Source organism: Panicum virgatum, chromosome 6K (genome assembly GCF_016808335.1).
Source record: "Panicum virgatum strain AP13 chromosome 6K, P.virgatum_v5, whole genome shotgun sequence".
Classification (NCBI taxonomy): domain Eukaryota; kingdom Viridiplantae; phylum Streptophyta; class Magnoliopsida; order Poales; family Poaceae; genus Panicum; species Panicum virgatum.
In genome coordinates this window covers 30,465,256-30,534,529 of record NC_053141.1, presented here as the reverse complement: position 1 = coordinate 30,534,529, position 69,274 = coordinate 30,465,256, and the positions used below count along the sequence as shown (strand labels likewise).

The following is a 69,274-nucleotide window of genomic DNA, read 5'->3' as shown; positions in this document are numbered from 1 at the left end:
AGCATTGAGCCCAGCCCACTACCGTGAGGATTAAATCCTAAGTATATAACTCAGCTTCCTTTCCAGTACCGACCGGGTTAGGCCATGTTTGGTTTGTACTTGGTTATGGTTAGTAACCACTATGTAAAAAATGATCTATAGTGACGTGCACAAAGGTGACATGTTGTTGTTGTACGTCACCTTTATTATCTGGGTGACGCGCAAAGATGATGCACGTCACCTTATACCTCTTGGTGACCTCTCTAAAATGTTGTCTGTCACCTTTGTTATGACATAGGTGACGTGCAACATCAATGCACATCACATATAAGTTTGATATAGGTGACGGGCAACATTAAAGCACGTCACCTATAAGGTTAGTATAGGTGACGGACTTTGATAAGTAAAAGGTGATGGGCAACATCAAAGCACGTCACCTTTGTGATGACATAGGTGACGTTTGCACGTAACCTTTGCGACTTTTATTAATATTTGAACATGCGATTTTTGAAAAATTCAAATTGTCTCAAATCAAAAATTGCTCTATACAAAAGTTGTAGGTCTCAACCACATCTACAACTTTGTAGTTCAAATTTTTTTCAATTGAGGTTGTTTTGGCACCCAAATATATGGTTTAAATTTTGAATTTCAAATTTTCAACATTTTCAAATGACCTCAGATGAAAAAAAGTATATACGAAAGTTGTAGCTCGCCACCAGATCTACAACTTTGTAGTTGAAAAGTTTTTCATTTGAGATTGTTACAGCTGTGAAAAAGGTTATATAAGACATTAGAAAGTGATGATAAAAGGAAAATATCTCATTGTTGGTCACATGTGATGGTGTAGCCCAGTGGTAGGGGAGGGTACGCGCGAGGCTGAGGTTGTAGGTTCGAATCCTAGTAACGCCGAAAAAAATCGCACGTGTGCATATTCGCGCAAAAAATCGCGCGACTTGCGACTTGTGAGCGCGGTGGGAAAAAGAAAATATTTTTTTGATTTTTATTCAAGCTGCAAATATTTATTTTAGCATGCAATAAATGATGCTCGTCACCTATGTGTTGACATAGATGACAGACTAAGAATACCATAGGTGACGGCTCATACTGATGCCCGTCACCTTTTAGGTACATAGGTGACGGACTTTTGCCCGTCACTTTTCTGTTCTAATCAGTGACGATGTACAGGTGACGGGCGCGATGCCCGTCACCTTAGAGAGATGACGCCCGTCACTATAAGCCTCTTCTTACATAGTGAACTTAAGTTTAGTTCCAATAAGTCCCGAAGTTCATAAATCCCGAAGTTGTAGCTTACGGGAGCTAAAATATGCTTTTCACAGGGGGTAACCTTCATTATTGCTAGCCTAGCGCCCTCCCTCCGACCCCGCAGCCACCCCTCACAACCCTGCCATCCCCGCGGCGCCCTATCTATGTCCCCGTTCCCCATCTCTTCGCACACCGCCACCCCCACTGCTCTGTACACCGGAGCCACCGCCCCTACGCCTCTGCCTCACACCCATTCCTACCGATGCCGGATCCACCATGGATGGCCACGGACACCCCTACAGGACTACTTTGGTCATGTCAGTTCTTGCTCAACGACTCCCGCCTTCCCTGCTTTCGCCGCAATTCCTGACAATGATGGCCTGATCCTTCTGTAATAGATGATGTCGCATCCACCGTCGGCGGCCCCCAGCCTTTTGGGTGGAAGAGCTCTCATGGAGAACATGGATCTGAAATCCCAGGGTGAGGGCTTGCCCTTCCTTGATGACTACATAAGGTACCTGCAACCGGGAGGACAAGGCTTACCTCCTGTTGGTAGAACTACCCCTTTCTAGCCTCCTCGAAGGCTAGAGTTCTGGCTATGCAAAAACTCCAGCCATTGGAGCCAGATCAAGCCAACATCAAGCAGGAATCGGCACCCATGCACTTGGATCCAGCACTGGGGATCCTCCATTGGGAGCTAGAGGCCACGGGAGATCGATGGCTAACCACCATGTCCATGGAACCATTGGCCTGTCTCCGACAGTGGACGGAGATGATGATGATGAGGAAGTGGATGACACCGGCTACCCCTCATTAAGATGTAGCTCTTTAGTTCTCTTGTCTGTGATGCTAGATAATTCGCTGTTTAGGTACTTGAACTTTGTTATATACTAGTTGATTTGCTCTTTAAGTTCTCTTTGATGTGATGATTGTTTGAGTTATAATATATCCATTAGTTACATTTTACTAATTTAGTTTTGTAAATTAGAAACAATTTGACCAGGCCAATTGGAATGAACAGAACACATATATATTCTATGTATTTGTTCAAAAAATGTGTGCTGGGAATTGCCCATTTGGGACTATGAAAACAATAGGTTACAAGAACATAGCACAGAAATACTACCAAATTATAAAATTGAGACATGAAGTCAAGCAATTCAGTAACAGACAGACATTCAACATTCAAGACCCTATGGACTTTTTATGATCAGGCCATGAAAGATTTTGGATTAGGCAAAAGAGCAGATAGTACATGGGTTGCATATGAAAAATGGTAGAAAGATAACATAATTGTACAATTATTTTCTCGCAGTTTATTTTGTGCTTTGTTTTTCTTCTGATTTTTTGGTTTATCTAATATAGTCAGTCTCCTTTGTTTATTTCTTATGGTTTAGGGGAGGCCAGAGTGCAAAAAGTTTGTGCATGACGTACCTTTATACATTGACTAACTAGCTGAGACATGGAATTGAGGATAATCTACCTGACGATGACCAAGTGCCACTTGACCTAGGTGAAGATGAACATTTGGCAAGTGACACCAGTAATAGTCCCATGAGTATAGGTGCAGAAAGAGGGGAAGCAACACCACAAACACGACTACTAGTCCACACAAAAAGAGCAAAAGCCCAATGATCTCAGTCTTTAAGGAGCTCATACATACCTTACAAGCTAGAAGCAAAGAGAAAGTCAAAACACTTGATTAGTGTGTAATAAGAGGATGGAATAAAGGGCACAACAATGGGAACAAGAGCTAAAGAAAAGAAGAAGGAACAAGAACAAGAAGCTCAATAGATATAAGACTGCTTGAGAATGACGATTGAGTATGGAGCATCAGAATCCAGCAATGAGTACTACATGGCTACCAAGTTGTTTAGTGATAGGTACAACCGAATAATATTTAGCAAGTTCAAGACGGATGAGGGAAAGTTGGGCTGGTTGACCAGGTGCTACACGGACAGGAGTGTTTGAATGTTTGGGTAAACTATTTGTATGGTGAATTATTTGTATGGGTTTGTGAACTATTTGAATGTTTGGTTAAATATTTGTATGAGGAGGATGAATCTGAATTTTGTTTTGTTGATACACTATTTCTATGTGTTTACAGTTTCTACATGCTGAATTATCAATATGCTGATGAGCTTATTTTGTTGACACAGGATGAATCTGATGTGGAGGAATCTGATGATGAGGATGATGAGATAGTATGGGTTAAGGTGTCAAAGGAAGAGGAGACAAATTGCTACAGTTGGTATAATGCTCGGTATGTACTACTTTGATGCGTTCATGAACAAAGCCCCAGATAGGGTACCTACAGAATCTGATTATGATTGGGTCATGAAAACATTAAGACATATGACATTTTGCTACAGCATGTTTGGGATGAATAGGGATGTATTTGAAAATCTTTGCAATGTGCTTGTCGAGTCATATGGATTGAAGTCCACAAGGAGGATGTCATTAGTAGAGGCTTTAGATGTGTTTTTATGGATTGTTGGTTCTTCTCAGAGTATGAGACAAGTTGAAGATCATTTTGTTAGGTCAACCGAAACATGTAGTATGAGGTTTGAGAAGGTACTTCGTAGTGTTAGCAAGCTAGCAGCTAAAATCATTAGGCCATCAGACCCTGAATTTAGTACTGTTCATCAGAGGTTACAATCCCCTCAGTTCTCTCCATACTTTGACAATTGCATTGGAACAATTGTTGGAACACATATAAAGGTTGTAATGCCAACAGACAAGGTTGTACGACATACGGGAAGTACACCTCTCAAAATGTGATGGCAGTATGTGACTTCGATATGAGATTTACTTTTGTCATTGCGGGATGGCCTAGATCGGTTCATGATATGAGAGCGTTCAAGGATGCAATGACCGAGTACGGAGACAAGTTCCCACATCCTCCGCAAGGTACTGGCATGTCTCTTCTTTCACAAAATTTCAATCCTTTGTATGTAACTAGCAAAGAAAATGTGTGCAGGGAAGTTTTATCTTGTGGACTCGGGCACCCAAACTGACCAGGTTATCTTGCCCCTTACAAGGGCACCAAGTATCATCTCCCAGAGTTTCAACAAGGACCAATGCCGATAGGTAAAAAGGAACTATTTAATTACACTCACTTATCACTTCGAAATGTCATCAGATAATAGGGCCTCTGCGATCTCTAGAAGAAGAGTAATCTGATTTCAATACCATGGCGAAAGGGCATATAACATAGTGGTTACAAGAGTCTCGGCAGCACCTTAGGTCCTGAGTTCGACTTCCCGTGAGAGCGAATATTCTACGATTTAACACCTTATGCTTTCAGTGGTAGGCGATATTCCCGTCGATAGCAAGACGCCTATGGTCACTTCATCAATCTCGAAGATTTGCCGATTCAACTTTTGAAGATGCTCATAGGGGGTAGGGTTTGAGTTCATAGGGGTGAGTGCGCGTGCGTTGCGAGTATCTGAGTTGTACCGCGTGATCTCAAAAAAAAAATCTTAGTACCAGGATTATATCTAATAGATAATTGTCTACTCGCAGACTAGGTTTAATGTCCGAAGACAACTTGATAGAACAGGAAGGAATCAACAATAAAAAGAGCTAAAAAGTGTTGGCGCAGAACTAGGGCCAACACACCAAAATGCTAGAACACGCAGCGAGCGATGGCACCACGCAGCGCCGATGCTCAAACCGGTCAGACCGGTCGGATATACCGGTCAGACCGGTTGTCGCCGGCAGGCCGGCGGCAAAACTAACGAACATCGCCCGGGAAGGACCCGTCAGGGCAGGCACACGCAGAGTTGTTCTAGGGTCGGCAGGCCACCTAGAACGCCCTCAATCGACGTAGAGACGAAGGAGAAACAGTTGATAGTAGATGGTAAAAAGCTAGGGCAAAGAGAAAATAAAAAGATAAAAGTTTTTGTATTTGATCGATTGGATACCCTAATCGGTCATGACCCTTTATATTTATAGGGTGGGGTGGACTTATCCCGCTAGAAATCCTATTACAAGATCTAAATCTATTAAAATCCCTAGTTGTACTCGGATTCCACTTGGACCGGTCAGACCGATCGGCTGCTGCCGGACCAACTACAGCGTCTGACCGGTCAGACCGCTAGGGCACACCGGTCAGACCGGTCGGTACTGTCTATTGCTAATTTTGGTCGTCAACATATGCCCTCCTGTTCTTTGGCAAAGCTTGCGTGCCAAAGAACACTCTTCTGGACCAAAATTATCTAAGGGCGATGAATACATCAGCCATTTTTTGTGCTAAGGGCGATAACTATTTATCGGCCATATCTTGCTTCTCCTTCAAGCTGACGACGAAACAACTTGCTTAGGCCTCCATACCTGCTTCATGGTTGCTAACCTTGCTGGTACAACCTCCGCTTGCTGTTCCATGGACTCCTTCTTGCGCATCCGTTGCAGCCTCCTCTTTTGGGTGTGAGACAAACCCGAAGGATACCACCTCAGCTGTATATATTTTGGACTTTGTTCTATGCCCTTCTCACACTCTTTGCTGCAATCAATGTCCTTTTTGGCCAGATTATCGCTAATCGGTCTTTGTGAAGCAAAACTTAGATATATAGGAGGATAATAAATATAATACGACTGCATGTGCATCCTACTATAATCCAAAGGCATATAACAAGGATACCAGCAATGCCATGGAGCAATCGGCCCATTAAATAAATTACCTTGGCTTAAACTCGATTGCTCTTGAGACAATGATGGCTTCGTATCCTTAATCTTATCTGGCCGTCCCTTCTGCTTCTGGGCGGCTCCTTTCTTCTCATATTTGGCCAAGAGTTCTTTAAAACTCGGCCTTTCTTTCTCTCTTTTGTTTCTGGAATTTTTTCCAGAATTCCTAGATTGACCGGTCAGACCGGTTTCCAGACCGGTCTTATCAGACCTGACATCCTTCTTCTGTTCTTGCCCCCCGAGCGCTGAATTCTTCAATCAATCTTTAGTGATCATCTTTGCTAGAACTTCCTGGTAAGACTTCGAAAGCTCAGATCTATCTTCACCAATAATTATATTTTTTCTTTTTGCCGATTCGGCTTGATTTGGCCGAATTAACACTTTAGGATTACTCAATTCAAACATATGTGTATGCGCAGGAAAGGGATTCTGATCCACCTTCATTTGTGAAACAATTATTCGACCTTCATTAACAGCCGATTGAATTTGCCTCCGAAGTACATTGCAATCATTAGTCACATGAGAGAAAGTCTTATGAAATTTGTAATAAGCTCGTCGCTTTACTTCTTCAAGCGGCGGTATGACATGCGATATTTTGATATATTCATTCTTATATAACTCATCAAATATCCTCTCGCATTTGGATACATCAAACGTAAATCTTTCTTGCCGATCTTTGTGAATCGGCTTAAGAGAACCGCAAACGCAAGGTTTATCATTAGAGGGCCAAACAAATTCAGCGGTATAAATATTTTTACCTTCATCGTCCGAACAATTGGAATCACATCCAAGCACATAAACAGGACGATTAGGTTTTTCATTGGACTTTTGAGAATCTCTAGCCTCTTTAGCTCAGCTTTCATTAGTCAGAGCTTTTTGCAAGACTTGACTAACATCTAGAATTTTTTGTCCCTCTAGCTTTGCTTTATGAAAATCAAGTAAACCAGCAAAAGCTAAATCAGCTAAATCTCTATCAGAAATTGTCAAACTATAACATCGGTTTCTAGTATCTCTAAATCTTCTAATATATTCAGCAACACCTTCATGTATCTTTTGCTTAACCGATGTAAGGTGTGATAATTTTAATTCAGTTTCACCACTAAAAAAATAATCATGAAATTTTTGCTCTAAATCAGCAAAAGTGAAAACTGAATTGGGTGGCAATGAAATAAACCATGTAAATGCAGCACCCGATAGAGATAAAGAAAATAACCTCAATTTGTAAATATCATTAGTGCTAGCTTCACCACATTGTATAATAAATTGACCAATATGCTCCAATGTAGTTCTACTATCATCACCAGTGAATTTAATAAATTCAGGAATTTTAAATCCTTGAGGATATGCAACATAATCGTAATTCTCAGGGTATGGTTTTTGATAAGTTCGGCATTTGGATTTAGGCTCTATACCAAAAGATTGTCGAAATATCTTGATCACCTCCTCTTTAATACTACCTAATCCAACATCATCGGCGTTAAGCTGATTTGTGATTGGTGTATTATTAGGTTGAGCAAAGTTCGGTGGTGTAGAATGTCACAACGAACTTGCTGCCCCATATGTCACATTAGCATTAGGTGATGCATTATAATTAATTCGGTTTCGCTGATTAGCCGAATTAGTCACAATAGAATTATTAGCTGGAATTGCCGAACCACGTATTGTCTTATCGGTATTAGATGTAGATGTATTATTACCGACAGACTTCATACAAAGATGTATTTCAATTCGGCTAAAGCGATCATCAAACATATCATGCATATTTTGACCAATAAATTCCAACTTATTATTCACATGAGAAGAAGCAGCATCATCTATAGCATTAGCTATTTCAGAATTAAGGATAGGTTGCTCGCTCTCATCGAATTTTACCTCAAACTGCAAAGCATCGAAGGCGTCATCCGCTGTGACCTTCCCTTGTCAGTCGATGGAGAAGTGCGAGATGTACTGGTTCATGGCTTCTTCTTCTAGCCTCTGGATCTCCTTCTCCTTCTCTTCTCTGATCTTCTTCTGGATGTCATCAAGAATCTTCTGATGCTCAGCCGGAAGTTGTTGAACATTCGGACTCCGGATATTGGCAGCATCAACTTCACTGGTTTAGGAATACCGGTCATGGCAACCGATTTATTTTCTCTTCCCCAACGGAGTCGCCAAAAAGTATGTTGGCGCAGAACTAGGGCCAACACACCAAAACGCTAGAACGCGCAGCGAGCGACGGCACCACGCAGCGCCGATGCTCAGATCGGTCAGACCGGTCGGATATACCGGTCAGACCGGTTGTCGCCGGGCAGGCCGGCGGCGAAACCAACAAACGTCGCCCGGGAAGGACCCGTCAGGGCAAGCGCATGCAGGGTTGTTCTAGGGAAAAAGCTAGGGCAAAGAGAAAATAAAAAGATAAAAGTTTTTGTATTGGATCAATTGGATACCCTAATCGGCTGTGACCCTTTATATTTATAGGGTGGGGTGGACTTATCCCGCAAGAAATCCTATTACAAGATCTAAATCTATTAAAATCCTTAGTTGTACTCGGATTCCACTTGGACCGGTCAGACCGGTCGACCCTACCGGTCAGACCGGTCGGCTGCTGCCGGACCAACTACAGCGTCTGACCGGTCAGACCGCTAGAGCACACCGGTCAGACCGTTCGGTACTGGCTATTGCCTATTTTAGTCGTCAACAAAAAGATGGATAACAATGATACAACTAATCTTTTGAGTAAAATTTGTACAGTCACCATCATGGCACGCCTTGAAGGTTGATAATCTACATTAGAAACCTCACCACAATTAGCTAGGTTGATACGTTATGCTGACCTAATTGCACCTAGGACAAGCTTAGATGTGACTAGGCTAGCCAATTAATGCTATTACATTCTCTTCGATGCGGGGACAGTTAAGAGTAGTTCTGTACCTTGGAACTTTTTTTTAGAAGGGAACTTTATGGATTCTTGGATCGGAACTCCCACTGCAAGAGAAACGGCCATATATACTTCCGCCTCATTGCCTTCAGCAAAACCAGGTGGCCAAAAGTATCACTAGCAGTTCATAAGCTCCGATGGTCGTCGACCGTCAAGCAAGATGTCAAGAGCATGCAGTGATACCCATTTTAACGTCCGGTTCAAGTAAATAACTGGAAATAACAAGTATCACTACTTGCTCACGCTTTGAATCGGTAATGATCTACATTTCATTTGTACTTCGCTTTACTTGCTATAAGTGTTCTAGGTTTTGAACGTGAGTGCTTGTTGCTTCATGGTGATGCATTTAGCTCGGGCTCCAACAGAACTGTTATTTGTAAAAAAAATAATATTGTAATCTTCTTAATATAGATGTGTGGAGATTGATTAGATCGATATGTAGCTCATATATACGTGGGGTAAAACTTTGCTAGAATGCTCTATATTTTGAAGGCAGGTCCTTGTTCCATGGATTTTGTTATCCTTAGAACAAGTTCAATAATCTTGTCTTATAGACAAGCCACATCACCAATAGACAAATTTAATAGACAAGCAGCACAACAACTGGTCTCTCACGCTTCTTTTTTTCCACTAAACATTCGTGTTGACCTCATCGAGGGGGTCGAGGGGTCTTGACGAGGGCAATCCCACAAACCAAGCTCGGCGCATCGCCATCACATAGCAGGCAAATTGCTCGCCGCGGGAAACATTAACAAGCTCACTTTCTCTCACCATTTCTCTCTCATCCACATCAGTCTTAGCGATTCGACTGATGAGATGTACTTATTGTATCTGCTCTTAGGCCATTTTCAGTGGGAGTGTCATCGACATAGTTATTTAGACTGTAATCTTAAGAACTGTACCAGTGGAGTGTCATGGTGATGACACTCCTCTCACATTTCATGACACTCATCTCTTCTCTCTCCTCGTACTATTGATACATCTAAGCAAATTTAATGTCTATGACACTCTCATGACACTCCCACTAAAATTGACCTTAGTATCTTTCTTTCGATCATTAATGCAGATTTTCAAGATCTTTCTTTTGACTTAACCCGCAGTGATCGTCCTAATTCCATTTTTTAAGTAAATGATCGTCCTAATTCCTAAATGTTAGGAAGGCCATCTACCTGACCTGGCGTGCCAAAAGGCAGCGAGGGCCACAAGCCACATCTGCAGGCAGAAAAATCCCCAATCCAACGCTTGAAGCTGACCCCACCAAGACGGCCAGACCACTCATCCTATCTGCGTATCTGACACCCACACGGCCCCACTCACCAGAGACTAGTGCGGAGCAGAGTGAGCGACGCGCTCGAGCAGAGCCGAGCCCGCCATGGCGCCACCGCCGCTTCCTCTCTTCTCCCCGTCCCCGAAGCCCCCGCCTCCGCCGCCATGGCTGCACGGCCCCTCCACGCAAACCCACAACCCCTCCCCCAGCCCCGCGGCGCCTCCGCCCCACGCCGAGGCAGCTCCTCCCAACAAGCCCCGCCACCACGGCCCCAAGCCGGCACCGGCGAGACACACCGGCGGCAAGGCGGCCGCCAAGCCCCTCACCGCCGGCGTACCCGGCGGCCGCACTCGCCGCGCCGTTCTTGGCATCATCCGCCGCGTCCGCTCCCTCGAGCTCTCCGACCCGCCGCGCCCCTTCCCCGCCCGTAACGACGCCGCCGCCGCCGCCGTGCTGCCGTTCCACCTCCCGGTAGAGCCGCGGGAGCAGTTCCACGAAGCGGCGGTGAAAGGGAAGCCGCGAGCGGTGCCGTGGGCGGCGGCGTGGGACGAGGGCCTCAAGGTCGCGCTGCGGCGGGAGAAGAAGGCGAGGGAGCCCACGCGCGCGGAGACGGAGCTGGCGGCCGGCGAGCTGGACCGGCTACGGCGGGTGGCGCGCGGGATGGGCAGGTGGGCGCGGGCCAAGAAGGCCGGGGTCACTGATGAGGTGGTGGGAGACCTGCGCCGGGAGTGGGCCAGGGGCGAGGAGCTTGCCGCCGTGCGCATCGTCGAGCCGCTGCGCCGGAACATGGACCGCGCCAGGGAGATTCTGGAGGTGAGACAGACCATGGAAACTATTGTCGCACATTGTAGGATTTTCGGCTAAGTACTTTGAGAGTTGAATTTGAGCTTCGATCAGAGCAATGTGGTTGGAAGGTAGCAATTTTGCTGCGGATTTTCAGAGAGGTGACTTTGATGCAAGTAGTGCCACATTGGTGCGGCAAGAGGAGAATTGATGCTGTGCTCACTGCTGTAAAGAACTTTAAACTGGCAGGTGCAGATTTAGTTTGGGATGCGGATGGGGGAGGGTGTGTAGAATTGATGCAAAGGAATTTATAACATGACAATGTCAGTGCTAACTGATTATATAGTGCCATAGTGAACCGCAATAATGGTGGACAACACAATCCGTAATTTGTTGATTGTACTGAAGTGTTGGCAATATTATTCAATTCCTTGCAAAAGGTGATAATTACAGCGAGTATCCCATTCTATGCTAACTCTTTCCTTAAGACTGAATTAGTTGCTTGTAGTTGAGTTTGCTCTCTTTAATGTTTTTGAGTTTTTCTTTTGATTCTGTTGTTTACTCCATCCATGGATTTTGGGGCTTACAACTGTCATGTATGCCTTGTGGGGTCAATCTGTCATAGTCTTTTTACAAAAAAAATTATTTTGGTGCCAACCATAATTATTATGAGCACTTTTAGTTGTATGATTATTCAGTTATTGGTCTTAAGTTCAAAATTATGATTCTCTTTGATGGGTTACCTTTTTCCTCAGATAAAAACAGGAGGCTTGGTAGTTTGGACAAAAGGAGACATACATTTTGTTTACAGAGGAAGCAATTATCAGCAAAACACAAAGCATAGTCACTATTTCATGAGTGATGCTCAAAATATGAAACAAAATGTTCCCACAACCCAGCTTGAATATAGTAACGAAGGTGAAGTGCTAACCAATGCTAATAGCAAAGCAGATGATGCTTTCCAAGAAAAGTATCAAAGCATTTGTGGTCAGAAAGACGAAGAACCTGTCAAGGGAACTCTCTATGAGAGAGAAGTCAACAGATTATTGGACAGTTTGGGCCCTCAATTTGTTGATTGGTGGTGGAACACACCATTGCCTGTGGATGCTGATCTACTCCCGGAGTTTGTTCCGGGCTTTAAGACTCCGTTTAGGCAGTGCCCTCCTGGTGTGAGACCAACACTAGCAGATGAGGAGCTGACATACTTGCGCAAACTTGCACGTCCTTTACCGACACATTTTGCCCTTGGTGAGTATGTATTTAGTTGCCAGATGCATCATCATCAAGTATATGATTAAATTGTTCCTATATTTGTGCTTTGTTTATGGACATCAAGCGTTAAGCATTTCTGTAGTTTGTAGTCTCACCATCTTATGCATGTTTCACCCTCTGTGCGCTCACTAGACAATTGTGTTTAACCAGTTCTGTTGTCTATATTCACCATCTTATGAGGTCCACCACCTTAAAGGCTGCCTTATGAATGAGGAAATTATAATTTTGCCTATCTTTGGCAGGTAGAAATACAAGACTTCAGGGTTTGGCTGCGGCTATACTGAAGCTTTGGGAAAAAAGCCTTATAGCGAAAATTGCGGTGAAAGTGGGTATCCAAAATACAAACAATGAACAAATGGCATGGAACCTTAAGGCAAGTATTATTTCTGATGATATCTTGTGCTAAGATATGGGTAGCATTTGTGTTGTTAAAGTGCATTGTAGTCATTCCATTTAAGTAGAAAAATCCAAGAATGTTGCCAGTCACCTCCTTTGTTTGGTAGGAAGCTTGGTTTACCATTAGTACTTGTTTGTTAACAGTAATGTGCTAAATCCAGCTTTTGTCCTATCCAAGGTCTGTTGATCTAGAGTACATACCAAATTGGAGTAACCATGAATCCTTAGTTTCTTACTGCAAGTTTACATGGTTTTTATTCGAAAATTTGTTTCTCTGTGCTGATACTTGGCCCTTTATTTGTATCGTCATGTGTAACACTGAAGCTCCTCAGTGCAGCATCTTACAGGAGGCACTGTAATATTGAGAAACAAGGATTTTATTATTCTATATAGAGGCAAGGATTTTCTTCCTGGTGGAGTTGCTCAAACTGTAATTCAACGAGAGGCTCAGGTACATGATGAACAGGTGAAGGAAGAAGAAGCTCGACTGAAAGCAGTTGACTCTCTTCAGATGGTCGGTGGAATGTCATCTGAAGAAAGTTCTGTAGGAACTTTCAGGGAGTATCAGAACTTCCAAGCTGACCATGTGCATGGAAATACTGAAAACTCCAACACCATCATTGAACTAGAGGCTGAGAAGCATAGATTGGAAAAGGAACTGAAAGACCAAGAATGGAAGCTTTCCATTGTATGTTGATGTGAAGCATCTCATGCTCTAATTTGAAGTCCTTAACTTCTAATGTCATTTAATTGTAACCTAACTCTGTTTTTTTCTGAAGCTTAACAAGAAGATTGAAAGATCCAACCAGGCACTGGCAAAGCTTCACAATTCTTGGAGCCCTTCAGAGGAATCTGCAGATAAAGAACTCTTGACAGAAGAGGAAAAGGCGATGTTCTGCAGGATTGGCCGCAAAATGGATGGTCTTGTTCTTCTAGGTACAACTATCTATATGTGCTCTTATACCGTTACCAATGACCACCAACAGCCATCTTAGCTTTCTATATCATTGGTTTTCCCTGCAGGAAGGCGTGGCATCTTTGATGGTGTGATTGAAGAGATTCATCAGCACTGGAAACATAAAGAGGTTGTAAAAGTAATTACGAAGCAGAATCAAGCCCGCCAAATCATGTACACAGCGAATCTTCTCGAGGTTGAGACAGGTGGTATCCTAATAGCTGTAGAAAAGCTTCCGACCAGCCATTCCATAATACTTTACCGTGGAAAAAACTATCACCGCCCAGAAAAATCATCATCCAGTAATCTTCTAACAAAAAGAGAAGCACTGCGCAGATCAATTGAGGTCCAACGACGAGGGGTATGAATCAGCATATAATCATTCGTCCACTAGAACTTCCATTTTGTTAACTATATATAGCTATCTCACTCCCTTTCATTATGCAGTCTGTGAAATACTTTGCTCGGGAAAGGCAAAAGTCCATTTTGGACCTGAAAAGGAGACTGGTCAGTATGCAAGAGTTAATATGTTTTGTACTCCTGTTCCAAAATGTAGGTCGTTTTGGCTCTTTTAGATTCATAGTATTTGCTATGCACCTAGATATAACATATGTCTAGGTACATAGCAAAATATATGAATCTAGAAAAGTCAAAACGACCTACATTTTGGAACTGAGTAGCTAGGAATTTATGCTCACTGTCCACTTCATATACTTAAGCCGCTGGAAATTGTTGTCCTGATTAAGTTTTTTTTTATCCTATTGCTGTAGAGATATGTGGCAAGGCAAATCAAGTATCGAACCTCAAGATCATGAGGAGCTTGGATTTTCTTTTTTTTTAATGCTGAACAATACCTGCAGCTTTCATATGGGATGGCTGTGTAAAGCCCTGAATGAACAATGTTGAAACTTGGAAGTGTATAGCTGTATAATTATCTGTTGTTGTACATATGTGCCACTTCACAAGAGAAAATATATAGTTCCAACACCATGGCCCCAGATGTACGTACTCACAACATTTCATGAAAATAAGTGAAATTTCTTCTATTTCAGTACAGTTTGCTGTTCCCCATTGTTGAGGCCTAGAGATGTTGAACCAAGTTGCATGGTTCTTCACTTTTATTGCATGCTAGAGAAAGGATGCTGATTAACCAGGAAATGACCCTTGATTGTAAGAAACTTAGAAGGCACACAACTAGTCATGGCTTGGTAGACCGCTGGTTGTTAAGTAATGGAGGTTGCTCGAACAATATAGCCATAAGCGCACAAGAAAGTTATAATGTTCGTGTCAAAATATTCAGCATCTGTCTCCACGCTGAACTCTGAACATTTTATGCCAGGACAGCAGAAACAAGTGTAAGAACATTGCGGACGGGAACCTGGTCGTGTATCATGGCTGCTTGGGAGGGGAAGGGGGGAGCTTCTCGGGTTTGGCCTTGAGCTCCCCCTTGGGCCTCTGCGGCGCGTTCTTGGGGTTGGTGAACCAGGTGGTGTAGAGGAACTGCTTGTGCGGGCCGTCGTGGTCGCAGATGAGCCTGAGCTTCTGGCGCTCCCTCATCCACCGCAGCATGATCTTCATCTGCCGCTTGCTCGTCAGTCCCATAAGGCCAACATCCTGAAGACGAGAGAGCAAAGGTCAATCTCACCATCTCTTTTTTTTTCAGAGGAAACATTCTGTCGAACAGGTTGCGTGCGTGGGCGACGACGGAAAGCCTGAACGACTCCGTGGGCGATCACATCACATGTACCTTGACATGGTCCCAAACGTCGGAGATGGTGAGCGGCCCGTGCTCCCTGACGACATCGAAGATTGCGCGCGTGATGGACTGTACCTGCTCCGGCGGCGCCGTCAGCTCGATCGGCGCCATCTTCGGCTTCCCCTTCTTCGCCGCCCACCGCGCCGCCGTCGCGAACATCGCCCGCTGGACTGCCCGCGCACGTAGACTCACCAATCACTACCGGATACAGTTCGTTTGCGGCAAAGGCTATTTTCCCCACGGCAAAATGTTTGCCGTGTGTTCTCATGGCAAACAAACGTCGGCAAAGGGCACATTTGCCGAGTGTTTTTCTTCGCGCACTCGGCAAAAGTTTTGCCGTGTGTTAAAACTACCACTCGGCAAACATTTTCCGAAAACAAAAAAACAAAAAAAAAAATCCGTCGGCCCCACCAGTCCGCTGCCGCATGCCGGCACCAGCTCGTCGCCGCCGTCGGAGCGGCCACTGCGCTGCCGCCCGGGCCCTCGGCCGGTCGTGCAGGCGAGCTCCGCCGCCGGGGTTGCCGCCGCCGCCCCCGGCCACTGGCCAGCGCCGCTGCTGCCGCCATCCGCCCGCTGTCGCTGCTACCGCCATCCGCCCGCTGTCGCTGCTGCCGCCATCCACCCGCTGTCGCTGCTGCCGACGCTGGGCCGCCGCCGTGGCCCTCCTGACAAACCACCGCCGGATCTGAGCTCAAGCTCCTGCTGGCTGCGGCTGGCCACGACACTGAGGCGGAGCTGAGCTGGAGCCGCCGCTGCCGCCGGATCTGAGCTGCGCCGCCACTGGCCGCGCTGGATCTGAGCTGCGCCATCGCAAACCGCGCTGGAGCTCCTGCTGGCCGAGGGGGGAGGAAAGGAGTCGCGAGAAGGAGGTGGAGGAAGAGGAGAGGGCGCCGGCTGCCAGGGAGAGAGGACAGCGCAGGGAGAGGGAGGGGAGGGGGCAGCGCCGGGCGAGGGAGGGAGGGGATGGGGGCGGCGTCGAGACAGGGAGGGGAGGGGGCGGCGCCGGGCGAGGGAGGGAGGGGATGGGGCGGCGTCGGGAGAGTCGAGGTGGAGGAGACTTTATGAAGGAGCGGGGGGAGGGGGGTGCGGCGGCTGTTTGCCGTGTGCCCCAGATCTGGGCACACGGCAAAGGTTTTTTGCCGTGTGTCCAGATCTGGGGCACACGACAAACCTCCTTTTATACCGTGTGTTTGTTTTTTTACCGTGTATTTTGTACTTTGGCACACGGTAAATGTTGTGTTTGCCGTGTGTCTAGTATTTGCCGTGTGTTTTTTGGTAGACACACGGCAAACAGTGTGTTTGTCGTGTGCCCGAAATATTGCACACGGCAAACAAAAAGGCACACGGCAAACAAGCGTTTTCCGGTAGTGAATCTTTATCTTCTCTACTACTAAAAAGAGGCTAAGGTGACGTTTTTTTCCGCGGTTGGTCTCCCCTTGGTCTTTAGTCTTTCGTCATTTGCTTTGGTCCCGTCCGCCCCAGCCCGCCCACCTCTCCCGCGGCCTCCGTTTAAAAAAAAAACGGGATCTCATCCCTTCCGTCGCCTCGCACTCCCGCCGTCCTTCGCCCGCCGCCGCCTCGCGCCGGTCCTCCCCCGCGTCCTCGCGCGCGGGTTCCTCTTCCGCACGCCGCCGCTCGCTCCTCGCCGCGCGCGTTCCTCCGCCCATCGCCGCGCGCGCCGTCCTCCGCCCGCCGCCGGTCTGCGCCGTCCCGGGCGGATCCGCGCGGTCCCGGCCCTCGCTCCGTCCTCGCCCGGCCGCCGTCCGCGCCGTCGCTCGGTCCCCTGCGGATCCACGCCGGCCCGGCTGCCGATCCGTATCCCCGGCTTCGCGCCGTCCCGGCCGCCCGAACGCCGATCCACGTCCAGCCGTCGCTCCGTCCCTGGCTCCGCGCTGCCCTCGCTCCCTGGCCGTTGCCTCCCCATCCCTGATGGAGGGACTGTGTTCACACACTCCCTTAATTGAGAGAGCAGCCATGTTTTCAAATCGTCTAGTCGAACCTAGTCGCCATGGGACCGATCAGACGACTAGTCGCGATTAGTCGTCGATCAGGCCGATTAGTCGAGCTTAGTCGGTCCTAGTCGTCTGACTAGTCGTCCTATGTGTCACAGGACCGATATGATTTATGTACTACATATTATTTAATAAAAAACAAGTATGAAGGCAACAATAATAGTCGATTTTTCACTTATTTGTGATAGATGATTTGTGAACTGTCCAGAACTCTGTATTCCTGTCCCATAGTCCATATTCCTGTCTCTCAGCCTCTATATACCAAAAACCTAATGGGCCACCTTGCCAGCCCATCACCGGCCGAGGCCCACAACTCAAACAACCCACAAAACAATCTCAAATATGATCGTTTTCCAACCTGATCGTGCGACTAATCGCGACTAGTCGACGACTAGTCGGACGACTAGAAAACTAGTCGCCCAGACCTACTCGGTGTCCCTTATCGGGGTCACCGGACCGATAAGCCTGACTAATCGCGATTAGTCGGACGACTAGATAACATGGGAGAGCAGCATGATCCAAAGCGATGCCGTTTCTCGAAGTATGCAAGCTGAGAAGCTCACGCTTCCTATGCTAGGTAAACGGGAAATATGTATTGAAATATGCATTGCATACCTGAAATATATTCGATGTAGTTATAACAAGAAATGGCATTCTGATCCATGGTTCATTGCAGGGAAATTTGGGTCAACCATGTCTATTGTCAAGACTGATATAGGAGGCAGTATCATGGTAAGAGAAATTCATTCCACATCAGAGGTTTCATATGTATCTAATTGATGTGATAACACAATCCATGCTAATGAAAATTTCTTTTGCTTAAACAAATTATCAGAGCAAATTCTGCTACTTTTGATATCTATCTGGTTCCTACTACAGTTTCTGGTGACACATTGGTGATTTTCTTAAGCAGAGGCTGGAGACAGAATATGCATCTTATCCTACGAAGTAGGAGCAACTGCATGGCATGGTGAAAGTAGAAGTTAGCACAAAGACTAGCAAAAGTTCTAGCAGTTGTAACAACGATCTTCTCAGGCTAACAAGGTAACCCAGCAAAACATGCATATTTTGAGGAATTTTTTGGAATTTATTTGAGTTGAGATACTTTGTGCATTTATTTGTCATAGCCATCAACTTTTTGGTTGCTCTGTTCCATAATTTAGTACATACCTAAATTCGCAAATATCACAAGCATCCACAAAATTGGTGTTCCATTCCATCTTAATGATAGGTTTAAACCTCAGGTTTGTGATTGTAAATAGCAAATTGGATCCTGGTTAGCAGCAATTATGTTCTTAGAGGAATTGGTCTATTAGGGGAAATTGATCATCTTCTGTTTTATTATATGGTTGCCCCCATTTAGATCTTTGGGCAATGATGGCAGGTTTCTAACTTGTGAACTTCTGCAGATGTTGGTGAACCGGTCCTTGAAGCAGCAATTGAAACTGCATTATTACATTCTGCAGGAACTTACCTTCTAGGATGCACGAGGATGTCTTCACTGTCCTCATCTAGAATGGAGCTCATCAATGTATTTTCTATATACATTTGTCTTTTATTTATGCTGGATTTTAGCTGTACCAACACACTATTTCTGTTCCAGGATGCTGCCTGAGTGCTTCAGTTTCCACTTCATCTGTTAGTAAAGGTAAAAGTACAATTAAAAGATTCTAAGGAACAAGCTGCAGCCACCATGGTAGTATTCATTAATTCTGGCTCCATTTATTTTACATGATGCTGTAAAGGGGTATCGTTTTTTCATGGAAACTAATAAAAATGACTTTATCTAAAAGTTGACAATACATAGAGCATGTGGCCAAAAGATGCATTGTTTATTTTAATTCTCTTATTTAGATGGTCCATGAAATTACTAAGTGTAAGCAAGAGGACATGGCCTTTCCTACTGTTTTTGTTGATTTTAAGTACACTCATTGGCAGTCCACTTTGTTTAGCTGTTAGCTGGCTTTGAAGCTAAATTTCTAACCAGTGCATTTAGCTAAACTTTGGCTTTGAAGCTAAACTTCTGACAGCACACATTAGCTTGTTTCTATATGCAATTGTGTCATGTTTAATCATGTTGCCAATCATACGAGCCTAAAAAAGGATAGCATTCCACTTGTCATTTTGAAATTGCATGCTGGCAAAATGGACTTAATCTATGATGATCGATTGGGGTATATGGATGATTGCAAAAAAAACAATATTCACGCTGTAGTATCTCTCTTCCCAAAAGGTTCCTTCCCTGGTCCATTGGGTTAACAACAGAATGTTTATTCATCAATTCACTGCTAATACTAAATACATGTTCTCATAGCTTCGTTTTTTCTGACCCTGCAATAGCAGCATGACAACCTTCTATTTTTTATTCGGAATTTGGGATACGAGAATCATCCTTACATGCACATGGATGGATCATTCTTCAGATTGGCACATGTATATATTAAGATGGCATCTCTAAATTCTTAGTACCTAATCTGAATGAAGGACGAGTATACCGGTGATTACTTTGCTGCCTAGCATAGCACCTTTCGGTGTTAGTAGGATTTACAGTTTGATGAACAAACTCAGTCTAAACTACATATTAGATTGGCTGGATCATAGCTGACAGCATTTGTGCTTTAGTTTTCAGTGTAGTACTTTTGACAGGATTGGATGCAGTTTCTCATGATATTTTTCCTCCCTGCTAATTCCTATGTTTGTTGCAGAGTTTGAAATGTATTGTGAGATACACCCCTTGAGAGGGACCCGTTGTATTGTTTCAGAAAATAGAAGCAGTTAATCATATTTTTGACATATATACCACATCTTTAAGATATCATGTTATAACAAAACTTTTGACATGTAATAAATAGACTAGCAATTATTTAGCTAAAATTTGAGTATTTGACATCTGTAGCTATTGGAGGGAACATACCTTCGTTTTTAGTGTGATATTTTCTCTATTATTGTTGTCTAATGCCATCAACCATCATATCGTGCCAATGGTTAATGAGATGGTGTTTTTTGTTTCAATTGTGAGGACATCCATCAACCATAATCATCTTGATGTTGCCTCTGCAGGATTGGTTGTACCCGGTGGCACACTTTTGGACCTTTTGGTTTGACAAATATGTGCAGCAAAGGAAGTCCTTTTTTGGGCTCAAAAGTTTTGGTTTTTTTTGTTCAAGTCCTTTTTTCACATAGTCCTATAGGTAGATTGGGATGACAGGTTACCCTCTGTTTGTGCACAAGTAGGCGAGGTGTCCGGGTTCCGCTGGACGATTTGGTGTTGGATGGGCAATTAGTAGGGTCACAGTAGGGCGGAGATGGTGAAGAGGCTGCTACTATCACCATGCTAGCGCAGAGTTCCGAATATACCTTGCTTTGCCTGTGACTTAGTGGCAGAAGCAGTCCAGCAACAGGGTGGCATACAGGATCGAAAGTAAAGGGCGTGACACAGATTTGAATGTGTACATGAAACATAAATATTGTTTAATTGTGCATGGTGGCTGCAGCTTGTCCCTAAACTAGATGGCTTCCCTATCTAAAAAGATGCATGCCTCCGTAGCCTCTGGCCTCCGCCATCCACGCCCCGAATATCGCGCAGCAGTTGTTGCGCTTGCCCGCCGGCGCCCTTCGCCTTCGTCCGAGCCGGTCGTCGTCGGATCCGTTCATCCCTCCGCCCTGTTCGCCGCTGGGACCTCCCCTTCCTCCCTCAGGTGAGTTCCCACTTCCTGCACTAGGGTCGCCGCCGTCGCAAGTTCTTCTCAATTCCTTCAATGGCGGCCGGACGTTGCCCCTGTCCCTTCGTGCTTAGGAACCATGCTGTTAATGGCGATATAATTCTTAGATTTTTGTTTCTTCTGCCTCAGATTGAGAAGATGTCGACCAAGCGAATAGGAGAATGCTCAGAAAGCTCAAATAGACCGGAAAAAGCTCTCAAAAGTAGTGGACAATTCGACACTGAGCTATCAACGCCCAGAATACCCGAAACAAGTGAGTTGTGTTCATTCAGTTCTGCAGGTTCTTCCTTTTTTTGGGAAGCATTTACACAGCCCTATTATACCAATTACACTTGCGTTGTGCAATGTCCCCTAAATAGGTAATTTGCTTTCAGATGACACTTTTGAAGAGGAATTTGGCAGCTCTAATGATTCGTGTCAAGGAGTCTGGAGTGAACTGAGTAAAGAAGTTGTTTCAAATTTATCCAAAAGTGTTGTCTCACTGGCTTCATTCCAAGGTGATTATGTAAAATAGCTTTCTATATTTGTATTTGTTTAATAACCTGTTCTAACCATTGAAATGTGATATTTTTTTGAGCCTGGACTTTTACAGTACAGCTGTAGTATCTGAACAATTGAAATATGAACTTATGCAGGAGATAAGCTCAATTGTGCATGCACAGGCATGGTTGTCATGAACTACTCAGTTGGTGTGGACATTCTGACTTCAGCAGATCTGATTAGATCTCCTCATGATCCCAACGACCTTCCTCGCTCACTGAGGGTTCGTGCTATCAATTTGTCTTACTAATTGCTTGTCTATTTAAGATATTGGAAATAATTTTGTACACATGTTTTCCTTGTCACTGCAGATACAAGTGCACCTTCCAAATAGGAAAGAAGGCATAGGGCGTTTAAAGCACTATGATTTGGGTTATAATGTTGCTCTTGTATATACCGAATCTTTTCCTGAAATTGAAGAAATATTTCTTGGTCAATTTCAAATTAAGCCTCACAGCAAGGTAGTAGCTGTAGGGCGTGGCTTCAACTCAGGCAAATTAATGGCCACAGCTGGGACAGTGACTGATGAGCGAACTGAGAAGTATATGATATCCACATGTAAAATCACTAGGGTATGCTGCTGATTTCTTTTCTTTCTGAATCTATAATTATTTCAACGAACATATCTTTTAGGCCATTAAAATTCCACTTTGCTTATGCAATTCTTGTTCTTTTTTTTTTGAGCAAATGCAATTCTTGTTCTATGTGGCCTTGTTTTGTGCTAAGCTGATCTATATGTTCTTTTCTTCGGTGACAGTCTGGGATCGGAGGGCTCCTTATCGATTTTGATGGCAACTTTGTTGGCATAAACTTTTACAGCTTCAAAGGAAATCCATTCCTACCGAGGAATGGAATTGCCGAGTGCTTGGGGGTATTGTGGTATGTATATACATAAATTTAGACTAGACTGTTCAAATTCAAACACTCGACCAAGTCCAGACTGATGCCAGTGTGTTCTAAAGTCTTGCAAGAACAATTAGTAGAACTAGTCTCGGGTCAGCGTGAAATCTGATATTCATGTATGCCAAATTGCGGATTTATAGGGTTTTTGTTCCCTGTACAGCTCAGGATAGGCTGAGTGGCTGACAGATCAGGCTGTTTCCAGTTGCATTGTTGTCTGTGCCTGTTTAATAGACCTTTGATGTGAGGCTTATGATGTAGACCCCCGATCACAAAATCAGCCTGGAATTGAAATTGTTTCCAGGGTGGTTTGAGTTTGTTGAGCCAGACAGCTAGAAACTTCTAAGTTCTAACATTTATGAGCCATAGTTTCTCAAATCGTATCATCCACGATTCTACTCTCTTGTCTAACATTACTCTCAATGAAAGCAATTAGAGTTGCGTGGAATATTTGATTGAATTGATTGAGATATATGTACACACATATAGGGTTAGGAGATCTTGATGTTTAAACAGGCACCAAACAAGATCTCATATCTCTCTAACCAACAATACTAGGGCCAGCCGGTGATATATGCCTGAGCGCAGGGCCCATGCCACGCATGCACGCACATTCATCTCTCTAACACTCAAGTTGGTATACGTAATAACAGAAAATACAACACCAGGAAGTTTAATCAATACTGTAATTGTATATTTGTGGCCTTTAAAATAGTCATACTACAATTCTGTCATGCATTATCTTTCTTTTGTTGTTTCAATAATTAGACTACTCCCTTTGTTCCAAAAGTAGGTCGATTTAGGATTTTATTAGTCAGTCAGACCTTTTTAGCTTGAGTCACCTATATGTGAAATGTAATATAGATTCACAACACAGGGTTGATGTTCCTAGATTCATCATGGAAAGTGTGTCATATTGGAGACTGTCTCTGTCCTAAACGGACTGTGTTTTTTTAAACGAGGAAAATTACTTTTTTTGAGGGAGGACAACAATTTGGCTGAAAAAACAATACTGTCAATATCTAACAAAATAACAAGTTTTCAAAGCTTTTTGATGAAATTGCAAATACCCTCTACAGGAAAATAGTTGCATTTAGTGCCCCATAAGTTCCATCCAGTTCCCAAATCCCCCTTCAATGTCCTTTTGATGAAATGTCAGCACATTTTTTTTATGGAATAACCATGGAATGTTCTGTGTAAGCTGTCAGCTAATAGAGAAGGTGTTTTAACACTGAGTAGAGATTACTTTCGTCAATTGTGCCATTGAGATTCTTTATTAAATCAAACAAAATGAGAAGCACCATGATGCCTAATACCCATTTAGACCTTCCTATGTCCCTTCTATCCGGTTAATGGAACACTCAAGTTCATATCAGAGCAAAATATGTTGATATTGCACCATGAAGGAAACTTGAGAGGGAGAGGGAGCCTTGTGGGGCAGTAACTATTATTCTTGTATATGTGGGATTAACCTAATTTGGAACTAGCTGAGTTTAATACGTTCTGTCACAGGGATGTCATTGAGCAAGATAGGACAATTGACAGAAGCACAATCGTGAGACAGAAACCTATTCTCCCTAATTTGGAAGGTGAGCAGTGATTACTTATTATGATGATAATTTGCATGCTGTCGGGAAGTTATTTTTCATTATTTTTGTAAACAATAATTATCTGTATGTTCCTCATCAGTGACAAAAAGCTTTGGGGTACTCCACCATAAATCTAGTTAGGATAGATCTTGGGCAGACCAAAACACTGAAATGACTAAACTACCCCTAAAACGACATATTAACTCTAAGGGTTATATTTAATGTATGCATTTAAGCAATACAATACACCTTATATTTGAATGCCATCGCTAGTAGAAAACATGTTGGAGAGGTACACGGCGCTGACGTTGTCGCAGTAGACGAGCGTGCTCTTAGCGAGCGGGCGGTGGAGCTCCGCCAAGAGCTGCCGTAGCCAGGACGCCTTCGCCACGCCATTAGCGACAGCACGGTACTCCGCCTCGGCACTGGAGCGGGAGACAACCGGCTGCCGCTTGGACGACCAGGAGACCAGGTTGCCGCCGAGGAAGACGGCGTAGCCGGAAGTGGAGCGGCGAGTGTCCGGACAGCCAGACCAGTCAGCGTCGGTGTAGACCACCAGCTCAGCAGAGGGCGAGCAGTGAAGCACCAGGCCGAAGTCAACAGTGCCACGGACGTAGCAGAGGAGACGCTTCAGCGCAGCAAGGTGTGACTCCCGAGGATCATGCATATGAAGACAGACCTGCTGAATAGTGTATGTGAGGTCCGGCCTGGTGAAGGTGAGGTACTGCAAAGCACCAGCAAGGCTTCCGTAGGCAGTAGGATCAGCCACGAGATCACCCATATCAGCAGACAGCTTCGCTTGAGTGTCGACCGGAGTGGAGCAGAGCTTGCAATCAGTCATGCCAGCTCGCTCCAGGATATCGAGAGCATACTGCCGCTGGTGAAGGAGAAGGCCAGAAGGACGAGGCTCAATAGTAACACCCAAGAAGTGGTGGAGCTGACCAGGATCCTTCATAGCAACCCCTGCTGCAGTGAGGAGATGACGCGCTGAAGCAATTGCTGACTGGAGGCTGTGAGCACAATGTCATCAACATAGAGCAGCAGGTAGGCAGTCTCATCCCCACGGCGGCAGATGAAGAGAGAAGTATCAGACTTGGCCTCAGTGAACCCCAATGTCAACAAGAATGTGGCGAATCGAGAATACCAAGCCCGAGGAGCCTGCTTCAGACCATAGAGAGACTTGTTGAGCCGACAGACCATGTCCGGACGACTGGAGTCCACAAATCCCGCCGGCTGAGAGCAGTAGACTGTCTCTGACAGAGTACCATGAAGAAACGCATTCTTCACATCCAGCTGGTGTACAGGCCAAGAGCGAGAGAGTTGTCACATCCGGTTTTAAGAACAAAACCGAATGCATAGCTATATGTATGACAGGATCAAGTTTCAATCATATAGAGGCATTATAAGTGAATAATCAGTAACAGTATCACGTAAAGGAGAAAACAACAATTAAAGACTATCAGAGTTATACAGCTTATTCTGGAAACGAAGACTCCAAACTTCACAGGCAATCGACTGGGGGTTGCGTACGCCTAGAACTCAGCAACATCTTCAATAGACTTCACCACAACTTTCTCCTTCTGAGCAGCAGTAAGCAAGGGTGAGTACACTTATGGTTGGTACTCAGCAAGGCCACAAGAAATAACCAGAATATGATTTATATCCATCTTTAAGTTTATTAATCATGTGGGTCCAAGCCGCTCTTGACCGTGAGCACGGCTAACCGGTTAGTTTTAACTCTGCAGAGGTTGTACACTTTCACCACAATTCGCGTAAAAGTTCCGAAAAATTTTGAACCCAACCACGCATGTGCTAGCTAGGCACAATACCACACTTCCGAGGTGTGATTGCATAGGGACGCTACGAGGCCTTTACAAAGATTCCCTAACAAATGACAGCCCGCTAAGGTTTCAAGTCAAAGCAGAGCATAACCCTCCCTAATGGTCAGCTCCTTAGCAAATGCCGCTACCCCAAGAGGACCGGGTTATACCCCATCGATGCATCCCCTCTTGCCCTTTCGGTAAGACTGTCACAAGCTAGAGTTTCTAATTAATCAGTCAAGACCAGAGCCATATAGTATTGTGGTTGTACTGTTTTCCTGGGTGGTTCTCCATGTTCCAATTAATCAAAGTATTCTTGTAAATAAGCATAGACAGAAGTATGGTTAGGGTCACTTGCCTTTCTCCAACGAAAAGTTACTCTTACTGCTCTTCAGCTTTTGCTCACTTGGAATTCTTGATCTTCAATCTTCAAACAACGATCCTTCTACTCGGAGCAATCTTCGGGCAAACATACAAAGCAAATAAGAAGATACATCTAAGAACAATACACCAAAACAAAAGAAAGGCCTTAAAAGAGCGTACTAGAGGATAGGGGTCGCTGCTACGGTTACGAGAACGCAACAAACACGGAAAACGGAGCTAAAACGGCGATTCTATGGGTTAAACGGTGCTTCAGGGATCTAGTCGCGATTAACTACGGACACAAAGGGCTAGCAAAAAGTATTTGCGAGGCACAGTAAAGTGTGCTAACAAAGGATAACAAGGTGATAAAGCTATTTCACACGTCACAAGGATCACGTGAGTGCAAGAATCGATAAAAACGGAGCTAAAATGAAGAAGTTGTGGCTAAAACAAGGTTCTAGGGACTTAGTTGTAAGAGAACAAAGCTTCCAGGGGCTAGATCTGGAGAAATTGGGGACTAAAAACATAATTGAACCCTAAACTCGGGGGGCTAGCGTGAAAATCTACAAGCTAAGGACGGCGGGTTCGATTTTAGAAAAGCTCAGGGGCTAAAACAGAAATAAAAGGACTTAAACCTAATTACTTTTGAACTATGCTGGACTGCGGGTTTATTTCTATAAAAGAGAGGGTCTCTTTTGCAAAGTCACATAGGGTTGACCGGTATTGTCTAGGTTTGACTCTGGATAGATCTAATCGTGGCCGTTCGATTGAGATCTGACGGTCGGGAAGAGTTGGGGCGGAGCTGGCGGCGGCGCAAGGCGCCGGCGGCGAGGCGTGTGCGGCGGCGCATCGCCGGACTAGGCCGGATCGGCCGTCCGGGGCTCGATTTCGAGCGCTCTTTCGACTGGGAGCAAGGGTGCGACACGGCAAAGCCATCTAGGGTAGTAGCGCGGGCAAGCATGGCCGGAGCAGAGCTCGCGGCGGCACATGGCGGACAGCGGCGACGGCGAGCGCTCCCGGGCGAGATAGCGCGAGAGGGTGGGGGAAAAAGGGTCCTGCGGCTTCACTACCTTGAGGCGGAACTCCGGGGCGGCTCGAGGTCGTCGGGGAAGTGGTGGAACTGCGGTGCGGCGGAGAGCTCCGAGCTCGGGCGGAGCTTCAACAATGGCGGCTAGGGTTTGCGCGTGAAGGGGCGACGGCTTCGGCTTGATGGGGTTCCAGGGGGTGCGGGTCCCTGCTTATATAGGAGCGGCGTACCCCTTGACGTGCGGGCCAAGGGCGCGGGCGGCGCGGCACCCGGGCGGCGTCCGGACTCGGGTGTCCCGGTCGGATACGGGAGGAGGAAAAAGGAAGGCCTGACGGGCGGGCCCCGCCTGTCGGTGGGAGAGGGAGAAAGGAAAGGGGCGCCAGGCCGGAGTGGGCTTGCAGAGTGGTTTTGGGCCGGGGTGGAGAGCTTGGGCCATGGGAAAGGAGTGGGCCGGCTATCGAAGAAAGGAAAAGAAAGGGGAGAGGGAGATAGAGTGAGCTGGGCTCAAAAGGGATAGGGTAAAGGGGATAGGTTTTGCATTTTTTTTGAAAAGAACAACACATTCAAATTAAATTTGAATTCAGGAATCCAAACTCAAACTCAATTTGAACAACAAGAAATAAAAATAATGCATTGCGGCATGAATGCAAACAAACCAAACAACCTCATTTAATTTAGAAAAACAACCAATCTATTTTCTTTTATACTAAATTCCCTGTAAAGAAAATAAGTGTTGGATAAATTTTTAAAATTACAAGGAAATTGTTGTTTTATTTTTAATTTTGATCACATCCTAAAATCCAAAAATTTCAGGGTGTGACAGAACTACCCCCCGTAAAAGGAATCTCGTCCCGAGATTCACAAGGCTAGCAAGAGATAGAGGTTAAGGTGGGTAGCTTCCAACACATATTAACTTTCTTCTCGGTCATTTCCTCTTACAATACCTCTGCAGACATGATTCTTTATTCTCCACAACTCATCTCAACCCTTAATGGATACTCAGTCTAACTCCTACTTTAATCATCCATTCCTTTATTGGCTTTGTTGGCCCTTCTCTTGGCTTGCTTTACCAATTTGTTTCTTGGGCTGCTTGCTTCTTTTAGACTGAATTTTTTTTGAAAGAGATACTCCAATCCTCGAGGTTTATAGTTTGAGTACTGTCTTCATCTTAGGCGATTTCTTCTAGGACTAGATCTTGGGTGGATAACTTCCTCTTGATGAACAAACGATAACGTTGTCCTGCTTCCACTGTCATTAAGCTATCTTCTTGAAAACATAGACGACCATAATACTCACAACATTGGCACTTTTCTAAAGTCTTGCTAATCTCATGTTGTTCTTCTATCGGTGGCTTTGGTGCTTCATAGTTCCTCTTACACTTTTCATTGTTCCATGCTTCAGCAACTTGCCTCTTCACTGGCCCAGTGGGGACTTCTACCTTGGTCATCTCCATGTTACCTAAGGTTGGCGTTTTAGACTGCAACCTTCCTTGTAAGACACGAGCTTGCATAGCTAATAGCTTCTCTTTATCAAACGCTGGCAGACCGGTTGGGACTCGATTATCCCTGTTAACAGGGTTGTGGCTCCTAGGAAATGAGGCTTGCTCTGTAACATGCTGTTGGATGTTGACCCTGATTGGAACAATTGCTTGTAGTCCCTGAGTTTGCGCTGGGATGTTGAGGTCTTCATTCTCCTTTCTGCTGGGACTCACCATCTGGTTGGGTGGTAGGGATAAGGTCAGTAGAGAGAATGAATGATAGAGAAAGATGGAATAACATGGTAAAGTTCATGATATCCTCTTCACCAACTCTTGGTGGTCGCAACTTAAATAAGTCAAGGTGGAGGAGAGAAAGACATGGGGGTAACAGCAAGGAGAAGAGAGCATTCTTGTCTTCAGTTTCTTTTATTTGTCGATCATTGTAGACACTTGGAGGTTCCTACTATTGCTGCCAGTGTTGCCATGAACTCCTTTCTTGACATCCTCTAAAGGATTAGGTAGAAAGATAGAGGATAACAAGGAGGAGGAGGTATAAAAGAAGAACCCATCTAGGCAACTGATGTCATTGTAGGTAGAAGACCCACAATACACCAACAATCATTACAAAGAAGCGAATCAAACAAGGTCATAAAGACAAGCATCATCATGCAAACACTGAATTCCACCAGTCAACATAGTCAAAGACGATGCTAAACGTTGTTAATAAAGTTAGAAGGGGTACTCCTAAGTATGGCTATATCTTCCAGCTTTGTCATTGATGACATGTGCATCCTTCAGCTTGTCCAGTGTTAACTCCGTCTTAGTGATTGTATTAGTAGTGAGAGTGTCACAATCTTGCTCAGGCTTGCTTCTTTCGTGGTGCTCTGAATTCTTCATCCAACATGAGCATGAATGTGAGCATGCGGTACAATTTTCAATTGCTTCGACTTGGCTCCACATGATGAGCTAGCACCTCCATTCTTCAGATGACTTGGACATGCATTAGTATACGTGGCACGGATCATCTAAGTATTTTTGAAACCAGAAGAGATACTTTGGAATCAAGAATCAAGGGATAAATCCAAAGCGGCATTCATTTGGAAAGAAAGGGAAGGCACTGAGCACATTGTGAATAAAGCAAAGGGAAGAAAAGTCCAAGAAAGTAAGTTAAAAAGAAATTCAAGGAGCAATTTCACCAGCATATCAAAAGGAGGTGAGCTGGATGAAATTGGAAAAATCATACATCAAGAGGGCGGTATGATCAAAATAAGAAGTGATCAAGGAGAGGAAAATAAAATAGACCAGGATTGAGGGTCTAACTTTTTCGAAACAATAAGGTGTAGATGAGAAGGAATCAAGCAAGGAGAGTAAGTTATCAAGAAAGACTTAGAAAACAAAATGGTCAAGTAGGAGGAATTTCAATGGAGGGGGTAAGGAATAAGTTGGAATAGATTCAAGGAATAAGCAGGAATAGATTTTATATCAATGAAATCTTAGAACACGATCATTGCTATCTAGGCTTACATCCTACAGCTGATACAGCTCTGATACCACTTCTGTCATACCCGGTTTTAAGAACAAAACCGAATGCATATCTATATGTATACCAGGATCAAGTTTTATACATATAGAGACATTATAAGTGAATAATCAGTAACAGTATCACGTAAATGAGAAAACAACAATTAAAGACTATCAGAGTTATACAGCTTATCCTGGAAACGAAGACTCCAAACTTCACAGGCAATCGACTGGGGGTTGCGTACGCCTAGAACTCAGCAACATCTTCAATAGATTTCACCACAACTTTCTCTTTCTGAGCAGCAGTAAGTAAGGGTGAGTACACTTATGGTTGATACTCAGTAAGGCCACAAGAAATAACCAGAATGTGATTTATATCCATCTTTATGTTTATTAATCATGTGAGGGTCCAAGCCGCTCTTGACCGTGAGCACGGCTAACCGGTTAGTTTTAACTCTACAGAGGTTGTACACTTTCACCACAATTCGCGTAAAAATTCCAAAAAACTTTGAACCCAACCACACATGTGCTAGCTAGGCACAATACCACACTTTCGAGGTGTGATTGCATAGGAACGCTACGAGGCCTTTACAAAGATTTCCTAACAAATGACAGCCCGCTAAGGTTTCAAGTCAAAGCAGAGCATAACCCTCCCTAATGGTCAGCTTTTTAGTAAAGGCCGCTACCCCAAGAGGATCGGGCTATACCCCATCGATGCATCCCCTCTTGCCCTTTCAGTAAGACTGTCACAAGCTAGAGTTTCTAATTAATCAGCCAAGACCAGAGCCATATAGTATTGTGGTTGTACTGTTTTCCTGGGTGGTTCTCCATGTTCCAATTAATCAAAGTATTCTTATAAATAAGCATAGACAGAAGTATGGTTAAGGTCACTTGCCTTTCTGTCACACCCTGAATTTTTTGAATTTCAGGATATGATTAAAATTAAAAATAAAACAACAATTTTCTTGTAATTTTAAAATTTTATACAACACTTATTTTCTTTACAGGGAATTTAGTGTAAAAGAAAATACATTGGTTGTTTTCCAAATTAAATAAGGTTGTTTTTTTAGTGTTGCATTCATGCTGCAATGCATTGTTTTATTGTTTGTTGTTCGGTTCAAATTTGAATTCTCTGAATTTGAGTTTGAATTGAATTGTTTGAATTAGTTTCAAAAATGGAAAAGCCTTCTTTTTTTCCCCTCTCCTTTTCAGCCCAGCCGGCCCACCTCTTCTTTTTCTTTCCATCTTTTCTTTCTTTCCCGCACGGCCCAAAACCCCGCCACCGGCCCAGCTCCCTCGTTTTGGCCCAGTCCGGCGCTCCTCCCCCCTCTCTCACCGCCACGCGGGCCCCGCCCGTCTGATCCTTCCCCTTCCTCGTGCGCAGGCAGGACTCTGCCGAGTCCGCCTCGACCTCGCGTCGCCCGCACCGTCTCGGCGTGGCCCGCACGCCAAGGGCATCGGCCCAGCCTATAAAAGGCGCCTCCCGTGCCCCCTTGACCTCCATCGACGACATCGCCTTTTTCCGCTCGCAAAAACCCTAGCCTGAGCCACAGCCGCGCCATTGTTGAGCTTGGAGCTCGGAGTCGCCGCTGTACCGTTGTTTCGTCGCTCCCCTCACGAATTCGAGCCTGCCTGGAGTTTCGCGTTGAGGTGGGGATTCTCTTCGACCCATTCTCTTCCTCCCTCTCGCTCTGCTCCGCCCAGAGATGCTCGACGGAGCGCCGCGCCGCTGCTCCGCCGCTGCGTCGTTCTCCGCCATGTCTGCGCCACGCGCAAGCCCCGCCGTTGCGTTCACCGCATCGCGCGCGTGCTCCTCAACCCAAAACCCGAGCCAAACCCTGCCGGAATCGCGTTTACGCGATACGCCGGCGATGCGCCGCCGCCTAGCTCGCCGCCGGCAGCCCCGCGCCGCCACCAGTGCCGCCTGTTCCGCCCCGATCCACGGTGGCCGTCCGATCTCGATTCAAGGGTCCAGATCCAATCTAACCCAAGTCAACAGATCTAATACCAGTCAACCCTAGGTGTTTTTGCAAAGAGGCCCCTCAGTTTTATCAAAATCAACCCGTCGTCCTACGCAGTTGAAAAGTATTTACAAACCAGTCCTTTCTTTTTTGTTTTAGCCCCTAGACTTTTCTAAAATAGAACCCGCCGTCCAGGAGATAGAGTTTTGCAAGCTAGCCCCTGTAGTTTAGGTTTAATCTTGTTTTAGTCCCTGGTTTCTTTAGAGCTAGCCCCTGGAAGTTTAAATCTATCGCAAACAAGTCCTTAGAACCTTATTTTAGCCATATCTTTCACATTTCAACTCCGTTTTCAGCGATTTTTGCGCTCACGTGATCCTTGTGACGTGTGCAATAGATTTATCACCTTGTTATCCTCTGTTAGCACACTTTGTTGTGTCTTACGAATCTTTTCTGTTAGTCCTTAACCTTTTAGTTAATCACGACTAGATCCCTGAAGCACCGTTTAGTCTATAGAATCGCCGTTTTCGTTCCGTTTTCGTGTTTCTTGCGCTCTCGTAATCGTAGCAGCGAGCCCCATCCTTCAGTACATTCTTTTAAAGCCTTTCTTTGTTTTTGTGTATTGTTCTTAGTTGTATCTTTTGTTTGTTGTTTTGTATGTTTGCCTAAAGATTATTCCGAGTAGAAGGACCGCCGTTCGAAGATTGAAGACTCAAGAGTTCCAAGTGAGCAAAAGCTGAAGAGCAGTAAGAGTAGCTTTTCGTTGGAAAAAAAGCAAGTGACCCTAACCATCTTTCTGTCTATGCTTATTTACAAGATGATATGATTTAATTGGAACATGGAGAACCACCCAAGAAAACCGTACAACCACAATACTACAGGGCTCTGGTCTTGGCTGATTAATTAGAGACTCTAGCTTGTGACAGTCTTACCGAAAGGGTAAGAGGGGATGCATCGACGGGGTATAGCTCGATCCTCTAGGGGCAATTGGTATTGTTTAATGGTCCTTTGGCAAGGTACCACCTCATTAGGGCAGTGTTATGACCACTTTGGCTTGAAACCTTAGCGGATTGTCACGGGTTAGGGAATCTTTGTAAAGGCCTCGTAGCGTCTCTATACAATCACACCTCGAAAGTGTGGTATTGTGCCTAGCTAGCACATTGCGTGGTTGGGTTCAAACTTCTTCGCAACTTTTACGCGAATTGTGGTGAAAGTGTACAACCTCTGCAGAGTTAAAACTAACCGGTTAGCCGTGCTCACGGTCAAGAGCGGCTTGGACCCTCACATGATTAATAAACTTAAAGATAGAATTAAATCATTTTCTGGTTATTTCTTTTGACCTTGCTGAGTACCAACCATAAGTGTACTCACCCTTGCTTACTGCTGCTCAGAAGGAGAAAGTTGTGGTGAAGTCTTTTGAAGATGTTGCTGAGTTCTAGGCGTACGCAACCCCCAGTCGATTGCCTGTGAAGTTTGGAGCCTTCGTTTCCAGGATAACCTGTAAACTCTGATAGTCTTTTATTTGTTTTAGTTCTCTTTTTCGTGATACTGTACTAATTATTCACTTATTATGTCTCTATATGTATGAAACTTGATCCTGGCATACATATAGTTATGCATTCGGTTTTGTCCTTAAAACCGGGTGCTGACACTTTCTCCAACGAAAAGCTACTCTTACTGCTCTTCTGCATTTGCTCACTTGGCATTCTTGATCTTCAATCTTTAAACAACGATCCTTCTACTCGGAGCAATTTTAGGGCAAACATACAAAGCAAACAAGAAGATACATCTAAAAACAATACACCAAAACAAAAGAAAGGCTTTAAAAGAGCGTACTGGAGGATAGTGGTTATGGGCCGGGGTGGAGAGCTTGGGCCGCGGGAAAGGAGTGGGCCGGCGGGGTCAGAAAGGAAAAGAAAGGGGAGAGGGAGATAGAGTGGGCTGGGCTCAAAAGGGATAGGGTAAAGAGGATAGGTTTTGCATTTTTTTTTGAAAAGAACAACACATTCAAATTAAATTTGAATTCAGGAATCCAAACTCAAACTCAATTTGAACAACAAGAAATAAAAATAATGCGTTGCGGCATGAATGCAAACAAACAAAACAACCTCATTTAATTTAGAAAAACAATCAATCTATTTTCTTTTATACTAAATTCCCTATAAAGAAAATAAGTGTTGGATAAATTTTTAAAATTACAAAAAAATTGTTGTTTTATTTTTAATTTTAATCACATCCTAAAATCCAAAAATTTCAGGGTGTGACAAGAGCGCAAGTGAGAGGACCGTGCACACAGTAGCAGGCTTCACCACTGGACGGAAGGTCTCATCATAGTCCACACCAGGCCGCTGGGTGAAACCCTGGAGAACACAGCGAGCCTTGTAGCGCTCTAGTGTGCCATCAGCCCGACGCTTATGCGTCGAGATCTACTTGTCAGTGACCACATTGCAACCAGACGGACGCGGCACGAGGTCCGACGTCTGGTTGGCAAGGAGAGCCGCGTACTCCTCTTCCATCGCGCGACGCTAGTGAGGATCTGCCAGGGCGTCGCGGACAGAGGAGGGTACCGGAGAGACCCGCGGCTCTCCCTCGGTGGCGGAGAGAGTCGCGGCCTGAGACGCCATCCGTCGAGTCACCATGGGATGGATATGTCGAGGATCCCGATAGATGACTGGCGGGTGGTACACCGCCAGCTCGGCTCGAGAGCGAGTCGGTGGAGGCGGCGGCGGCGGCTCTGGTGTAGGTGGCGGAGGCGACGACTCCGGTGTAAGCACTGCAGGAGCCTCCGGAGCCAGAGACGGCACCAGTGTCGGCGCCGAACGATGCCGGTACACCTGCACTGGCTGAGCATATCGCGCAGGTGCAGGGGAGGGCAAAAGGGCCGTGCGTGGCGCAGTAGGAGACACCAGGTCCGTGCGCGGCACGACCGGAGGTCCAGGGGCCGCTCGTGGCGCGACAACGGGCACCGGGGCCGCGCTCGGCGCAGTAAGGATCACCGGAAGCGGTGCCGGTGTACCGGGAAAACCTGCAGGGAAAGGACAGGCAGGCACATGTGGCTGAACCACCGGGTCAGTCGAAAACAGGGACTAACTCTGGGGCAGGAGAAGGTGTGGAGAAGGTGGAGTAGGGGAAATCCGACTCGTCAAACACGACGTGTCGGGAGATCAGGACACGGCGAGAGGTGAGGTCAAAGCATCGGTACCCCTTGTGGTCAGGGGAGTAACCAAGGAACACACATCGAGTCGAGCGGGGCGCTAGCTTGTGAGAAGCAGTGGCGGAGATGTTAGGGTAACATGCACACCCGAAGACCCGAAGGAGGTCGTAGCGAGGAGGGGTACCGAAAAGAGCGTGGTGTGGAGTGGGAGCAGGAGAAGCAGTGGACGGATGACGGTTAAGCAAGTAGGTGGCGGTGTGGAGGCTCTCAGCCCAGAAGCGCAGGGGCACAGAAGCCTGGATCAGAAGGGTGCGCACGACGTCGTTCGTCGTGCGAATCACCTGCTCAGCCTTGCCGTTCTGGGGAGAGGTATACGGACAAGACATACGCAGCTGAACACCTTGAGAAAGGAAGAAGGAACGGGAGGTGGAGTTATCGAACTCACGCTCGTTGTCACACTGGACGGCCTTAATGGTGAGGCCGAACTGAGTGGCACCCAAGCGAAGAAGTGGAGGGTGGGGAAGGTCTCAGACTTGGCGCGTAAAGGAAAAGTCCAAGAGTAGTGTGAGAAATCATCGACCACCACTAGATAGTACTTATAACCAGAAAGGCTGAGAACAGGAGAGGTCCACAGGTCACAGTGAACAAGATCGAAGGCATGCGTCGCATGCGAAGAAGAAGAAGAAAAAGGAAGCCGAACATGACGACCAAGCTGGCATGCCTGGCAGAGGTGCTCAGCAGGAGCCCTAGTACCAGGAACATCGGTACTACGACTGAGCTGAGCTAGAACGTCGCGGCCAGGGTGACCAAGATGGCGGTGCCAGATGGTGGAAGACGGCGTCGCGGCAAAAGCGGCAGACGACGAAGAAGGCGAGAGTGGTGGAGCGGAAGACGGAAGGCGAAGGGTGTAAAGGGGCCCCATGCTGTCACACCGGAGAAGCGGACGCCGGGAGGCCGAATCTTTTACAGTAAAGCCAGAAAGTCAAATTCGATGGAATAAGAATTGTCAGCTATAAACTGACGAATGGAAAGAAAGTTATGAACCATCTGAGGAGCAACAAGGACATTGGGAAGAAGAAAAGAACCAGGAGCAGAACCCACGATGGTGACAGGAAGGCAAGATCCATCACCAACCATGATGAAAGAAGGACAAGAGGGGTGTGGGGGTCGGACAGAAGAGAGGATACTGGCATTTGGGGTGGTGTGGAAGGAGGCACTCGAGTCGGCGATCCACTCGGTGCTGACCGGCGGCGTCAGCCCCAGGGCGCTGAAGGACTGCGCCAGTGCAGCCTGGTCCCACCCCCCAGGCCAGGTCGCCTGGTGGCTGGGCTGAGCGGGCGGGGTCCAGAACAGCGCGAATAGGGGAACACCGGTGAACATGGCCGCCGGCTGGGGCTGAGGACGAGCCCCCCCCCCCGACCCTGAAACGGCCAGGGCGTACCTCCAGGGGCAGGAGCAAGAATGGGAGCCGGAGTCGGGTCGGAGTGCCCCGGCGGCGTCCAACAGTACCACCAGAGGTAGCGCCGCCAGCACCACCACCACGTTCGCCCTGACGATGACGCCCGTGGCCTCCCCCACTCCCGGTCTGGCCGGTGAGAGGAGCACCAAGGAGGGGGTCGGTCCGGAGTCCAGATCCAGAGGGCGGAGCCTGGTGGGAGGACAGAGTGCCGTGCTCAGTGAAGGGGACGACGAGCTGAAGACGCTCCCAAGCGAAGGCAGTCGCACGGAAGCGCTCCTGAGCCGCCAAAGCCTCGGACTTGGCGGCGAGGAGAGCCGCAGCGAGAGCACCTTCGGTTGTAGCAGCGTCGGCGGCGATCTGCTGCCTGCGGAAGGCGGCGGCAGCGAACGGTGCGTCCGCGGGGGGCGTACCGAACGCAGGCAATGCGGGCGGGGGCGTCGCGGGCGCGGGCAAGGGCGTCACCGCGGTCGCGTGCAGGAACGCGGGGCGCGACGCAGGCGAGGGCGCCGCGGCCGCGGGCATCCCGAGCGCATGCTAGTCGTGTGTGGCGGCAGTGCCGGGCGCAGGGGCAGGGGCAGCACCTGGTGCGCCAGAGCCACCCGCGCAGGCAGTGGCCGCGGGCACCTGCGCCAGGACCTGCCTGGTCGGCGGCCAGGCCCTGTCCGCCCGCAGCAGCAGTGAACGCTCCACGGGCGGCAGCGAAGGCAGCCGCGGGGTGGCTCCATGCGCGCGGCGCAGGAGCAGGGGCGACGGGCCGGAGCAGGGGTGGCGCAGGAGCAGGGGTGACGCCTAGGGCCCCTGCGGCGGCGAATCCCGCGACCCCTGTGGCGGCGGCGGCGGCGTCGGGCACGGGCCCGAGAACGGCCAGGGCGGCGGCGGATCGGGGCGGCCAGCCCTGGGGCCACTCGACGGGGGCAGGGAGAGAGGAGATGGGAGGAATGGGCGGCGGCCGGCCAGCCATGGTCGCTGCGCCGCCAGGGACGGCGGCCAGCGCGGCGGTGGCGGCGCCCCCTGCCTAGGAAGCGAATCCAGGGGCAGGGGCGCCAGAGGCAGGGCCGCCAGAGGCAGGGGCGGCTACCAGCGCGGCGGCGGCGGTGGGGGGCGGCTGCGCAGCGGCGGCCTGGTGCCACGCGTGCTGCGCCCCCAGAGCATAGGCGGCGGCCCACGCGCGCTGTGCCCCTGGAGCAAAGGCGGCGGCCAGAGCAGAGGACCCGGCGCCAGGAGAGGAAAGGGGAGGAAAGGAGGAGAGGGATGGGGGCGCCGGCGCCGACGGCCGGGAGGAAAGGAGGAGAGGGATGGGGGCGTCGGCCTGGAGAGTAGAGAGAGACTAGGCTAATGATACCATGTAGGAGAGAATAATGGTTTGTATTCCTCCAAACCCTAGAAGGGTGGGATATATAGTACCTATAGATGGGCCTCTATACATGGGCTCACATATACACCAACACAATGGTGTGCCAAATGCATTCTAATCTTATTCTTGAGTGACTTCAAGTCTTACATGACATTCAATTACTTAGTGTTTATGTGCCACATTTGTCATATCCTTATATATATATATATATATATATATATATATATATATATATATTTGTGTTTATATGTTGACATACTAAGTGCCTTTTGTTAGACAAATTGGGGTCGGCGACTACAACCTTCTAACACGCCCTCGCAGTCGGATCGGCAGCACCGCGAACATTCAGACTGGATCTGAACTCACGGAAGATCGAAGAAGGAAGTCCTTTGGTGAAGATGTCAGGGTATTGCGATGTGGTGGGCACAACCTTTTCCCGGACGAAGTGCCGGTCGATCTCTATGTTCTTGGTGCGCTGATGTTGAACGGGATTGGAAAATATGTAGATGGCGTTGATGTTGTCGCAGTAAAGGACAGACCGTCGAAGTGGCATATGAAGCTCATGAAGAAGTTGGCGCAACCAGGATACTTCAGCAACAGCATTTGCCACAGCCCGATACTCCGCTTGAGCACTTGATCTGGAGACAATATTCTGGCGCTTGGAGGACCAGGAGATGAGGTTATCACCGAGGAACACAGCATAGCCTGAGGTGAACTTGCGCGTGTCGGGACAACCAGCCCAGTTAGCGTCCGAGTATGTTGTCAGTTCAGTCGTGGAGGTGGGACACAGGAGCAGTCCCATGTGAAGAGTGCCATGGATGTACCGGAGGATGCGCTTCAAAGCAACGAGGTGAGGCTCCCGAGGATCATGCATGTAGAGGCAGACTTGCTGGACTGCGTAGGCAATATCTGGTCTACTGAAGGTCAGATACTGAAGGGCGCCAGTAAGGCTCCTGAAATCTGTAGCATCCTGAACAAGAACACCATCTTCACTGAGCTTTGGGTTGCAATCGACCGGAGTGGAACATGGCTTGCACTCGGACATGCCAGCACGAGCAAGGATGTCAAGCATGTACTGCCGCTGAGAGAGGAACAAGCCGTCGCCATGGCGCTGGACCTCCATGCCCAAAAATTGATGAAGCTCCCAGATCCTTCATAGAGACCTCCTGCTGTAGTGCCTGAATGATGCGCCGAAGGAGAGACGCTGAGGAGGCAGTCAGGACAATGTCATCCACATAGAGGAGAAGATAGATAATGTCCGAGCCTCGGCGGTAGACGAACAGCGAAGTATTGTACTTGGCCTCCACAAATCCCAGGGACAACAGGTGAGTGGCAAAGCGAATGTACCACGCACGAGGGGCCTGCTTGAGGCTGTAGAGGGACTTGTTGAGGCGGCACACGAAGTCCGGGTGAGATGGATCCTCAAAACCTGATGGCCGAGCGCAGTAGACTGTCTCCGTGAGCGTGTTGTGAAGGAAGGCGTTTTTCACATCAAGTTGGTGAATCGGCCAGTGCTGTGAAAGTGCCAGGGAGAGCACAGTGCACACGGTGGCCGCTTCACAACCGGACTAAAGGTCTCATCAAAGTTGACACCAGGGCGCTGAGAGAAACCACGAGAACCCAGCGGGCCTTGTACCGCTCGAGTGAACCATCCGCATGGAACTTGTGCTTGAAGAACCACTTCCCAATCACAACATTGGCCTGCGAAGGACGCGCAATGAGATCCCAAGTGTTGTTCAGGAGAAGGGCAGCGAACTCTTCTTCCCAAGCAGCCCGCCAATTGGGGTCGGCGAGGCCACTGCGGAAGGTCTTCGGCTCTAGCGATAGCGGAGTGGCTTTGGAGCAGCGGACGAGGGGGTATCCAGAACCCGCTCTTGCCCCCCATGGTCATGCAATGCTGGTTGACCACAGGGGTGGCTCCCTTGGGCAGCGATGGTGCAGGGACCGACGGCAGCGAGGTTCCCACGGGACTGGAGGGGCGCGCCGAGTGTAGACGAAGCGAATGTCCCGCACCGGGGGGTACCCAGGCAGCGGCGGGGATGTAGTAGCTGGTGAAGAGGCCGCACATGGCTGTGCGGGAGTCGAAGCAGCAGGGGCAGCGTCCGGCGATGCACTGGCTGCACGTGGCAGTGCGAGAACCGGCGAGGCGACGGGGCTGACACTAGCCGCACGTGGCAGTGCGGGTGTCGACAGGGCACTAGGGCGGGCGGCGGCCACGCGTGGCAGTACAGCAGGGGCGGCCACCAGCGCGGGCGTGTGGGGGGAGCAACGCCGGTGCTGGAGGAGGTAGGGAGCGCTTGGCGAGCTGAGGGCTCGATCCAGTACTGCAACCAGAGAAACCTGCAGGCTGAAGAGGTTGTGTCGATCCTATGGGGGCCGGCACAATGTCAGTTGTCGTGGGCTTTTGGGGGTACCCACGGCCGGGTGGCGGAACGCACCCGCCTATTCCCCGAGGGGGAGTACTCGGGAAAGTGCCAAGCTATTAGGCTAATCTAGCTCAGGGGCAAGAACGCAAGAACACACGGATTTAGAGTGGTTCAGGCCGCCGGAGCGTAATACCCTACATCCACTGTGAGATGAATTGCTCTTAATATGAATGAGTCTATCCTCTGCCCAGTTGGGGCTTGACCCATTCTCTAGCGGGCGTCCCCCTTTTATAGTACAAGGAGGACGCGTACACAGTCGTTGGCCCCCGACAGATGGGCACAACAAGGATGTATACTAGACACTAATGAGTCTACAGTGATGGAGAATCTCTTGCCGGATACGCTTCACCGTCCTGTAGACTCTCTGATCGAGGGGGTCTTCTCCTTTCCCATCGGTGAGGCGCCCGTTGAGGCAGTATAGGTTGCGGCGTAGACTGTTGGGTCTACCGCGTAGCCGTTAGGATACTCCGTCGCCGGGTTGTCGTATCTAACTGGCGTAGCAGACTGACGCGCGTGGCGTAAGTGGCGCCGGCGGCTGTACTGGGCACCTTGGTAACACGCGACCAACAGTACAGCCTGGCAAAAGTCTCCTCGGGCTCTGCTGCGGCAGAGCGCACTAAACGTCTCCCGCATTGAATGCGGTAGGTGGGCAAGTCTTCCAGAGGAAGCTTGGCAGCCGCGCGCGCGTACCTACGCCTGCAGACACATGGCGGCTCCGGACCCCCCTAGGCGAGGTGTCTGTTCCCTCCCTGCTGAGGGGTCCGGATAGCATATGGGGTCCGGAGCCGGCAGGGGTCGGGGACTCCCTGGGGGGTCCGGGGGCCCCAGCTGTTTTGGCTGAGGGCTACCTCCTCCGGGATACGTGGCGTCACCGGACCCTCCCCAGGCGGGGAGCGGGTCCGGGGCCGCCCTGCCGGGAGAGCAGGGCTCAGGACCACAGGGGTCCGGCTGCTCGGCCGTCAGGGCGTAGTTAAGGATAACTACGAGGCTCTTGCCTAGACACAGCAAGAGGGGGTACCCCAGTCCTGGGGTATCGACATCAGTGTTATCCAGAAAATCAAAGTCCGCTGAGCAGGGTGGAGTCGTCTGATGTGCGAAGGCAAAGTTGGACTCATCAAAGGTGACATGGCGAGAGATGATGACCTTATTAGAGGCAAGGTCGAGACAGCGATAGCCTTTGTGGTGAGCCGAGTAACCCAGGAGGACGCACATGACAGAGCGAGTTTGTGTGTGGCGGTGGCAGAGAGGTTCGGATAGCACTTGCAACCAAAGGCACGAAGGTGATCATACGTCGGGGGAGAGCCGAACAAGGCTGTGTGTGGCGTAGATAGGTTTAGTGTCTTGGTGGGGAGGATGTTGAGAAGGTGGGTCGCTCTGTGAAGTGCCTCGGCCTAGAAGGAGGGAGGGACGGATGCCTGAAACAGAAGCGAGCGGATGACATTGTTTGTGGAATGAATGATGCGCTCAGCTTTACCGTTTTGGACGGACGTGTAGGGGCAGGACATGCGCAGGTGGACGCCATTGGTCAAGAAGAAAGTGCAGGTACTAGAGTTGTCAAACTCTTTGCCGTTGTCGCACTGAACAGCCATGACGGTGGCGTTGAACTGGGTGCGCACATAAGCAAAGAAATTGGTTAGTGTGGAATATGTGTCAGACTTGAGGTGTAAAGGGAACGTCCACAAATGATGAGAGCAATCGTCGAGTGTAACCAAATAATATTTAAAACCCGATACATTGACAATAGGGGATGTCCATAAATCACAGTGTATGAGATCAAAATTATTGGAGGCACGAGACGATGATGCACCAAATGAAAGGCGGATGTGACGTCCAAGCTGACACGCATGACACAGGGAGGATGCGCCATCACTGGGGCACATCGGAAGAGAGGAGGCGAGCTTGGCGAGAGCTTCACGACCAGGATGTCAAAGGCGACGATGCCACAGCGACGGGGAGGAGGAGGAGGAGGAGGCGACCAGGGAGTGGGCAGCAGGGAGGTGCAGCGGGTAGAGGGCGCCCCGAACTATTGCACCTGACGATCAGCCTCCTGGACAGAAGATCCTTCATAGAACAACCAGCAGGGTCAAATTCAACAGAACAATTATTGTCGGTAGTGAACTGGCGTATGGAAATAAGGTTCTTACTGAGCTGTGGTGAAACAAGCACATTATTAAGACGAAAGGAACCAGGTAAATCAGTAGAGCCAGTGCCTGTGATAGGTAATAAGGAGCCATTACTGACAACAATGGAAGGAGGTGTGAGACCCTGAGGTGGTAGGAAACGAGACAGGGCAGATGAACAAGAAGCACAATTATTAGGACCGGACCGGACCGGCCGGTTTGACCGGTTGAACCAGAAATTGGAGGGTCCCCTGGTTCGGTCCACGTAAAAGACTTGTCTGTAATCGAACCGTAGAATATCCGATTGAACCGGCAGTTTTTATGGAAAATCGGGCGGTTTTTATTCAAATGAATCGAAGAAAACCGAACACGAGGCCAAGAAAACCGAACACGAGGCCAAGAAAACCGGACATGAGCTATTGGGGGGGTCAATTCGGGGCGCAGATTTCCCACCCAAGGAAGTTACCGCCGCACCACTTTGTGAATTGTGTCATATGCTGAAACTTAGTCTATTTGAACCATTTTGGACCGCTGGTTCAACCGGCCAGACCAATGAACCAGTGAACTGAGCACACTAGTGGTTCGATTGCCGGTCTGGTCCTAATAAATATGACGAGAAGTCATATGAGAGGATGCACCTATATCGAAATACCAGTCAGTGTTCTGTGGCTGGTTTAGCGTAGTGGTGCTGAAAGCAGAAGCAAGCGATTGCTAGTCCAATGTCGGGAGACCAGCAAGCGGGTTGTAGAAACCCGGAGGAGGGGGCGTACACTGTCTTGAGGCGGCAGTGGAGGCAGCTGACGAAGTGGGCGGCTACTGTTGTTGAAACAACAGCAACTGCTGGTAGGCCAGCATCGCCTGTTGCTGGTGCTGCTACTGCTGCTGGGGAGGTCGTGGCTGGGGAATCGGTGCGAGGGGAGGCCTGGAACCGGGCCACATCTTGATGGACCCGATCCAGGAGTTCCAGAAAGAAGGCCACTGCTGGCCGCCTTTCGCGTCGGAGGAAGCCTGGCCACCCTGACTGTCCTACTGCTGGTGCCGCCCTTCTTGCCGCCGCGCTTGCTGCGGCGGTTCTTCGACGTCTTGGATGAGGCGCCCCCGGAGCCCCCACTACCACCGCCGACGATGCCCCCCTCCCCCCCTCTGTTGTTGCCTGGATGGGGGCGGTAGCATGGGAGGCGACGAAGGCAGCGAGCGTGGAGGCTTGGTGCTTCAGGGTGAGCTCCTCCAGAAGCAGGGCATTCTTGGCCTCGAGGAAAGAGGGGAATGGGTGGCTGCGGCGAAGATGGAGGCCGATGTTGCCGTACCGCTTGTTGAGGCCACGAATGAGGTTGAGGACGATCGTGCGGTTGGTAACCGTCTTGCCGAGGTCGCCGAGGTCTTCCGCCATCCGCTTGAGGCGCCTGCAGTAGTCGGTGATGGAGAGGTCACCCTGGGTGAAGTCGCGAAATTGGGCGTCGACGTAGAGCGCCCGGGTCTCACAATTGCCAAGGAATTGGGATTCGACAGCAACCTAGGCGGCACGAGCAGTGGAGCCTCGCGAGGAGATGGTGTCGGTGAGGCCGTCGGAGATCGTGCTGAGGATCCAGTATTTGACGACGCAATCCATGCGTGTCCAATCCGGATAGGCGGCAACTGGAGGGAGAATTTCCCAACGGTGAGGAGGAACTGGTCGCGCCAACGAGTGTAGCTGCCGGAGGAGACGTCAAGGATGACGGAGATCAGACTCTGGATGTTCTACACTGCCACAGCCTGCGCATGGAGGTTCACAATGGCGGCGGCCTCATGAAGCAGCAAGGCGTGGTCCAGATCAAAAGGGCCACCGGTGGCGGTGTCGTCCTCCTTGGCGTCGTCGGAGGAGGGAGGCGCAGCGCCACGCTCGCGCTCGGCGTGTGCTAGGGCGTCGCGCCATTGGGCCGCAACAGTGTCGCATTCGCGAGCGGCGGCGGCAACCTCCTTCTCGGCCTGGGCTGCATGTTCACGAGCAGCCAGGCGATCGGCCTTGGCTTTGGCGTCAGCCTCAGCCTTGGTGGTGCGGGCCTTGGCGGAGGCGGTAAGGGAGGTAGGTGGTGTCCTGGCCATGGGATGGGGAGGGGGCCGCAGCACGATGGGGAGTTGGCATGTGCGCAGCCAGGGAGAGGCGCGCTAGGGCAACGGAAGGCGAGGCAGTGAGGAACCCGGTCTCTTGGTACCATGAAAGAGGATATGGCTAGGAATTGTGTAGTGATTGATTAAGGGGCACACGGGAGGTACACATATATAGGCAAGGAACCTAGGGCTTATAGAAACAGAGCCAATCAGAGGGATACTTGCCTAAACCATCAATCCTACCATAACCTAGGACCGGCGCAACAGCCAGTAGGGCTGGTGCGGCCAGGCTCCCATGGCCCAGAGGGCCAGCCCAAGCACAGCCCATAAAAGGCGACTACAATCTTCTAACACCAGCTTTTTGGGATGGGTTCAACCATCCCGTGTTTGGTTAGGTGGTTGAACTCTATTTTATGTTTGGTTGAAGGAATCGAGAGGGATGATATAACACAGTTTTATGTTTGGTTGAAGAAATCAAGAGGGATATCTCTAACTATACTTCTTCATCTTTACCTATTATTTATAAAGAGCGGACTGTTTCTGCGGTACTTTGACTTTTGGTCCGTCATTAGACATCAACATGTGGGCCTACATCATACTATCCCCCCCCCCCCCCCCCCCTCCGGGTTTCAGGTATGCACACACAGCGAATCGGTGTTCAAACCGACAACGGTGGTTTCTTGTTCGGTTCCGAATTCCATCGAGCCACTCCTGATTGGATCGTCTTCTCATCTTCTTTCTGGGGCCACTGGAGGGCCAACGGTGATTGGATCACGCCGCTGCCCCGCATACTCGTCGACTTCGACGCGCCGTAAGTTCAACAGGCCGCCGACGACTTGCGACGTCCAACGCCATCACGCCGCTAGACGGACGATGATTCACAAGGACACTGGCTCGTTCCGTTAGTTGTGAGCCTCTGTTGTCTGCGTGAGTGCGTGGCTGTGAGTTTGTCTTTGTATCACCGACCAATCTTCCATGCCTATGATTCTTTGCCACCGGCGTTTGCCGATCAGCTACTCACTCCAATTCTATCTAAATTTTTATTTAATTTTCAGCACGACAGCACACAGCTAGAGAGAAATAAACCAGGGCCTCATGCGACAAGAGCTTGAAGGAATTGAGAAAATTAACCGTGCGTTGGAGATCCTGAAGCTGATAAAGAACACGATGCTCATGATCAACCATAATACTTCATTATGCAGGGATATGCATCAAATATTTTTCGTCAGTGTTAGAGCTAGCATAATCTTTATGCTTTCTATCGCTCCGATTGGTTCTGGTTCTCATGATGATCTTACTATACTGGCTACTTTTGTTGTCAATAAAAAGATAATACAGAGGTAATGAGGTATGGCTACTATCGTCATATATGTATATAGTATATTTTTCCTTAGGTGAAGTGGAGGAAGGTAAAAGGGCCCCTTTTTTGAGACCTTGCCCCGGCCCCCCATAATCTCAGGACTGGGCCTGTTCATATTACCCCTGCTGCGCGTCAAAACCTCAAAATCTCCGTCTCCGTGGGCAGCAGGCGGTGTGGGGGATCGGAGCCTAATCCGTTCGTTCCAAACACACGCACGGCAATGATTCGTTTCCGACGCAGACTCAGCTACTGTCGCAATGTGCATATGCATATCGCAGCCTCCTTGCAATACAATGCAAATAACGAAAGCTAACAAAAGGTTCCAGCAATCTCGAGAGGTCCGTGCGCCGCCCCCGGATTGGAGGGGAGGGAGAGGAGGGCAGAGCCACCACCGGATTGGAAGGAGGGGGGAGGAACGAAGGGGCCGCCATGGACTGCGAGCATTAGCGTGGACGGATGCTGAGGTCAAGAACGAGCAGCAACCCTACGATGCCCGTTTTTTCTTGCATGTGTTGTCTTCGTTTCCACCTAAAGTTTTGGTTTGATTCGCCTTGTGTCATTTACATGTGTAGTCATCTCGAATGTGAGTCGGACCAGCCCTCCCTTCCATGACTTGATGTTGATCTCTACAAATTAACACACGGATAATTATACATATCCGATATTTATACTAACTTTGTTCGTAGAAATGCACCAGCATATTTGTCAATCCTATCTCTATCTCTACTTATGTCTCTATCTCTACTTACAATGATTCCACGATCCGTCAATTGGAATCCTAATCAGAACCCACATAAATCAATCCGAATCACAATAAAAAAATGGACAATTAATACATCATGCTAGTCTCGTGTAGATATGGATAATATTTATATTACCCGTAGCAACACACAGACACTATGCTAGTACTATATATATATATAAAAAAAAGAGCCTAAGCAGGACGGCAGCGTCGCACTCGTCCGTCGCCTGATGTGCGATCCGTCTCTCTAAGACCATCTCAAAAGTGCCCAAAATGCATTACCAAATGTCAATTTTGGAACCAAACATAAAAATACCAGCTCCAACAGATGCCAAAAACGGTGCCCAGTATTCTCGCGCGTCCAATACCAGCGGCCAACCGAGCCATTTTTACGCCGCTAGCTTGCGCTCCCAATCGGCGGTTCGCTGGTTTTCTTCCTCTGCGATTCCGCGTCACTTCTTCCCAGCACGCCATTTTCACTTCTCCCCTTCCATCCTTCTCGTGCAGGCGCACAAGGCTCTAGGGTTGATGCCGGCAAAAGGGCCATCCGCCCTCTACAGGCAATGCTGGCGTTGCGCTACTCAGGCCGCCATGGCTTGCAGGTGGGCGAGGACCGGTGCGGAAGAGGGGGTGCTTGACTTGCTCTGTGGCTGGCTGCCTGTTTTGCTCGTAGAGAAGGGATAAAAGATGTGGCGCAGGGTGCTCGGCCTCGAGCTAAAACCACTGATTGCTTCGGTGGGTAGGAGAACAGCAGGATACGGAGGAGCGCAAGGCCGCAAGCTGCTTTGATTGGAAGGAATTAGAGATGGCGTGGGTGGTTTTAGTGCTTGGCTAGCTACATTGATTTGGAAGCAGTGCAAAGAAGAATAGGGATCGATAAGGAGCAGGCATGCTTGGCTCTCTAGCTGTGAAGCTCTGATTAGAGAGGAGAGCTGCTAGCTGCCGATTGCTTGGGTGCTTCGGTTTAGAGAAGAAAGTATGGAGATCGATGTTTGGCCAAGCTCGGAGGAGAGGAAGATCGAGCTGTTGCTGATTTGCTTGATGGAAAACAAAGAACACATGAGAGAGAAGAGCAGCGGTGGCCTGCTGGGAATGGAGGCGAGGGTCAATTACGAGAACAAGATAAAATGATGGACCCAAGGATGGATGATGTGGCAGCAATTAAACCGTTTTGGGAGCTATTTTTGGAAACTGTTGGTGAATGTGATATTTTTTCCTCCCAAAATTTTTTGGCAAGATTCCAAAGTCAGTATTTTAGGACTCTAATTTTTAGGCACTCTTGGAGATGCTCTAAACAAGTTTGGTTCAGTCCCCAAACGCCAATGATCATCCGATGATTTTCATTCAGGGCGTTGAGCTCTACGGCGCGTCGGATGAATCGGCCATGGCGCGCATCCTGGTAGACCTGCCACCCCGTCGTCTTGCGAGTTCCCACCGCAAAGGCTAGCGTGCAGTACCTGATGGCGTCCGTGGCGGAGCTCAAGGAGAAGCACGCACTGCGCGAGCTCCTCCTCCGCAGCATCTAAATTTGCACCTGCACTCGCACGTACCTGCACGGGCTCCAATCAGATCGGCTCCATAATCTTGCACCTGCACTAGCTCCAATCAGATCGGGTCCACCCCCCCTCAGGTTCATCCTGTTAGTTTCGATTTTCCAATTTATCAGTTTTTTTGGCTCACCGGCAAATTCCTAATCGTGGTCGCAGACGAGCCTGAGCTTCTGGCGCCCCCTCATCCACCGCAGCATGATCTCCATCTGCCGCTTGCTTGCCAGTCCCACAAGACTAACACCTGAGGACCAACGAAGGCAAAAAAAAAACTATCATCTCACTTGCTTGCTTGCTTGTCAGGCGAGACAATCCGTCGAACAGGTTGCGTGCGGGACGAGTTGGTTGTGCTCATGTACCTTAACGTGGTCCCAGACTGGCCAGACATCGGAGATGGTTAGCGGGCCGTGCCCGCGGACGATGTCGAAGATGGCGCGCGTGATGGACTGGGCCTGCTCCGGCGGCACCGTCAGCTGGATCCGCGCCATCTTGGGCCTCCCCTTCTTCGCCGCCCACCGCGCCGCCGTCGCGAACATCGCCGGCCGGTCTCCCCGCGGCGCCCGAGCTTCCAGTCGCGATGAGCGCAGCAGCGCACAGGCCGCTAGCAACGCTACTGCTGTCCGGGTGAACTTGTGCAAATGAGCCGAATCGGGTGGGAATTGGGATGGCTCTGCTACTGTCCCGTGTGTATACAGCATTGCAATTGCAACCCACACGTGAGTCTACCCTACCAGAATGAAAAAAATTCGGGGCAGATACGGCCACGAGCAAGGACCAAGGAGTGGAGGAGTAACACAACACCTTGCAAAAACGGAGCCGGTCCCATTGCCACCACAACCTGACCGAGCCGTGCCAACTCAACTGCCAAGTCGTGACCGTGCCCGCGCGGGCGAGTCAAAAGGTGCAGTACAAAGGCTGGCGGTCGGCATCAACATCGTATCTCGCGCCCACCGCTTCCCGTCCGAGTACTCCCGGACCGTACCTGCTAATAATGCTCCGAGTCCGACGTCCAGTTCGTCTTCGCCGCGCACCAAGCAAAGCCAGGCCAGAGCCATTGATGGGTGAATTTGGGCCATGTTTGGATGAGGTGTGAAAAAGTTTTGAGAAAAATTTTTTGGTACTTTGATCACCAATTAAGGGTATTAAATAAAGTCTAATTACAAAATTAACTCCACAACTATGGTACTGTAGCAGGTGATCTAACTAATGAGGCTTTTGACCGTACGATTAGTGAATAATTGAGCGCGGTTACTGTAGCATCACTGTAGCCAATCATGATGAAACTTGAGTCATTAGATTCGTCTCGAAAAGTTACACTCATCTCTGTAAAAGTTTTGCAAATAGACTTCATTTAGTACTCCACGCAGACGTTCGTCATTTTGTGCAAACTTGATTTGACATGTATCCAAACGTGGCCTTGGCTGACTAGCCTTGCAGGAGCCATTGATTATTCAGTTGCACAACATTCTCGGCGCGACATGTGAAGTAGTTCGTCTTCGCCGCGCAGCAAGCAAAGGCTGACTAGTCTTGCAGGAGCCTGCCTGTACGATACGAGCGCGCAAGGTCCTGCAACCTGACGGGACATGATCCGCGGGGCAGGCGATTGATTGATTATTCAGTTGCACAACATTCTCGGCGATCTGCTTGCTGCATCTGCCCATGGGTTAGCACTGCAACTGAATTGCAGCCATTTTCTCTTGAGAACAAATCATAGTAAAGGGGCGCTACCCGTGCCATGGGCCATGGAAGGTAATTTGGCGTTTCAATCGCATCATATTCACAGCGGCGGCCACCAACAGGAAGGTGAAGCCAAGAACCACCACAAGTCGGGAGAGGAGCACAGGAAAACAAGAACAGATGGATGCAGGAAGAAGACGACGACGCGGGAATCCGGTCCCCCCATCCGCTCCCAGCCCCACTCCACTCGCTCAGTTGGGTTCTCCTAGTGCCCTCCTCTTATTATTCACTCCTCGATGGCGCCGAGCTCCATCTTGCCGCCGTCCGCCTCCGGGATGGCCATCAGCACCGGCCGCCAGCTCCGCCGCATCAGCAGGCTCCGCAGCCCGCCGGAGCCGAACCTCCGGCTCCCCCGCCACGCGCTGCCGCCGCCAGGATCCGCGCCCGCCCTCCCGCCGCCATCTTCCTCGTCCGCGCCGCAGTCGCAGCTGCAGCCCCCGCGGCGGCGCCCGGCCTCCGGGGACGCCACGAACAGATCCCGCAGCGTGCGGCCCCCTCCGCCGCCGCCCCCCGCCCGGCCCCCTCCGCCGAACAGCGGCCTCCTGACGTCGTCGTCCTCCTCCTCCCCCCGCCGCGCGGCCGCCAGGGGCTCGCCCCCGCCACTCCCGCCGCCCCCGCCGCCGCGGCGGCTGAGGAAGCGGCGCAGGCGTCCGCGGCGCCTGGCGCCGGCCCCCGCGCCGCCCCGGCCCCGGCGGCGCAGGCGGTACCCCGGGCTGGCGGCCCCGGCCGCGTACCCCGGCGCGGGGCTCCTGGACGGGCTCGGCGCCCCCGCCGCGCACCGCGTCGCCAGCAGCTTGAACCGCTGCGGCAGCGTCGCCATTGCCTTGCCGCCGCCTCCCTCCCTCCCCCACCCTCTCTCTCCTCTGCGTCAGCGGTGGTGGCGTGCTGCGTGATTTGGATGGGGGGCTTCGGGGCCCGTGCGAGCGTTTTGTCCGCGGCGAGGCCTCGTGATCGGCGGGGGAGGGGACGGTGGGGATGGGCCTGGTCGGGACGGATCAACGGAAGAGATGCCCTGCGCTTTTGATGGGAACGTGAAGGGATCTAGGATGGGCCGAGGGGGGAGGGCGGCATGATGGATGGCTCAACCGCGGAGGACGAAAGGTGTGGTCTACAAAGGGTGGCATAGGATTCCCCTTCTTCCCCCCTAGGCCATGCCATAGATTGATGATTGGATGGTGATTTTGAGTGCGTTTTGTGCGCGCTTTATGTTGTGCCATCCCATTCCATTATGCTTTTTTCTCCCTTTACTGATTCTAGGATAATGTAGCAAGTTGCTCCTAGAAGAGTTAAATGCATGGCGGGCCCTTAAATTTGTAGGTCTTTATCATCTAGGTCCATCAACTTTGAAAATACATTTTTAGGTCCCTAATCTAATCGAATCGTGCACTGCAGATCCAAAGCGCCACTGGGGTGCTTTTTAGCCAACGTGGCCGCGCTAGCGTGGCGTACAGCTCGTTCTGGCGGGAAGTTTGCCGCCAGAAGGGAGGTACAAGTTTGCAATATGCCACATCTATCCTTTTAATTCCATATCCCAGTCTCCCTCTCTCTATCGCCCCCCTCTCTCTGTTCATCCCAGCCGCCCCATCCGCTCCCTCCCTGCCGGCCCGCCTACTGCAGTCCTCTCCCTTCCTGCCGCCCCGTCCTCTCAGATCAGCATCATGACTGGAGGATCCGGCTCTCCGGGCCCAGATCCGGTGAATGCTGATGGGCTCCCACTCATCATTTGCACCGACTGCGGATTGAGGAGGGTGGTGAGGCGCAAATCCCAGCAACCATGGAGTGCAGGTCAAATCTTCTACTGTTGCCCGCTGCATAAGGTGAGGATTCAATCGATTTGGTGTTTTAGTGGTTGAAGTTGAGTAACTATTGAATGAAGTATGTATGCAGAAGGATGGAAGCGGCTGTCCATTTTGGTTCTGGAAAGAGGACTCCATGAAGAAGGTTCTTGGCGACAGGGTAGTACAAGCTCCAGTTGCAGGTGCATACATTGGAGCTGGGTCGATGCAGGTAGCTGAATCAAGTATGCAGGAATGTGATTCAAGGATGAAAGGAGTACCTGGCTTCGATGGCAGTGTATTTGTGAGGAAGGAAGTAGAGCTGGTAGGTTTATGTCAAGAAATTGTTAGGTTGTTGAAGCTGTTATGCTTTGTAGGTGTCTGAATGCTCATTGTCATGTTGCTGAGTGTGTTTGTTCAGCTGATGAAGTGAGACAAGAGTACTCATGAGACAATGTGCACCCTCTTTGTAATGACAAGTTTAATCTTATGGAATGGAAACACAACATTTTCATCCAAATATGTAACTGGTTACTGCATTCATCACACATTCAGTAATGACAATGTTTAATGCATTGCATGACATATTGAGTAATGACATTGTGAGCACAACCCTAGCATGAGATGGTAAAAGACCAACAAAAGTATGTGATGTAGCTATACAAAAGCATCACAGTCACAAAAGTATGTGATGTAGCTATACAAAAGCATCACAGTCACAAAAGAACTATGGCATTGTTTATGGTCCTGCTATACAAAAGCTTTGAAGTGTGCCTTCATGCATCCTTCTTTGGAGCCTTTGCCTTCTTTGGAGATTTAGCCTTTTTTGGTGCATTGGTCTTGCGCTTGCTTGCCCTTGATCTTCTAGCCTTTGTTGTTGTAGTAGGTGGCATTGGTCTTGCTGCTGGGATATTGGACATAATGAAAGATGGCACTGGCAAAGGTTGTGCTTCAATTGTTCTTGTTTGTGCAGACTGCAAGAGACAAGTTTGAAAGTTAATAGGACAAACAGTTGTAGGCATTGATAGTTAGATGGCACACTAATGCAGGAGACAATTTTGTGTGAGTACTACCTCTAGCATCATTTGAGAAGCCATTGTAGAGCTTACCTGGGAGAAGAAGGGCCCACCAGTGTCATCCAAAAACATGGACACCTACAGAAAATGAACATTGCTAAGATTTGAAATATAATATAATTGCAGTCTTTATATATAATTGGTTCATCATGTGTAATTTCCTCATCTGGGAGTGCTGAATCAACATACTCTTGCCCAACATAATCTTGCCCAGCACTACTACCTTGGCCGACAGAATTGGCAGGTATTTCCTCATCTGGAAGTGCTGAACCAGCAGACTCTTTCCTTTGCTTTCTAAGATCACATCCAGCTCTGTTGTGCCCAGATTTCCCACAGTACCTGCAGGTGATGATGACCCCATGCTTTGTCAGCTTAGGACCACTTGGACCTTGAATTTCCTTAGCTGCTCAACTGTCTCAAACAACATTCCCACCTTAAAATTTGGGTTCTGCATATCCACTGCCCTGAATGACTTGAACCCCATCCTAGTATGACCTTCACCATCAGAGTCTGGTGCCTGCAAATCATCCTCATCTGTTGACAGTTCCTCCTCCTCTAAAATAGCTAGCCCTTTTCCTTTTCCAATTCTCTTCCCCTTGGTAATTCCTTCATCCACAACTTCATCAACATTGTCCCAGAAAAGATCATCATCGTCTTCCATATCATAATCACTGTCTACAAAATCTTGATTCTCAGAGTCACTGCCTTCACCAAAACACTGTTTAAAATCTTTAATGCTGTCAAGGTTGGAATGAAAATCTGGTAGCTTCACATTTTCTTTCTTCTCAACAAATTCAACTTTTCTAGGGCTTAACACCTTTGGCAATGAACCAATTGGATTTACTACTATGTCCTCCCAATTTAGGCCTACAATATGGTCATCATGGTCCACATACAACACAAACTGTCTAAACTTGTGCACCACAGACATCATCACCAGTGTGTCAGCATCACAACTTACAATTCTAAGACCATCTGGAAGATCCTTCCCTGGAAGCAACCAGTAAACCTTGCAAGTTGAACTCTTTAGGTAATTAAGCTGCTCAAGAAAATCATCTAACCACAAAGTAGACCAACTATCTACCTCACAATGATCAAAGTAATTGACTTTGCCATCCACATATGCCCGATTAGAACCCTGCCCAACAAAGAAACCCCCATGGTGCAACATAATCGTGAACTCATCACTGTCAGCCCCTACATTGCATATACCACACCAATTTCACAGTTTTAGTTCTTTAGCAGTGGAAATAATCAGTACAAAACAAAACCCTAACCAACTCAAAAATGATGATTTCAACTGAAACCTACAAATACAACCACTCAACAATGCCCAGCAACGCCAAACAAATGCAAATTCCACTAGTTAGGGTTCCGATTAACTCACCATACATGGGTGGCTGTTCCCCTTCCCGCCGCAACGAAGGCGCCATGGCGCCGATTCGCCGCGGCCACCAGTCCTCGAGGGATTCCGCGCGCCACAGGTGCCCCTCGATCCTTCCTCCTTCCTCGGAGCTCGCCGCCGATTCTGCTTGATCCTCGTCGCCGCCGCCCTTGGTCACCTGCGCTCCCATCGCGACGAACTCGAGAGAGGAGAGGGTGACTTATGTCAAGGCCATGTAAAATAGGGGCAACGTGCATAATTACCGCACCCATCCGCTCTCCTCACGTGTTGCCAAAAACGAGCTGGACGCCACGCTGGCGCGGCCACGTTGGCTAAAAAGCGCTCCAGTGGCGCTTTGGACCTGTAGTGCACGATTCGATTAGATTAGGGACCCAAAAATACATTTTCAAAGTTGATGGACCTAAATGACACAGCCCTACAAGTTTAAGGGCCTGCCATGCATTTAACTCCTAGAATTTATCAAGCATGCATGGTCGTAGTGACACAACTGGGGAAAAAAATGGACGGGCGAAAACCAAACTACTCTATACGTGTGATGATGGGAGGGGGTGTATTTTAGTCAATCTTGAATAGGATAAAAGATAAAATAGGTACGGTGTTGCCTTCAATTTGGACTGGCAATACGTACATACAAGAAATGCAGCTTCCAAATAAGCATGTGTGGTAAGATAAAGTACGTTGAACATGTTGCAAGCACACATATAGTAGCTAGTAGTATATTCAGTAAAAAAAATAATGTCCACTGCGAGCGCCCTGTTCAATTGGTTTAGTAGCCCCTATCGGACGTTGAAGCAGTACATATATACAGTCCGGTGTCACTGCTTTCAGTAATAAGAAGTGGTCACCATTCAGGACGAACCGAAAGCATACGTCATCTCGCAAATTAAACGTCAAATCGCGACACATTGAGAGCGGAGCTGAGCGGGCCGATCTATATGCGTATCCGGCAGATCGAGCTGTGCTTGGCGAGGCGCATGCAAGGTGGAGCTCCTCTTGTCTGTGTGGTTGGGCGGACCCAGGGATCGAAAGAAACCTTGCCCAAGCTAAGACAATTTTTCTATGGATTAATTGGAGATATACTATTACAATTTTCAAAAATTGGAAATATACTATTATAATTCACCATATTAAAGATATACCATCAGATACCTCTTTTCCCTCCTAAGTCCCACCCGTAGGGCGCCGCCCCTGGGGTCGCGACGCAAAAGCAGCACGCGGATGACGGCCTTGATGTCCTCCACGGCTCCACCTGCTGCACCGTGCACAGCCTCCACGGGTCGCACGCCACCCCGTCGGCGCTCAGCTCCTTGCCGGGGTTCCTGAGCACGCAGGCCCGGTTCAAGTACCTACGCCATGAGCACACACAACCATATTAATTCACGCCATGCTTCACAATTAGCATCACGAAGAAGAATTCAGAATTGTGCAATAGTGTACCGTATCTTTAGCTTGTTGGTGGGAGTCCTGGGCTTGGCGCCGGCCTTGTTGTGGAAGCTCAAGGCGTCGGCCGTCTCCGGCGGCATGGGCTCGTGGCGGTTCTTGTAGCTGGCGACGAGCACCTGCACGAGGCCGAGGATGGCGCTCCTGTCGGCCGCTGCCTTGAGGTAGAAGGGCGAGCCGAGGAGGAAGAGCGTGAGCGCGGTGACCATGAGCACGACGGGCACGGAGAAGCCGATGACCCAGCCCCTGGCCTGCTGGATGTAGACAATGACGGTGGCCGCGACATGATGGAGAGGCCCAGCACCGTGTAGTACCAGTTGAAGAAGGTATGCAGCGTCCCCCGCCGCTGCCGCCCCTGGGGTCGCGACGCATGGAGCAGATGGATTTGGATGGAGGGGTATACACATCCATATGAGAAAAATACGAGGAGCTGTACCCTGTGAGTGAGCCTCAGGAGGGGAAAGAGGTATCCTGATAGTATATCTCCAATATTCCAATATGGTAAATTGTAATAGCATATTTCCAACTCCTGAAAGTTGTAATGATATATCTCCAATTAATCCTTCTATTATACCATCTCTAGTACTAGTAGTGTGATCACAACCGAACATATTTGATAACCGCTAGCTATTCGAACATATTCTAGTTATTGGCTCTCCTCTTTTAATTTTTTCGGTCTCTAGTGTTGATTTGAATACACACAAGCTGACTACTACTTGCCCTGCTTCTCTCTAGTAGTGACCAACGCAAAAGAGAAAAAAAAATTCAGACGTACTTTTACCATTGCGATATAGTTGGCCAAATGGATCACCGAGGCACAGCACGGCAGTGGCACGGCGAAGCACGACACGATGCGGTACGGCGGTGTTGTCGTGCCGTGCCGCTTAGTGCCGCGGTGCCGGCATCCCGGCCTAGGCACGGCACTATGAATATTCAATAGTGCAGTGCGCCGATGGGCCCGGCGGCCCGGCGGGGCTATGTCGTCCGTCGCCATGGTCGCCGCCGCCTATGCGCGAGGCGCCACCGCGGGAGAGACGCTGCCGTGCGGGGCAAGATGCCGCCGCTCGAGCACCGCCGCGGACACGACGCCGCTGCGAAAGCGCCGCGGGCGAGGCCGCACGAGCGCCGCCGCGGCCCGTGGGCTAGTCAGAGGGAGCTGGAGCGGCTGGTGGGGAGGGAGGCTGGGGGGAGACGGTGGAGAGATGTTTTATAAATAGGATTTTGATCCAACGGTTATTACTCATCCAAAGACATCAAACGGTAGGAAATCAACGGGTCACGTTGTGATAGCCCATTAAGTCGCGGCCAAGCACGGGCACGACACGAGCCGTGCTAGGCACGGGCATGACACCTGCCGTGCCTCATCAGGCTTGGGCCGTGCTTTTTGGGTCCGAGCCCGTGCTGGCCCTGCGTGCTGAACCTGTTTGAACAACTATACATTGCGATGTGCTAGCATTAGCATGTTGCACGTATAGCAAGGAGCCCCGGCGAGTGCACAGAGTCGTTGGGCCCTGGGTCCGCCGGTTGTTGCCAATTGGCAATTGCCATGGTACTACGCACATAGTAGAGATTCAGCATGCATAATTAAGAATTCTGATTTAAGAAGAAAGAAAAGCGACTGCGATCGATAAAAGATTTTACCGGTTAAAGTTTAGAAATACTCTAGTATGTACCCAAACAGATAGCAAAAAAAAATAAATAAATGCCAAGATAAATAGTCATATATATATAGGTTTTTTTAGCAAATATACATAGAATAGAGAGAGAGAACCTCAGAGGCTAGTTGCTTCTTAACTGGGCCGTTGCTAGCTAGTAGCTCATCATGCAGGAGTTTCGACAGGATAAAGGACAAAGGCCACTGGGTGCAAGGCTCCAAGGCCGCGGCAGGATCTCGTTCTATAGCAATGCAATGCAAGGTCCCCCGGGCTAGCTAGCCGCTGGCTAAAGAAACAAAGGGGAAAATTAAAGGACCCGGTCGGCACGAGAGCCAGAGAAAGGGAACGGCCGGCCGGGTGGGCGACGCCAGGCGTCTCCACGACTCCACCGCCCCGCGCGGGGTTGCATGCGTTCCGCCATCGATTCGATCGTCCCGGCTGGGCCGGGCGGCGCTTTCGCCAGCCAAAAGACGCGCGGGGGGGGGGGGGGGGGTGGGCACGCGCGCTGTGCCACGCCCCCACGCACTCCACCGACGGCTGGAAGGTGTGCGTGGCTGCAGTTCTCTAATCTGATCTGGAACGCAGAGGCCGGTGAAATTAAGGTCCCACTTGAGAGAACTCCGGCTCTCCGTAAAAAGTGTGGAGCCAGAGCTGGAGCAGGCAGAACTGATTTTGTGGCTCCCGCCTGTTCCACCTTCTCAAATGCAAAGCCGATTTTGTGACCCTCGCAGTCTACAGGACGGAGTCGCTTCACCTCCAGAGCGTTTGGTAGAGCTCCACCAGGAGCCGCCGAGAAATCCGGAGCTGGAGTCCTGTCAAAAAAGCCCTAAGAATGAAAAAGCCATCGCCGGTCAAAAAAACACGCTCTTGCCTGGCTCTTTCCTTCTATTTACGTAATGTTAGCTGGAGCTTATTTTTTTCTCTTCTTTTTCTTTCCCGCACAAAACCACAAGGAGCCGGTGGCTTCACCAGCTCTGGCTTCTCTAAACGAGTGGTGGAGCTAGATCAAGATGAAGATCCACCCAAGAAGGCTTTTTATAAACATTCTTATATAGGGAAAAATTCGTTTACACTCTCAAACTATCGCAAAAGTCCGATTTCCAATCTTAAACTACAAAATCAAACAATATAGGCTATCCAACTGTCGAAACTGAACAAAGCTCTTGGGGTAGTTTTGAAGGTGGTTTGCATTTTTCTAAAAAAATTTAAAAAATAATTAGATCTAAAAATTAAAACTATTTCATTTTAAATCAGAAAAATATAAAACTAGTACCAAAATTTTGCTTAAAATGTAACCTATCTACTACTGCTCCATTTGAATTTTAGTTATTCAAAAATAATAGGGTTTTTTGTCTACAGAACACCACCAAAACGTGATTTTGTGGGCAGCACATCCCACTCTTCAAATTAGTTTGGAACACACCGTGAAAACACAAATTTGTATGCAGCACATACTTCCTATTAAAAATTATATTTTCTAACTGGATAGGAGAGAGGGAACGGTGAAAGGACTAAAGTGCCCTTGGTGAGGGTCCCACATGTCATCTCCCTCTCTATCCTCCCTCCCTCCCCTTCTGCCTCGCCATGGCGGCCTCCCACGGCCGCCCCGCCCCCCAGCAGCCGCCGCCCGCCCGTACCCTGCCCTGCCCCGAGCCCTCCCATGGTGGCCCGCTGCCGGCCCGTGCCCCGCCGTGGCCCCTCGACGCTAGTCTGCGCCGCCGCTGGTTCGTGCCGCCGGGAGGGGGAGGCGGCGGAGGGAGCAGGGGACTGGCGGCGCGAGGGAGAGAGGGAGGAGGGCTCGTCGGCACCTGGATCCGGCGAGGGAGGAGGAAGGAGGGCTCGCCGCCGCCACCGGCACCTTCGCCCCCGCGCTGCTCCGCCTTGGCGCCACGTCCATGTCTGAGCTCGAGGTCACCGCTGCCGCTCCGTCTCGGCGCAGCCGGCCTCGCACCATTCCACCATGACATCGTGGCGGCCACGCGTGCGCGCCGCGCGGTGGCCTCGCGTGCACGCCACCGCGGCTGCTCGCCTGCTCCACCTCGCAGCGAGGGGGCGCGGGCCTTGAATGCCACCAGCGCTGCGCCTCGTCGGAGCAGAAGAGCTCGAGGAGCTCGCGGCTTGCCGGCCACCGCGCCTCGCCTCCACCATGGCGGCGCGACGGCCCTCTCCACCGCGCGGTGGAGGAGGCGTCCGCGGCACCAGGGCGGCATCGCGGAATCGCCCGCGCGCGCACCGATGCGGTGGACATGGCGGGGCGGCCTCCGCCGGCGGCCCTCCCACCTCCCTCTCCCGGATTCGGAAGTCCGCCGCCGGTCATGCCCCGCCGTGGCCCCTCGACATGCCCCGCCGTGGCCTCGGTGTCGTGGACGGGCGGCGGTGCGGATAGAGGGGCGGCGGACGCGCTCTCAGCGGGTTGCCGCCGTCGCGGGTCCGGGGGGCGGGGGGCGCGTCGCGGGTAGGGGGCGGGGAGGGCGCGACGAAGGGATAGAGTGAGGAGATAAGGCTGTGGGGGGTATTTTGGTCTTTTTACCCGGTCTTCTCTCACTTCCCAGGCTGTAAAAAATTTGTTTAAGGGGGCCAATGTGCATCGCACAAAAACACAAATTCAGGATGCGCTGCAGACTATTTCAAGAAGTTCGGTGTGCAGCGCACAAATCATCATTTTGAGAGTGTCCGGTAAACAAAAAACCCAAAATAATAGGTATAACTACAAGCAAATAAATATTATGAACATAAAATATTAAATCTGAATAACTAACAAGTATTGTATCAATAGATATGTTACATTTTCAGAAAACTTTTAATACCAATTTTATAATTTTTTGACTTAAAATGAATTACTTATGAGTTTTTTATTTTAATACTAAATATTTTTAATTCTCACAAAATAGAAAACCAGCTTCAAAACCACCTAAGGGACTAAATTTACCCGGTTTGAATAGTTGGATGGCCTATATTATTCGTTTCATAGTTGAAGGTTAAAAATCAAACTTTTGTAATAGTTCAAAGATATAAACCGAACTTTTCCCTTATTTATTCTAGGAATGTACGTACCAGAACTGCTTAGTTCTGGCGTACTGTCCACATAGTAGCTAGATTGTATAGGACCGGGTGTTTTTTTCCAACATTGCAGCTATTTTTTTTTCTGTTTGAAAATTTTATTGAACTTAATTAAAGATCCATGCTTTAGCTTTTTTACCATGCCTTCCATCACCAAAAGTTTACGTCTTTTATTTCAACATTTATGCAAAATATCACTTATTTTATTGTGCCTTATTTTATTAATAAATTTTTTTCAAAAATGACTTAAATTTGACTATGTTTGTGTAAATTTTCTGAATAGAAAGGGTGGTTAAATTTGGGCTTAAAAAATTAAGCGACTTATAATTTAGAACAGGACGAGTACACCTTAAATCTGGTTGACACCTAGTTGCCACGCAAGGCAAGAGTGCCTATTGCGAAGAGATATATATAGAGCCCGCCGGTTGCCAATTGTCATACACCCATCCCATTGCGGGTACATAGTCCATGTGACCCGCTTCGATGATGATATCTTCTCTACGTCGTCTTTACCAGCTTGTGACTCCTGCAAGCCTCGCTCTCTGACATCGTCTTTTTGCACTTACCAATTCCTAGCTACGAGCAGTTGGAATAAATGGGAATATTTTCTTTATGGTAAATAAATGGGAATCGACCTGTGGATTTTTGGAACCGGGTGCATGTTAAAACAACCGTTAAAAGGAAGTATATAATAGTAAGGGCAAGTACATTGTGTCATCTTAAAAGCGGTCTCATGCAGTGACACATAACATTACTAAAAAATGATTTACCGTGATATTTTTAAAACACCTCCGAGACGGGCAGGAAAAATATCCGCCTCGCAAAATATATTAATGGAGACGGTCATCATTTATATAACTGCTTTGGTTAGACCAAGCCTAGAAGAAACCCCATATGAGCCCAATTACTGAGGAGTATATAAACAAGAAAACTCTAACTCTCTCCTCCATCTCCTAGTTCCAGCCGCGCAACCCCCCCTCCCCGCCTCTCCACGTCACCAAAAATCCTATGTGGCATCGTATGGGACGACCTATGAGACCGTGACGTGTTGCAATGTACCTGCCCTAAGAGACATACAACCAACCTAGCCAACTGCTTTTACTCACCTGGCTAAGAGAGAGCTTGGCTCTTACTTCCTCCATTCCAAATTATAGGTTGCTTGACTTTTTTGACACCAAATTTGACCACTCATCTTATTCAAAAAAAATTATGCAAATATAGTCAAATTTAAGTCATTTTTGAAGAACTTGAATTTGATAAAGCAAACCACAATAAAATAAATAATATTTTGCACAAATTATTTTTGAATAAGACGAGTAGTCAAACTTCAGCTAAAAAAGTCAAACGACCTATAATTTGAAATGGAGGGAGTACCAAGCAACAATCCGAGTGCAGGATTCAATGTAGAGGTGGATCAAGTAGGAGGTGGATGGCAGGGTAAAAAGAAAAGAGAATCTAAGTCCGTTTGGATCCATATATTAAACTATAGGTCTAATGTTTAGGGTCATTTGTTTAAGAAAAAAGTTTCAATTGGAAGGACTTTCATCGGCTCCGGTTTCATCTTGTTTTGCACAAATCGAGGCACCGTAGCATGAAGCTGTTTTGTAAGCTATGGTAAAAATAAACTAGAAGCCGGATCAAGCCACATTTTTATGGCTTCAGCAGTAAAGCATTTTTTGGTGGAGCCCTACCAAACGACCCCTTATCCGTTAGGTGATCCAAATATATGGACTAAAATGTAGACTAAACTTAGTTCCACCTCAACTAAAGTTTATCAGTGGTTCTCAGAACCCACCTAAATTGTACTAAATCAACATAGAAACTGTGAAAATACAAAATGTATCCCTCACTATGCACATGCAGACACAACAACAATATAGTCCAACGATAAAAAGAATATTTCTATATAATTTTACCTAACCTTTAGTCCATAAATCCAAACAGGTATGGAACAAAGTTATAAATTCAAACAGACATGGACCAAAATTTAATCATCTAGTGTTTAGTGACCTAAACTTTAATTCAGACGAAAATTTAGTCGTCTATGAACCTAAGTTATAAGGAAAAACTAGTAATATAATAGTAAGACATATGTTTAGACAAATGAAAAACTACTATTGTAGGGCTTGAGTGTTGTAGGCAGCCACTTAGCTCTAAGCTAAGGCTTCCCCATCGGGGGACCTTGACCCCAACGAATTTTGAAAAACAGTGGCAAATCACCGTATACTGTAATTAGTACTCCCTTTGATCTAAATTATTGATTGTTTTGATATTTCTAGATATACAGTTTTTGCTACGCATTTAGATATATATTATATTTAGATATGCAGCAAAATTGTATACTTACAAATATCAAAATGACTTATACTTTGACACGATGGAGCAGTTCAAAATGACCAGTCCGCTTAGGCCAATCCCAATGGGTGGTTTCATTTTGTTGTTTCCAAGAGTGCCACATCAACAAAACACAAATGAAACCATGGATGAAACTCACCCCCACAATGCATTATTTCATGTTTGCTATTTCATAGGCTCCCATCCTATTTAATTCTAAGACTCATCAAGCGTTGGTAACCGTGTATACATGGTTTCATCTAGATAAAACTCATTTCATCTCTCCTCATTAAATCAGTGCCACATCATCTAAAATGGTGACATGACACCTTATTTAATGTGCATGAAACTCTTATGAAACACCCACTGAAAATGGCCTTATACATAAGATTTCAGTGTGCTGGCTTAAAAAAAAATGGATTCCAGTGTGCTTTTGGCCTGGCTTCGCCCCTACCGACACAAAGTTCTTAGACGTCTTGTGCATAGCCTTTTCTCGGTCAGTTTCGGAGCAGCCTTTGCTTTCAAATCCGGCCGTTTCGCTGACGCTGGGCCTGAGCGGAGTCGAGTCGTCAATTTTAAACGGGGCCGCAGCCCGCAGCCACAACCATGCCCAGCAGACCCTGGCAGCCCATTTCGCCCCACGTGCCCGTGTCTAGTCCAGCGGACCCTACTTCCCTCGCCCTCCCCACCTTTCCTCCTCCCCTCCTCCTACTCCCGAAAACTTCACAAAACCCTCGCTCCCACCACCCGCCGCCGCCCGCGCCGCCGCCTGCACCAGCCGCGACAAAGATGAGGTGAGCAGAAACCGACCGCCGCGCCCTCGATCTCTTGCCTCCCCTCCCTAGATTCGGCGCTCTCGCTTCCGTGGGTTCGGTGGGAGTCGGGATTTCGCGGCGTCCGCCTCCGGCCGCGTCGCGGATCTGAATGGGGACGGGCCGGGAGCGCGAGGTCCCAGTGCTGCTGTGGCCGCTGCTCCCCGCGAGACCTAGGGTTTTCGCGCGGTGATGGGGCTGGGCGGGATGGAATCGTTGGGTTTCCCCTATTTCTTACTCAGGTTACGATGTGCCGCTAGGGTTTGGGCGGCGCGGGTTTGTACGGCTTTCGTTGTAGTTCGTTGCGAGGTGCTGCGGTGTCGAATGGTTCCGTCGGTTGGGTGTGGATGGAATGGGAGGGAAAAGCGTAGGTGGTTCTGCGGGTAACTGCAGTTCATGGCTGTGCCGTCCGTGACTGTGTGAAGCTGCTGTTTCAGTGTGCCCGTAGCTCTGCGTCCGCCATTGTTTTTGCATAACGCGGTGGTAACTTCATCAATTTACTGTCATTACATTTAGTCCGGGTTAGTTGACAAACGTAGCCTTCGTTAGGTATTCTGGTACTTTTGATTTGGTTGCTTCGTGTACAAGTCTAGGTTCCTTAAGAAGTTCTAGATACTTTTGACTTGGTTTGTCTGTGTAGAAATCTAGGTAGGTAGGTTCTAGTAATACTGAATGTTTTGGCGTGCTTTCATGCATTTATTTCAAGGTGTTGATGGAGTAAATCTTAGAATCTGCCTTGTTATGTTTTCTGTTGCCCCTTTTGGTTTGCACCTGTGGTTATCATTTAACATACATGCCTACAGCTGCTTTGTTGAATGTTAGTCTCATGTATGCTTTAACTGTATTTAGATTTGCTTCGAGGTGAGTTCTGATGAATTAACTACTCTCAGTCGACAAGTTTTGTGTTGGGCTGAGATATTGGCACCACTGTTCGCCTACATGGCCGTTTAGCCTGTTTACATGCCGTGTAACACTACACGGTTGCTAGCCATGTCCGTTTAATCACCCATTTAGCTTGTTTAATGACTGCTTAACCCGTTTTAATGGATGTTTAGCCTGAGTAAAGAGCTAAACGATAGGAGACAGACTGTATAGTTTTTAGCATTTAGGATAGCACTGATTGGTACATTAGACTGAAAAGCATGTCTTTATAAATTATTATAAACTTTTTATGCTGCATCCTCACTTGATATCCTAGAGGCAGGTCTCAGATTGTGTTTCCTAACACAGCTTGCATTTATTTTGACTCTTGTGCTTGTGATTGTATCGCATGCTGTTAAAATATTTGGCCCTTTTTCATGATCCATAATGTTTTTCGAATATATATTATCTGGCTGGTACTATTCTCAATTTCTCATGAAGGTACATATGAAACAAGGATTTGGACATGCAAATATTCGAAATAATAACTTTATTCTTTAGTATATGAGATTGTAAATTTATGGTTCCATTTGTTGGCAATTTGATTCATAAATGTATGAATTTCACAATGATTGTTGATTTCATTGTTCTTGAATTGTCGCGATGAAACTTCATACATATAGCTAGCTTGGTAGATGGAGTTAGGATACTATACTATTACTGGCAGGTTAACCTTTTCTGTTCCTTTTGAGTTTATTGTTCTGTTTTCCTTTATCACATCTTCTGTATAGCTACATCATTGTGGTAAAATTTTCATTAGCTGGATAGGTAACAGTGATACTGATGCTATCTGCCGATTATGTTAATTCTCTGTTTGTGAAACTAATCATTTGGTTGCCCTTGCAAATCATGGATATTCCTTATTCTTTCTACACATTAAGTCAACAAATGTTGAGTAATAAGTAGACTACATGCAAATATAGTCTTACTTTTAGAGGCTATTAAGTATGTTTGAATAAGGTTATAGTCTTATAGAGATACTTATTTCCTGTTCTATGTTGATTTCTTGATATGTCTTCTGTAGTCGGCACCCTGAAGTGAAGTGGGCTCAGAGGATCGACAAGGTTTACATCACCGTACAGTTATCTGATGCAAAGGATGCTAAGGTCAATTTGGAGCCAGATGGTGTCTTCACATTCTCTGGCAGTGTTGGTACAAACTTATATGAATTGAAACTAGAACTGAATGACAAAGTCAATGTGGAGGTAATGCATTTTCATATGGTATTATTATATAAGCTGTGTTTTAATCCTTCTGAAAAGTTGTGCTTCCTAACCCAGAGTTTTTTTTTTCTTTTTAACAGGCTAGCAAGATAAGTGTGGGTGTCAGGTCCATATTCTGTATCGTAGAAAAAGCTGAGGCCAAATGGTGGAAGAAGCTTGTTCGGGATGATCAAAGGGCACCTCACTTTGTGAAAGTTGATTGGGACAAATGGGTGGATGAAGATGATGACGGTATGCGATGTCCTCTTTTGTCACTCCTAAATATATTGATAGTTTAATGAGTAATGATAATGACAGAACATTTACTTTTTCATTGTTTCAATTCATATAAGTGACTGAACATGAATTTAATAGATAGCACATAAGAATTTAGTTAGATGATAATGCAATGCTTGGCAGTTATGAACTTATGATTACATAGCTAGTTCTTAGTCTAAATATTTCATGAGCAGCACCTTTGCATTTAGATTATACCTTAACTCAACCTAAAGGCTACATCCAAATTCCAGCAAACTTTTCTTTTCACCATCTGCCTTCTTGGAAAGAAAACATAGCTATCCTTGCTTCAGAATATCATTTGTAAACATAGCTATCCTTACCATTTGTCCTATACAATATGCTAACTTGATATCACCAATTGAAGTGCTGTAGGCTTGAACTAGAAAATTTTCTTTTCCACACTGAACGATAAGTAGATTATGCAATTCTTACATTCATGTTTTCTTTTCTTAGGTGGTGATGTCAACTTGGATGGGATGGACTTCTCGGTAAATATTGTTTTATCAGTTTTCTTCTTATTAATTATTACTGGATTCCTTGTCATTGTGTTTCACTTGTTTTATATTTACGTTTTGTAGAATTTTGGTGGCATGGGCGGTATGGGCGGCATGGGTGATATGGCTGGTCTGGGCGGCATGGGTGGCATGGGTGGTCTGGGCGGCATGGGTGGCATGGGTGGTCTGGGCGGCATGGGTGGTCTGGGCGGCATGGGTGGTATGGGAATGGATGAATTTGAGGATGAGAGTGATGATGAAGGTTGGTATTTTTCCGTTCTTTCTAATGTGCTTTTAATTCTTGGTAGTTACATCTACTAGCTATTAAGATAAAAAATGTGTGAAATCAAAACTAGGGTAGCACTGCTAGGATCATACAGCTCAACTAACTGCTAATCCTTCATTATTTCGTTTCATTGATATAGCTTAACAACTGATAAGTCCAATCTATAAAAGACTGTAATTTCACATCTAACAATGAGTTGAGTTATGATCATTTCTGTCGTACTGATCAACTTTGAATTCAATGTGCACAAGATAAACCATTGTCCTTTTTCACAAGGGAACTACCGTGGTCAATGTGTTCTTAACCCGGAGCTTCGAAATTTTCTGGATTATTGTATACTGAAATACAATAACCTAGCTACAACTGTTTCTTTGATTATTCAGAGTTACATTGTGCATGATGATTGATGTCAATTACTACTACATTAGACCATTATGCATATCTGCTAAATAAATGTACTATTGATGCATTGGGTCAAAACTGATAATATTATGTCTGATTGTTTTGACCCTAGTTGCAGTATAGGCTTCACAAATAGTCTTTTAGGCAATTGTCGCTTTGGCAAATTAGTGTCAGCTGCAAGTTTTCAGGTTCTTTTTTTAGATAGTATCATGCAGTGTACTGAACTAGAGTAGTCATGTAATCTATGATTCATGTGGTCTGCAAAATTATGCTGTCATAAAAGCACGAAAATCACAACTCTCAAATGTACTAACGATAATATCTTGCCCTCCTTTTGCCCCCTTATTAGAAGAAGTATCAAAGCCTCAAGCTGCGGAGAAGGCTGGTGAGGCTGAGAAGACAGAGGCAGCTGAAGCTAAGACAGAGACAGCTCAGAGCAGTTGAAGAGGGTTCCGGCATGATCCAAAATAGATTGTATCCGCATGTTCTATGGATTCCACCGAGCCTGGAGGAAAACCTTTTTCTCTGTGGCACTGGCTGGCAGGTACCACTGACTTGCCAAGAGAACTAGCGTTGGTCTTTCGACTGGGCATCCTACTGTCGCGCCCAGCATATTATGGATTTCTGATATTGTTTCCATGATGCTTTCTTAGCCAATGCTGGATTTGTTGTGCTGATCCTTTCTCTTATGAGTTTTGGTCTAATTATGAAAATGCCGGAGCAGTGAATGGTTTATCAGTTCTCCTTGAGCTTGAGATAAAGATAGAGCGGGCCTAGCTTATCCTGTCTAACTCCGTGATGCGATGCTTGGAGTTATAAAGTACTCTTCCCTACTAATAAACTGCACCAGTAGTCCATTACAACAGTGCATCAATGACCATAGGATACGAGGTTCTGGTTCTTGATGAGGGGACAAAGGACCTGTAATTCACAGTCCGGGCTGCTAGCGTCTGGACGATCCGGGCGTAAATCTTACCACAACATAGTTTGATGTTGCATGCAACATGATCGGATCATATGAAACACTTCTAATATACTGTTGCAACATTTGTTTGAAACATTTGCAACATCAAAAATCATCGTTTGCGACATCAAAAATCATTTTGAGAAATTATTGTTTGCGATCTGTTGATGATGAGAAAAAACTCGGCACAACATATGTTTCATGAAACAATTAAAATTCACATGAAACATCTCAATGTAAATGTAACATCCGTATTAAACACTTGCAACATGACTGTGAAGCATATGCAACATTGAGATCTACTTTTGCAACACAAACACTTGCAACATTCTTCTGAAAACGTCTTAAACATATGGAACATATGCTTGCAACAAATACACTAAAACCTGCATACTGCCCGCCATGGAGCTGCTCGGAGTTCCTCCGTCGGTCTGCGTGGGGGAAGCGGCGGCCCATGGCTGTCCACGCCGCCGGCGAGCTCCGCTCGCGCCGCGCACCTGGCCGAGCTCCGCGGAGGAGCTCCACCCACTCCCGCGCGGCCGTGCGAGCTCCACCCGCACCTGCGCCCCCAGCACAAGGAGGTCGCCAGGGTGGGTGAGGGTGTCGCCGCCGGCCTGGGAACTGCGTGATGTGGGGGAGGAGTATGTCGGAGGGGAGGAGACGCCAACGAGCTGCATGGATGAGAGGATAGCACTTCCAATCACAAATCAGTACGCGCGGTTATTCCATGGTTAGCTATCAATCACTTCTCAAGATAGACGACTCGGTAGATTTGACATGATGATTGTATTTGTGAGCGAAATTTGGCCAGGCGGCAGTTTTACCCCGCCGAAAAGCCCACGAACTTCCTGCCTTAACCCACGTCGTCCCCCACGAGCGACACGGGCGGAACCTCTCCCCCACGCCGCCGCTTCTTCCACCTCCCCCTCTCCGTCTCGCCGCTACCGGAGCGCGCCGC

General features: G+C 48.0%; 6 protein-coding genes and 2 long non-coding RNA genes across 16 annotated transcripts; 5 read left to right on the top strand and 3 right to left on the bottom strand.

Moving 5' to 3' along the window:
* The first annotated feature begins 10,165 nt into the window (after nt 1-10,165).
* LOC120712196 (chloroplastic group IIA intron splicing facilitator CRS1, chloroplastic-like) lies at nt 10,166-14,569 on the top strand. Its single transcript, XM_039997914.1, has 8 exons — nt 10,166-10,925; nt 11,651-12,143; nt 12,410-12,540; nt 12,901-13,251; nt 13,343-13,499; nt 13,587-13,879; nt 13,966-14,025; nt 14,289-14,569. Exons 1-8 carry the CDS (start codon nt 10,218-10,220, stop codon nt 14,331-14,333), a joined length of 2,238 nt encoding a protein of 745 aa, XP_039853848.1. The 5' UTR covers nt 10,166-10,217; the 3' UTR covers nt 14,334-14,569.
* A 37-nt stretch (nt 14,570-14,606) lies between these two features.
* Nucleotides 14,607-15,588, bottom strand: LOC120712198. The gene is made up of 2 exons (XM_039997915.1): nt 15,266-15,588; nt 14,607-15,132 (listed from the first exon to the last, which is right to left on the bottom strand). The coding sequence occupies exons 1-2, from the start codon at nt 15,431-15,433 to the stop codon at nt 14,908-14,910; spliced, it is 393 nt and encodes a 130-aa protein (XP_039853849.1). The 5' UTR covers nt 15,434-15,588; the 3' UTR covers nt 14,607-14,907.
* Nucleotides 15,589-17,787: 2,199 nt separating this feature from the next.
* Nucleotides 17,788-20,309, top strand: LOC120712194. 2 transcript variants are annotated; one of them, XR_005690750.1, is made up of 5 exons: nt 17,788-17,863; nt 17,963-18,018; nt 18,200-18,330; nt 18,696-18,817; nt 18,890-20,309. It is a non-coding gene; the product is annotated as an uncharacterized LOC120712194 (long non-coding RNA). The 2 variants fall into 2 exon arrangements; XR_005690751.1 differs by having other exon boundaries at nt 18,166-18,330.
* A 478-nt stretch (nt 20,310-20,787) lies between these two features.
* On the top strand, nt 20,788-46,222 carry LOC120712193. 8 transcript variants are annotated; one of them, XR_005690748.1, is made up of 9 exons: nt 20,788-20,984; nt 21,138-21,288; nt 21,383-21,505; nt 21,644-21,771; nt 21,860-22,120; nt 22,306-22,427; nt 23,961-24,037; nt 45,438-45,731; nt 45,860-46,222. XR_005690748.1 is itself a non-coding variant. In XM_039997909.1 (8 exons), the coding sequence occupies exons 2-8, from the start codon at nt 21,147-21,149 to the stop codon at nt 45,617-45,619; spliced, it is 1,035 nt and encodes a 344-aa protein (XP_039853843.1). In that variant the 5' UTR covers nt 20,788-20,984; nt 21,138-21,146; the 3' UTR covers nt 45,620-45,845. The 8 variants fall into 8 exon arrangements, 5 of the variants coding, with proteins under 5 accessions (XP_039853843.1, XP_039853844.1, XP_039853846.1 ...); XR_005690747.1 differs by having other exon boundaries at nt 45,438-45,745; XR_005690749.1 differs by having other exon boundaries at nt 20,790-20,984; nt 21,138-21,261; nt 45,438-45,745; nt 45,860-46,219.
* A 633-nt stretch (nt 46,223-46,855) lies between these two features.
* On the bottom strand, nt 46,856-49,268 carry LOC120712195. The gene is made up of 3 exons (XR_005690752.1): nt 48,813-49,268; nt 48,587-48,697; nt 46,856-48,496 (listed from the first exon to the last, which is right to left on the bottom strand). It is a non-coding gene; the product is annotated as an uncharacterized LOC120712195 (long non-coding RNA).
* Nucleotides 49,269-50,164: 896 nt separating this feature from the next.
* LOC120712191 (RNA-binding protein cabeza-like) lies at nt 50,165-51,561 on the bottom strand. Its single transcript, XM_039997906.1, has one exon. The coding sequence runs from the start codon at nt 51,008-51,010 to the stop codon at nt 50,417-50,419; it is 594 nt and encodes a 197-aa protein (XP_039853840.1). The 5' UTR covers nt 51,011-51,561; the 3' UTR covers nt 50,165-50,416.
* A 76-nt stretch (nt 51,562-51,637) lies between these two features.
* On the top strand, nt 51,638-52,487 carry LOC120712192. The gene is made up of 2 exons (XM_039997907.1): nt 51,638-52,007; nt 52,078-52,487. The coding sequence occupies exons 1-2, from the start codon at nt 51,849-51,851 to the stop codon at nt 52,348-52,350; spliced, it is 432 nt and encodes a 143-aa protein (XP_039853841.1). The 5' UTR covers nt 51,638-51,848; the 3' UTR covers nt 52,351-52,487.
* An 11,100-nt stretch (nt 52,488-63,587) lies between these two features.
* LOC120712189 (uncharacterized protein OsI_027940-like) lies at nt 63,588-68,087 on the top strand. The gene is made up of 6 exons (XM_039997905.1): nt 63,588-63,729; nt 65,693-65,873; nt 65,972-66,122; nt 66,624-66,658; nt 66,749-66,926; nt 67,702-68,087. Exons 1-6 carry the CDS (start codon nt 63,725-63,727, stop codon nt 67,794-67,796), a joined length of 645 nt encoding a protein of 214 aa, XP_039853839.1. The 5' UTR covers nt 63,588-63,724; the 3' UTR covers nt 67,797-68,087.
* The last annotated feature ends 1,187 nt before the right edge of the window (nt 68,088-69,274 follow it).

Coding starts and splice junctions, on each gene's coding strand:
- LOC120712196 (XM_039997914.1), top strand. CDS start 10,218: ATGGCGCCACCGCCGCTTCCTCTCTTCTCCCCGTCCCCGAAGCCCCCG. Junction 13,252..13,342: donor AAGAATGGAAGCTTTCCATT/GTATGTTGATGT, acceptor TTTTTTCTGAAG/CTTAACAAGAAGATTGAAAG. Junction 13,880..13,965: donor TTGAGGTCCAACGACGAGGG/GTATGAATCAGC, acceptor TTCATTATGCAG/TCTGTGAAATACTTTGCTCG.
- LOC120712198 (XM_039997915.1), bottom strand. CDS start 15,433: ATGTTCGCGACGGCGGCGCGGTGGGCGGCGAAGAAGGGGAAGCCGAAG. Junction 15,133..15,265: donor ACGTTTGGGACCATGTCAAG/GTACATGTGATG, acceptor TCTCGTCTTCAG/GATGTTGGCCTTATGGGACT.
- LOC120712193 (XM_039997909.1), top strand. CDS start 21,147: ATGTCGACCAAGCGAATAGGAGAATGCTCAGAAAGCTCAAATAGACCG. Junction 21,506..21,643: donor CTCACTGGCTTCATTCCAAG/GTGATTATGTAA, acceptor GAACTTATGCAG/GAGATAAGCTCAATTGTGCA. Junction 24,038..45,437: donor TATTCTCCCTAATTTGGAAG/GTGAGCAGTGAT, acceptor TCCGGGTTTCAG/GTATGCACACACAGCGAATC.
- LOC120712191 (XM_039997906.1), bottom strand. CDS start 51,010: ATGGCGACGCTGCCGCAGCGGTTCAAGCTGCTGGCGACGCGGTGCGCG.
- LOC120712192 (XM_039997907.1), top strand. CDS start 51,849: ATGACTGGAGGATCCGGCTCTCCGGGCCCAGATCCGGTGAATGCTGAT. Junction 52,008..52,077: donor ACTGTTGCCCGCTGCATAAG/GTGAGGATTCAA, acceptor GTATGTATGCAG/AAGGATGGAAGCGGCTGTCC.
- LOC120712189 (XM_039997905.1), top strand. Junction 66,123..66,623: donor GGTGGATGAAGATGATGACG/GTATGCGATGTC, acceptor TTCTTTTCTTAG/GTGGTGATGTCAACTTGGAT. Junction 66,927..67,701: donor GGATGAGAGTGATGATGAAG/GTTGGTATTTTT, acceptor CCCCCTTATTAG/AAGAAGTATCAAAGCCTCAA.